Source organism: Triturus cristatus, chromosome 5_1, assembly GCF_964204655.1.
Source record: "Triturus cristatus chromosome 5_1, aTriCri1.1, whole genome shotgun sequence".
Classification (NCBI taxonomy): domain Eukaryota; kingdom Metazoa; phylum Chordata; class Amphibia; order Caudata; family Salamandridae; genus Triturus; species Triturus cristatus.
The window spans coordinates 810,955,923-811,028,011 of NC_140587.1; positions in this window are offsets into that span (position 1 = coordinate 810,955,923).

The window sequence follows — 72,089 nt, forward strand, 5'->3', positions numbered from 1 at the left end:
TCTGCTTTTCCGGCTGTGTTTGACTCCCGTAGAAAAAGAGCCGTACGGAGTGACGTAGGGACGAATCGTACTTGCTGGGCCGGAAACCGCTGCCTGAATACGTCCTGACGTTGCGTACAAGCTGTTCCGGATCAGAATCGTAGGTATTTTTTCCACGTACGGTCTTTTGTACGATTCGTACGGAAATAGGCTTTCTGTACGAATCGTATTTCCTAGGTTGTAGGGACAGTTTACCGGGTGCGAGTCGTACGGAGAAAACGCTCCGTACGACGATTTGTAGGGCCTTTTTACAGGATCGGAATCGGCCCCTAGGTGTGTTTTGTGGTGTTTATAGGTGTAAATGGTGGGAAGTAATGTGTGTTTAATTAATATATAGTTGTTAATTAATTTTAATAAATAGATATATATTTTGGGTAATTTGGAAACATATTTTTGTTATATTTATTTTTAAAAAGGGTAAAGGGTGGGTATTAAATACATTTTTAAAATGTAATTATTAGTTGTTAATAGTAATTGGTTGTCATTTTAAAATAAGTTTTAAATGTGTTTTATTATTTGACAGTTTAATTTAGTTTGTGTTGTGCAAATTATAGTGTTAAAGTGTGTGTAGTAGATCATTGTTTATAATTTTTATTAGTAATTATTTTAATTTGTTATCAATTATATAAAATATGTAAATACATTTAATTAAGAAATGTGAATTGCTTAGGCATTGGTGTGGTGTTATATGTTAGGAAATTATATAAATACATTTATTTTGCCATACATTATTTTTGTTGCTGCAAATATTTAGTATTTTAAAATGAATATTTAAATGATAAATGTATTTGATATTTTATTATATATAGTATTTAAATGTTTTTGTTCCATGTAAGTACTTTTGCTATATGTGTTATTTTTATGTTTTATATATTTAATTTAAATTTTTAAAATAGTGATTATTATATTTAACTTTTTGATTTTTTAATATATACATATATATATTTTTTAAGTGTTTCAGTGTGAATAGTATTTTTTTTTACTATGGTATCCAGCACTTTTCCTACTGCTGCACTCACTGGAGTGGGAATAGTAATTATTTTCCCTCCGTTATTAACACTTTCCCTACTATTGCACACACTGGAGTAGTAATAGTAATTTTTACCCTTCCGCTATCAAACACTTTCCCTACTGTTGCACTCACTGGAGAGGGAATAGTAATTTTTACCCCTCCGCTATCCAACACTTTATCAACGTTGCATTCACTGAAGTTGAACATTTAATTTTAATTTTCTTTAAATAGTTTAATGTTTTAATTTATAATATAATGTTATTTTTATTAGATGTTATGTTATGTTATTGGAATATAATGAAGATACAGCTGAAGCTTTCTGCAGCAGCTGCTAAAGTTGACGCCCCAATTTCAGCAAAAACTAAAACACGTTTAGCTAAAGACAAACTGAATCAGATTTTAATTAAAGCATGCAGTAAAATGCATAATGGCGAGTCTTCCTTTAGCTCTGAAAGCTCAGAAACCGATGATCCATCATTAAAGGAGATTAATTCGATGCAGGCTCCAGAATCTACTATAAGGGATAAAAATTCTGCTACTTCGCCAGGAGTTCTTGCAGCTTGGAAAAATCAAGAGTAAAAAGATTGCTAGAGATTTCCCTCTCTTCGTTAAAAAGATGTTACTTCCTATTAGTTCGCCAGGGATAGATAAGCCTAGCCAAGACTCTTCAGCGCAGTACACTTCAGTGGCAACAGGAGACATGATAGCGCAAGCAGTACCGTCACCTCCTGGGCCAGTATCTCCCTCTTCTCCAGGGGTTTCTTCCCCAGGTGTACAAGAAGTATAAGCAGAAGAACTGTTGATGGTATTGCCTGACTCGGACCAACTTCAAACTACTGCTTTGGCTGTGGCAGTGGCTGTCGCAACTCAGCTTCCTCAGTCTCCGCCCTCTCTCCTCATTACCAGCGAAAAGGACTCTTCACTCCAGCCTAATGGGACCGTGCCAGCACAGCAAGGTCAGCAAGATCAGCAAGGCCAACAAATGGCTTCAGTCTTATCGAGGGCTAAATCTCTAGCAGAAAACGGTACTATTCTATTAGATCCCTCCCTGATCGAAGATAATAATGAGTCACAACAAGGAGCTAAAGAATGAAATCATGCACTCCAGGATGAGAAGGCTATTTCGTATCAGATGGATATTAAAACGATGCTCAAAATGATACTAGAAGAAATTCAGGACATGAAGAAATCCCAACAAATCGAAATAATAGCTATACATCAGCGATTGGGGAAGATAGAGGAAGCAGTTGCTAGTCTCCCAATTCGAATTCAGGAAGCTGAATCAAGGATTTCCTTAGTTGAGGATCAAATGAATGGTATTCTTCAGAAAGTGGATTCAGCAGCCCGGGATAAAATAATTATGGAAAACAAGATTGAAGAACTTGAAAATTTCTAACGTCGCTCAAACCTGCGGATATTTGGCGTCCCGGAGAGGCTTGAAGGAGCAGACACACACAAATGGGTCGAATCTTTCATGAAGAAGGTCGTGATTCCTGAGTTTTCTGGTGACTTAACATTAACCAGGGCTCATCGTGTTCCAGCGCATCTTCCACCAAACATGAAGTGCCCCTGTACTATATTAGTCAACCTTGCGGACTATCGCATAAAGGGACATTTTTTGTCAAAAGCAATTCAGACGAGACAGTTTGAAATTGAAAATGGAGCTAAATGCAGAATTTTTTCTGATATGTCTGCAGCAGCGGCAAGAAGGCGCAAAGAGTTTGTGAAGCTACTGTATCCCTTTAAAGCCCAAGGGGCACAAGCTTCTATTGCGCAACATTCCAAATTTAAAGTCCTAGTGCAGGGGAAGTTTCATTTGTTCACACGTATTGAAGAGGCTCAGGAGCTGCTTAAGGTGATTTCAGTTGGAAAATAACTTGATCTTTTAGCCTTTTGTCTTGCTTTCAATAATGCTCTCTCATGTCTAAACAAGGGGAGAAGCAATTAGATCTTGCTTTCTCCTCTAAATCCTTTTGAATATCTGTTTCCGGTCGTTCTGGATTTCGATCTTGAGGTTTTGTTTTTGTTTTTGAGGGGGGGGGAGTAGGTCACCCTTGATGCAATACCAGGGCACCAGTATAAGTACCTGGCGGGGGAGAATGTGGACAGCGGGGAAAGCTGCATTTCCTAAGGGTGGGGTGGTTTTTGGGGTAGGGGTGGGGGGAGGGCTGATGGGGCCAGCAAAAAAAAAGAGCAGTTGCTTTCAGGAAAGTGATAAAATGTGCAGGAACCAACTGAGTCCAAATTTGAAGTGAAAAATGTTTTTCATTTTTCTTTTTCTTTCTTTTTCCTAGTAGAATGAGTATATACAGTAAATGTCAGATTCTTTCGGTAAATGCTAATGGTATATTGAATAGAAGTAAATATGGAGGATTAATTAGGTGGCTAGTTACCTTAAAACCTCAAATTCTTTTTATTCAAGAAACTCATCTGAAAACAAATACCTCAAAATGTTATATACCAGGAAGGTTCTCTAGAGTGTTTTTTGCTTCAGCAGGTGTTGCAATGAGGGGGGTCTTGAAATTGGTGTTTCTATAAAGATCAGGTCCAAGTGGCAGATGGACCACCTTCTCTTTCAAGATCCATTGTGGCTTGAGCACTTTAGACTTTGGCTACTCAAGTATTTTAAAATGCATGAAGGGACAGCTAATATTTTTTTAGTTTGGGGTGGATTTAAGGCTTTTGCCTGCGGACAGATGATAGCAGCATCACTGGGGAAAATTAGGGCAAGGTTAGGAAAAGTCACACAGCTTCAGCAATCGTTGGACAATGCTTCTAAATCTGTGGGCTCCTCATCTCGGGCCAGCTGGATCAGGCCAGGAAGGCATTCAGAGACTTTTTAGTTTTAGAAGAAAGAAATAGCTCTCAGACTTATATGCAGAAGGTCTATGAAGAAAGCCAAATGGTTGGGAAGATGTTAGCTTGGTCAACTAGGGCTCAACAAGAATACGTCTGTATTGTAGAAATATTTGATCCAAAAACCAATGCAACACCAACCGACACAGCTGACATTGCTCGAATTTTTGGTGACCATTTTCAACAATCATATATTACAAAATATTCAACTAATTTGGACATGATTCATGAGTATTTTACTTCACTCCAATTACCAACAATTTCACAGAGTGTAGTCACTCTGCTTCAGAATGAAATTACAGAGGCTGAGATATCGGCTGTTATTAAATCTTTGGCAGGGGCAAAGGCTTGTGGCAAAGATGGAATTCCAATAGAATTTTATAAAAACTTTGTTAAGGATCTGACCCCATTTTTGAAAAAAATATTTGATCATATTAAAACTGGTGGGATGGTATCTTCAGAATTTTAAAGGGTGACAGTAATTAGTTTTGTAAAAAAGGGTAAACCCCCAAATAATCTTAACTCATGTAGACCGATCAGTCTTTTAAATGCTGACTACAAAATTCTTATGAAGATCTGGGCCCAGCGTTTCGCTTCTGCGGCCAAGGAAGTAATTCACTATGATCAAACGGGGTTTGTAGCGGGCCATACTATGTCATCTAATACTCGTTTTTTGATACAAGCTCTAGATGATTTTAATGTTAATAAGACACCACCCTGCATTATGATGATAGACGCAGAAAAAGCTTTTGATTTAGTTAATTGGGACACTTTATTTTATGGACTTTTTAGGTTTGGGATTCCGCCTCCAGTAATTACTATGCTTCAAAATATTTATCAAGGGGCGCAGGCCCAGTTAATAGTTAATGGGGCCCAAACAGTGTTAATCAACATAAAAGTTGCCCCTTATCACACCATCTATTTACTTTTTGTATTGAGCCTTTGGCAATTAGAATACGAGCCAATATGAATATTAAAGCTCCGATCGATAGAATGGCGAAATTAAAACTTTTTGCGGATTACGCCATTTTGTATCTGTCCCCTGAAAAACACAAACTTGCAGTTAACTATGGCAGAATTCACGAAATTCGAACAAATAGGGGGATTTAAAATTAATCCAAGTAAAACTGAAATTATAATTTTAAATATCGGGTCTGAGTTTCTGCCAGAAAATTTGAAACAACAGGCGTTAAAAACCTATCCCTTACGGTATTTGGGGATTTTTGTCACAGGACAACATGGGCAGTTAGTTAAGTTGAACTACGAAGCCACCAGTATAAAGATCCAGAAACTACTTGAAAAATTGACCAATCTTCCTCTAACTTTAATAGGTCGTGTTGCACTTATCAAGATGTCTATTTTACCTCTATTGATATTTCTTTTTTCCAACATTCCGATTAAGGTGAATGTTAGTTTTTTTAAAGGGATAGATTCAATGATTAGCTCATTTATTTGGAATAAAAAGGCAGCTAGAGGTAAGTTTTCGATTTTGCAATTAGATACTCAGTTAGGTGGCTTAGCACTTCCAAATATGCGTTTATATTATGAATCATCATTTTTTGACTATGTAGCGTGTTTATTATCTAAATCGAAACAGGTCGATAACTTTTTTATTTATAAGATGATTCGAGAAGCCAGAACTCAAGTTCCCACATTCTTAAAAACATCAAAACTCCCAAAGAAAACAAGATATAAAACGTTATTGGATTTTGCAAATAAACTTCGTACTGGCTTTAAACAAAATGAATTTTTGGCTCTTTTCTCCTTAAAATTAATTGGGTGTAGAGATTTGGGTTTACATATTCATTCCACTGATCTGAAAACATGGAACGACTTTAGTTTGGGGACAGTTAACCAGTTTATTATACAGGGCAGCATGATTACATGGGAAGAAGTGCAGGCCAGATGTCATGCTCACAACAAACCTTCTTTTTTTGAATGTATTCAAATTACTCATTTAAAAAAAAATATATAATCTTATATTCAATAGCCCCCCTGGAAAAACAGCCCCTACCCTGTATATTTCGAAGTTGAGTGGAGTGGGTAATTGGTATTGTTTAATGAGCTCTCAAGATGAATCCCCTCTGGTTTTAAACTTTTTGGAGAAAGTTTCAGCTCAAACTCAACACGTTTTTTCTTATCAAGAATGGCAAAAAATATCAGCTACAGGAAACAAGATATTAGGAGAGCTGAAAACTATATAAGAATGGCATTTCTTGCTCACTGGATGGCATACTATACCCCAGAAGCACTAAATAAAATCTACCCAGAGGTGGAAAATAGCTATTTTCGTTGTGATACCTTATTGGAAGGGGATGGCGGCATATTTTTTTCTCTTGCCGTAAGTTGATAACATTTTGGGAGAAAATATTTGAATATTTTAGTAGGGCGATTAAAAATACGTACAAACCTATAGAAGAAGCTGTTCTGTTTGGGATAACTAGTAGGGAGATTATACTCTCGAAAACTGAGGGGCATTTTCTTGCTATTTTAATGTTGGTTGCTCGTTCGCTAATCTTACTAAATTGGAGATCATTGGAAGTACCTTTGTTTCTAGAAATGGCTTATTAAAATGAAACGTACAAAGCAATTCGAAGACGCCTATGCCAAACGGGTGGGGGCAGTTAAGAAGTTTTCGCGGATTTGGGATCATTTTGTTGATTGTTAATTTGATGATGCATTTTTGCTTTATAAGTTTTTTGTAATTGATGAGCAAAATTTTGTATTTTGGACCGATTTCTTATCATTTGTAAAGTGCAAATATCGTATGATTCTTGTTAGCTCTGCTCAATAAAAAAAAATAAAAAATGTTATGTTATTGGTGTATTTATATATAAATATACTTACTGATACATTTTTATAAATACAATGCTAAAATATATTTAAATAAACAGTTTAATTGTTTTAAAGTAAATATATATATATATTACATTTTATATATGTGTGTTTAAGTAGTTTAAATTTACTTTTATTTGTTATATTTATTCAAATGTATATTAAATCTAATAAATTTTTAAGTTAATTTTTTATATATTTAATATTATTTTTGATCTTTATATTAAAATCTATATTTTGTACAACTATATATTTGACATCGATATTTCTTTCTATATTTTCGTACTTACATTAATAAATGTAGGATGTTGATATTTTTGACATCGATATCAAAAACTCGATATTTGTGTATAGGGATATTTTGGGGTCGATATTATGTGAACCGGGGTATAATAACAATGTAGCAAGCGCATCGATGACCACTACATCGACAAAGGTAAGTAATGCAATTAAATTAAGGGTAAGATACTATTTTAAATTAATTAAAGCATGAAAAATCTAAGGGTAACATATTTAACTTTATTAACATTTGGGTGCCGATTCCGATCCGGGTCGGAAAGCACTCCGACCGAGCCGGATCCGGAGTTTTTTCCGACCGAGCCGGTGTCCTGCAGTCTTACCGAGTGAGTACGATGCGGCCGTATGCTGTCAGACTCAGTTCGGTCGGACTCCCATAGAAGTCAAAGGGAGCCGGTCGTACAACGCGCACATTGCCTCCCATTGACTGAATGGGTACGTCTCGCGCAAGGGTGCCCGCTACAGTGGTTACACGTCGGTGCCATCTGCACCGTTCATGCCTGTGTTGGGGGGACCCTTGGGTCTCCCCCTGTGTCCGAGTCGTAGGGCTGCAGGTGACAGGGGGTCCGACGCAGACCCCCAAAGGCAACCACCCGGACGTTTTGCAAGCCGGACACTCCGGCTCGCACAGGCTGTCCGACGCGTGTATCGTACTGGCTCGGTCGTAAATCGCATCCATTGCACGCCACGGTTAGCTTACGACCGAGACGTACGGAGCGGTTCGGACCCGGAAACGACTCGGCCGGTGAATTTCATGTAGCTCGCATCGTACTTGCTCGCTCGTACAGCTGTGCGAGTCGGGCGGAAAACACGCGTACGGCTCGTTGTTTTTCCGGCCGGATCGCGTTCGGTGCCCTTCCGGCCCAGGTCGGAATCAGCCCCTATATAACAATTAAGAATGGGTTTTAGGCAGGCTGTCTGCATCAAAGATATATCAATTCAGAAATCTTTTCGAGGGATTATTTACTTAAATCAAAGTTATTTAATGTAATTGCATGTAAGGTATATAAATATTAGCTTTCTTCATTGAGGTTAGTTTAAAAATGATACATTCATAATAAAATATTGATGGGTTAGGGCCAGTTATCATTTTACATTTTGGTTAAGGATACTACATAAAATAAAATATTTGCAAAAATGAAAAGTTGGGAAAAATATGTCACTTAAAATAATGTAATCAGTTAGGGTTAGATTTGGTTTCTGGTTAAAGACATAAATAAAATATATTAAATGTAAATAAAAATGAACTATTAGGAAGTACCAACAATAAGTAAATAAAATAAAATTTAATTTACATACAATAGTTATAATTTCTGTAAATATTATAATATTAAATAAAAAACAAGCAAAATTTAAAACAAAATGTACTCAAAATATTTGAGATAGATGTATGGTTGGGATATAGTTAATATTGTGGAGTCAGGAGAGTAGTAAAATACATTATGAGCTTACCATGAAGATGTAGTGGTCCTTAGGACAATGCCATCAATGTAGCTTCATGCTGATTAAGCCTGGGCGGAGCTGGCATATTTGCTCTCCGTGGAGCTCCAAGGAGTTGGGCAAAAACTCCGCACCACGCCTCTACCCCCTCAATAAATATTTTTAAAATAAAAATAAAAATTAAGGTAGATTAAACACACTTACCTTTATCGTGGTGTCTCTGGGCTGCCCTCCTCCTCCTTGTCATGGTCTTGCAGAATCCCCTACGTCAGACTTATGTAGTAGATAGGACTGCGCTAATAGCATTAACCAAGTGCCAGATCCAACATGGTGAATTTCCATTGTCTCAACTTTTTGCCAAATTGTATTCTAAGGGGCCGATTTCGATTCCGGCCGCAAAACGAACCGACCAACATGGACCCGGAACGGAGACCGACCGACACGGACCGGCGCCGTACGACCCGTGCAGTACGATGCAATGCGTGTGAATTACAACCGACACGTACGGAATACAAGCCGTACGACCGAGCCGAAGGGAAAACAGTGCGTCGCCCGGAAAACCGACGCAATTCACACCAACCGACACGTACCAGGAATTAACCCGACCAACACGTACCCGCGATGTCTGTACCGCGCAGTACGATGCAATGCGTGTAAAGCCAGACCGACTCGCACGGTGCCCAAGCCGCATGACCGACACGCACAGAAAACAGGAACCTCAAGCAATAGAGATCTCCGTGACCGACGCGTATGAAACACAGAAGAAAGTCTGCGTGAACAAGCCGGAGAAGCCCGCACGAGCCAACATCAGCGTCCATCTTGGTCAGAAGAACGTCTCCTTCATGCCTAGAAAACCCAAAGGAAAAATGACAAAAAAAAGGACCAAACAAGCAATGAAAAAGTCAATAAATATCAGGAAAAAAAACCTAGAACAAAGACACACCCACAACTCCACCTATATAAAGAACATCAATCACTACCATGATCCTTTGCAAATAGGAGACAACAGCCAGCAGAACACAGCCTTCACACAGCAACCACAGACACACTCACAACTCACCCATCACACAACTTTCACACCATTAGCACCTCACCAAAAGCACCCACACATACAGCTAGCACAACCAACACTAACCCACCCTCACTTGCACCCTCACACACACATCACTCACCACCACCCATCACCATGCCCCCAAAGAAGAATCCAAAGTTCACAGATGACGAGTTAGAAGAGCAGAGCCACATTTGTTTGGTTCATTGGTCCAAAGGACCCCCATGTCACAGAAAACCAAGATGTGGGCGAGGATTGTGGACAAGGTGAACGCACAAGCACCAACGTTGCGCACAAAGGACGATATCAAGAACAGGTGGTATGACGTGCGCAGGAAGGTCAAGAAACTCATCAAGAAACATCACGCCTTGAGTCAGCGCACTGGCGGTGACCCCCCTGCCAAACCCGTATACTTCAGGACCTGGGAGGAGAAGGTGCGGGACATCCTACCACCAGAGTGCGTTCATGGTCTAGCAGACATACCAGAGCCTGGTGAGTACACAAACAACATACTCAATATTGTGTGGCCAGGGGACAGTTAAACCATGCACCGTTAGCAAAGCCACAGTAACAAATAGATATTCATCCCCAGATGTGTATGCTAGTCAGACGAACACAATACCTGCCATCTCATAGTGACTTGGAACTGTGTCATGACATGTACCAACCTACAAACAAATAGAGCAAGGCAGTGGCACAAAGCCAAATAAACACTGCCAGACAGTTTGCCACCACAAGCACACTACCTCACAGTGCAGCTGACTGACAGGAAGGAATAGTGGGTATGCAGGTGAAGTGAGTGTATCCAACAGCATGATGGGGTTTGTAGTCACAGATAATGCTCCCCCTCCAAATTGGCACATCAAGACCTCTCTGATCCATGCCCACATCACAGGGAGTGGAAAATGACTGACAAGATGGCTGACACTGGGTCCTGCTATGGGGAGCACAAGGCCCTGGTAGTGCTTGTGCGCCAATCAGAAGCAGGACACCACTGACTGACATCCTGAAAGACAACTTGCACGCCCTCCAATGGAAACACGTTTCATGGTGGGATGTCTGACCGGGTGGGAAGAAGGACTGACAGCTTTGACCATACTTACCAGCATGTGGAGACACACACCCCTCAACACAAACTCCACACAACTCACCGGGTAAAATGCATTGACTCACACCTTAGTGAAATATCAGCCGAAGATACACCGTACTGTGTGCTGCTGTGTGAAGCACAGGGGCTCTCTTTGGACTTGTAGTCAAACAAACACAAGGACTTCACAGTCAGCCATCTTGCCATTGCTGTCACACTCCCTCAAGGGAAGCAGAGTCAAAAGGAAGGAAGTATGGTCATGCTGGGAAGGAGGGTGTAGCCAAGAGCATGATGGGAGTTGCAGTCACAGACATTTCCCACCCACACACATGGCCAAGCAAGCTCACACTGAGCCATGCTCGCCTCACAGGGAGTGGGAATGGACTGACAAGATGTCTGACACTGGGCTCTGTTGTTAGGAGCACAAGGCCCTGCTGGGAACTGGGATCCAACAAACAGCAGGACTGCACAGTCAGCCATCTTGCCATTGCTGTCACACCCCCTCACAGGGAAGCAGAGTCAAAAGGAAGGAAGTATGGGCATGCTGGGAAGGAGGGTGTAGCCAAGAGCATGATGGGAGTTGTAGTCACAGACATTCCCCACCCACCCACATGGTCCAGCAAGCTCACACTGAACCATGATCGCCTCACATGGAGTGGGAATGGACTGACAAGATGTCTGACACTGGGCTCTGTTGTTAGGAGCACAAGGCCCTGCTGGGAACTGGGCACCAACAAACACCAGGACTGCACAGTCAGCCATCTTGCCATTGCTGTCACAACCCCTCACAGGGAAGCAGAGTCAAAAGGAAGGAAGTATGGGCATGCTGGGAAGGAGGGTGTAGCCAAGAGCATGATAGGAGTTGCAGTCACAGACATTTCCCACCCACACACATGGCCCAGCAAGCTCACACTGAGCCATGCTCGCCTCACAGGGAGTGGGAATGGACTGACAAGATGTCTGACACTGGGCTCTGTTGTTAGGAGCACAAGGACATGCTGGGAACTGGGAACCAACAAACACCAGGACTGCACAGTCAGCCATCTTGCCATTGCTGTCACACCCCCTCACAGGGAAGCAGAGTCAAAAGGAAGGAAGTATGGGCATGCTGGGAAGGAGGGTGTAGCCAAGAGCATGATGGGAGTTACAGTCACAGACATTTCCCACCCACACACATGGCCCAGCAAGCTCACACTGAATCATGCTCGCCTCACAGGGAGTGGGAATGGACTGACAAGATGTCTGACACTGGGCTCTGTTGTTAGGAGCACAAGGCCATGCTGGGAACTGGGCAACAACAAACACCAATACTGCACAGTCAGCCATCTTGCCATTGCTGTCACACCCCCTCACAGGGAAGCAGAGTCAAAAGGAAGGAAGTATGGGCATGCTGGGAAGGAGGGTGTAGCCAAGAGCATGATGGGAGTTGCAGTCACAGACATTTCCCACCCACCCACATGGCCCAGCAAGCTCACACTGAAGCATGCTCGCCTCACTGGGAGTGGGAATGGACTGACAAGATGTCTGACACTGGGTTCTGTTGTGGGGAGCACAAGGCCATGCTTGGAACTGGGCAACAACAAACACCAGGACTTTCACTGACTGACATCCTGAAAGTTAACCTGCACCCACTGCAATATTGGCACGCTTCATGCTGGGTTAACTGGCCTGGGAGAGAAGAAGGTCCTGACTTGTAAACAAATAACACTGATGCTGGCCATACACACACCTTCTATGCTAAAACACATTGCACATGTGGCACCAGTCACTCACAAAGATGATGCCCGTGCAAGATGTCTGACACGTGGGCCTGAGAAATGATGTGGCTGACAATAACACATATGCAATGGCCGAACAAAACACGGTCGCACACACAGCCATTGCAACCAAAAATTCTAACTCATTGTCTGGGGATGCAGTGTCCAGGGGTGCCCCTTGTCCGGGCTGGGGATGTGTGTCATGCAGATGGTAAGTGTGGAGAGCCATATATGGTACATTCCCCAAAACACACAGGAACTCACATATACATCATTGACAGGGGACATCTGACAGTGAATGGAATGGACACACCAATATAGCCGACACCATAGCATGGTCTTATTCACACTCGGTGCTGTTGTGAGCTGCATTCCACTCCTACATCGTGCTGAAACATATGCATCCTTCACACAACACACCACTCACTGACATCGACACAAGGTCCCACCTGGACTGCATTGGAGGAGACATGTTACTCACAGCAGCAAAAATACAACACACACACCACCGGTCCTCACTGTCATGAGCATTGAAAAGCCAGAGTGCTACCTTGCCCAATCCATTTCACCATGGAGAACATTGACAAGTCAAATCACATATGCACGTACAAAACTCAGCACCAGACTCATTAACGATGGTGACATCATCACTTGTATGAAATGAGATGGGAACTAGGAACACTGTAAAAAAACACTTCCTCCAGCGAGATCACAGGCATACCGGACTGTGACCATGTCGTACCAATACACCAATGTGGCACACAAAGACTAGCAAAATGTGCTACCACACATGCCCCAATCTTACAACATATCCTCAGTGGAATAGCACGTATGTCCTTGTTAAAGCTCACATGTGTACAGGGATGACACACCTGTGTCAGCAACATGATGGCCCTTGAGTAGTAATGGTCATGTACAGACAAATCTATACATGAGCTGGGCATGCACACACTTCGGCATGCACATTGAAATCTTTCATTTTGGCTGGGCAATGTGTAACAACAATATCAATATCTGTCTGTAACAACCCTGGACAAAGCAGTGTACAGGCAGGCATCCGGACGTACAGTATAAAATGTCATGTATGTGAACCATTGATGCCTGTAGAAACCTAACTTACATTGTGTGTCTCTTCCAAACACAGGTGGTGCTGGGGACACAGCACCAAATGAAGAGGAGTCCCGGTCCCAGACTCTGGTGGACCCTCAGCTCTCTGGTTTGAATCTATCTCTGTCCTCTTCGGATGACGACAAACAACCTGGCCCCCTCCGGTGTGAGTCATCGTGCAGCACCAGCAGCACCAACATCTGCACCCCCTGTACCCATGCCTCCTGCATCTGGAAACAGACAGGGCACCCCCGCCAACACGGACAGACCAAGGCCACATAACACCGACAGCACAGGGACACGGGACCCCCAGGAAGCTACAGACAACACCAGCAGCAACACCACCCAAGAGGTCCCAGTGTCGCCTGTGCGTGCCGCCGCTGGTCCTGCCCGTGTGGAAAGGGGTTTTGGGGGGGTGGTAGGCAGAGGGGGCGCCTTGCAGAGGGGTCTGGACTGCATGATGACCCTCAACTGGCACGCATCATAGATGCGTACCAGGACAGCACCGGAGGATTTGGCCAGGTAGTGGGGATTCTCAATGACATGCAACAGGAGCAGGCTGCCCACCATGCCTGCATGGAGACAAAGTGGGATGCACTTACTGCGGTGCATCGGGACATACTCCTATGCCTCCGCCAGATCAGCACCAACATGTCCACACCTCCATGTGTGGCCACAACATCTGTTGCCACACCATCTGCCAGTGCCACAGGGAGGGAGGATGACTCCGGCGGAGTGTCCCCTGCACCGCAGACGCCTGCACCTGAGGATCCCCCCCAAGAAGAAGAGGGGTCGTCCGAAGAAGGACATTTGAGACGCAGATGTCCCTGCACATACCCCAAGGACTCTAAACCTGTTCTGGACAATGTTCTTTGTGTGTAACCTGATCACCTTGTTGTATCTAATACAACTCTCCTACATGACATGGAGGGTTCATGTTGGTCCAATGTAGCAGATGACTGTGGACTTTACTCTGGACATTTCAGCTACCAACACTTCCAACTCAACTGTGAAATTTGGATTCAAAACCCTATGTAAAACCCCCACCATTCTGTGCACTATCCTCACACATGTTTGTAAATAAACTCACCAGTACACCATACTTGCCTCTGTTGTGATTCCAACTCGGCATGTGTCATGGAGATGTTGATCCGCTAAACATCACAGTGCATGCCAAATACTACAACAATGTGACCACCGTTATGTGAGTCATGGTGATGTGACACATGTGAGGGAGACACGCCACTATGGCACCACAACACATACTCACCATGTCCATGTAACTCATCCCACACAATGATGTTGACCTGAAATACATTGGTATGCACAGACACAACACCTATCCACAGTCAGTGCTAACAAGTCCACAGGTGAGGTAAGCAAATGTCACTCTGATGTGGGAAGACAGACAACGCACCTAACAAAGCATAGCACGCGTACATTACACATCAGCAACATGTTTATTCCACAACAGTTGGAAGGTAATTGTACGTTACAGTGGACACACGGTCACAAAGTGTCAGAGAATTGAAGTCCAGGGGTGTGTGGCACATCACTTGATGGGAATTGACAACTCCCACACTGGTGTTGGATTCTGGGTGTTGGGGGTCAGTGTTGACCAAACAACAGGCAAAGTGCCCTGGGAAGGACAGACACAAGACACAGTCAAAAGCACAGAAGAACAGGAGAGTAATGCAATACACATGCACGAAACATGTCACAAGCAACCTACACAGAAACAAGTTAGCAGTCCTACACTATTGTGGAGTACAGACCACCTGAATGGACACATCAATGCACACACCCAGTCAAGTGGCACAGAGACACACTCAAACAGCAACAGAGCAGCAACAACACATTTCAGGCTAAGTCCATACATTGACATAACAACCCTGTAAACTCACATTCAGGTGAAGAAGTTGTTAGGGAGCTGTGTGCGGACGTCACCCTCATCATCATCATCACTGGCATCGTTGCCCAGGCCTGGATCCTCCACAGGTGGCGGAGGTAGGTCATCGTCATCCTGGGTGAGAGGCAACTTCTTCCGCACTGCCATGTTGTGTAGCATGCAGCATACAAGGATAATTTTGCACACCTTTGCAGGCTCATATGGGAGGGCCCATCCGGTCTTGTCCAGGCAGCGGAAGCGGCTTTTCAGGAGACAAAATGTCCGCTCAATCACCCTCCTGCTCCGACCATGTGCCTCATTGTAGCGCATCTCGGCTGGTGTCACAGGGTTCCTGAGGGGTGTCAGCAACCACGGCATGTTGGGGTATCTGGAGTCACCTACACACAAACAATTGAACAATTAGCAGAGTTTTGAAAGAGGGTGGAATACAACATTGCCAAACACACACAATGGTAAACAGTCAGTACACACCGGCAAGCCAGGCACGCTGTTCTGGCATCTGTGACATCAGCGTTGCAATGCGACTACTCCTCATGATGTAGGCATCGTGCGCAGGACCGGAGAAACTTGCAAACACATGTGTGATACACATGTCTGCAAGACATACCACCAGAGCATTGATGGAGTGGAAATGTTTCCTGTTCCGGTATGCCTGCTCATGTGCCTGTGGTGGTATCAGGGCCACATGTGTCCCATCAATAGATCCGATGATGTTCGGCATCCTCCGCAGTGTATAAAAGGCCTTCTTTATTTCAGTGAGTTGACCGGGGCTACAAAACTTGATGTACAGATCAAGGAAATGCAACATCCCCTCCAATACATCGCGTAGCACACAACTAAACATAGTTTGCGACATACCACCAGCAGTAGCCACAGTGTAATGGAAGGTACCAGTAGCAAAGAAGTGCAGGGCTGCCATCACCTTCACCTCTGGGGTCAGTTCTGTAGGGTATGTCCGGCCAGGTAGCAGATGTGGCGCCAACTGCTCCACCAACTCCTCAATCAGTGGCCTGTTGAAGCGGTACCGTCGGATGCAGTCGCGTTCCTGCATGGTTTCAAGGTCTGGGAACGGTCTATGGACAGCTGGTGCCCTGCATAACAGGGATGCACAAAGGAAGATTGGTGGTTCATCCACCCATGTGGCTAGCACCAAGCAAAATATCACATGATACATCATGACAATACACAATGTACTGAGGTGTGTGCTGTTGGGCATGGACACATATGTCACCTATATGGCCATCACCTCACATCTCAAGTCCACATGTCCACATAAGTCCCATGTAGCTCAATGGCCAGTCATTGGGCTGTGTCACCCTATCAATGTACTGCTGTGACGTTACAAACACACACCACAGTGATAAGTGAGGCCTGATGTCTCCCAGGCATCACAGATCTTTGCCATGCAGATACCCAGGCTCCCTGTATTGCCACATGGACACTGGCATGACATGGTGTATCATGTACACGCCACAAGGCAACCGTGAGTCCCACAGGTGGTGGCCACTGTTGTCTCTGCAGGCCCAACATGTACGCCTCGTAGACACACACACAACATCAATGTTGATGCACAAACCACATGGATGTGGAGACTGTCTCCCATTGAGCACATTTGATCAGCCACATCTGAGACACAACATGCACACAGACTGTGGCTGTCCGTCAGAATTGTGGCTACAGGTCTCACTGTGACGTACATGCCATCACCCCCAGGACTCAGGGAGTATGTGACATGTCCTAAACATATCCAACATGAAACTATGTCCATGACTCATGCCCATAACTGTAGAATTGCACATCATAGTGGTAATGTGCACAACACACAAAGGATTCTGTCCCCATGAACACGTGCACAGCCTGGGAGTGGCTGCACAAAAGTGCCACACAACAAACCAAATGTTGCCCCCCCAAACACACAGGGAATGCAGCCTACTGTCCCCATGAACATGTGCACAGCCTGGGAGTGGCTGCACAAAAGTGCCACACAACAAACCAAATGTTGCCCCCCCAAACACACAGGGAATGCAGCCTTACATGCCATGGGACACTGTGTGGCACATGCTGTAATGTGGTAGGTGTGCACATGAATCCCTGGCAAGTAATTGTGTGTTGAAGCCGTCAAATAGTCACACCAATAAGGCCCGACGCGGGTAACAATGCGTATGCATTGCACAGTTCAGGACCGAGCCGTGCGTACGCTTAGCCATTGACAGTAGTGAGGTCCGACGCGGCTGACAATGCGTACGCATTGCACAGTTCAGGACCGAGCCGTGCGTACGCTTAGCCATTGACAGTAGTGAGGTCCGACGCGGCTGACAATGCGTACGCATTGCACAGTTCAGGACCGAGCCGTGCGTACGCTTAGCCATTGACTGCAATGAGGTCTGACGCAGGTGACAAAGAGTACGCATTGCACGATTCAGGACCGAGCTGTGCGTACACTTAGCCATTGACTGCAAAGAGGTCCGACGTGGGTGACAATGAGTACGCATTGCACAGTTCAGGACCGAGCCGTGCGCATGCTTAGCCATTGACTGCAATGAGGTCTGACACGGGTGACTATCATGCATATGCATCAGGCAGGCAAGGTCCGAGACCGGCGTATGCCTTGGCCATTGAATCGTATGGAGACGGGTGCATGTGTATTTTCAAACTACACATTGTACAGTCAGTTGACCGAGCCGGGCGCACCCATTGGCTTTGGACTGTCATGGAGACGGATGCAGATTCAAAACTTGTACGAGTCGTGCGCTGGAAATTTAGTTGGACGCCTACAACAATGTTGCAATTACTAGGGTTTCATGAAGGTGAAGATTTGAACGATGCGGAAGACGTGTACGAGTCGTACATTTCCATGGATTGGCCAGATTCATAGAATGCAACCGTGTTGGACCTATCACTTGGGACACATGACACAGAGTCTGCCTCTGCAGCACAGATATAAGGCTGGTTAGCCCCCAGGGAGCTCACTTGCCTGCACTACATGCTACTGGACCACATCCCTGCTACCACTGCTGCTGTCTCTGCATCCTCTGGCTACTGCTATGGCATGTACTCTGGAGAGGGCCCCAGCCTTCACTGAGGAGGAGAACCAGGCCCTGCTGGATGGGCTCCTTCCACAGTATAGCAAGCTGTATGGGAAACCAGGGGAGCAGGTGAGTGTGCTGTCCACTGCCTTCATAATTGTGCATGTGGTCTGACTAGCAGTACTAGCAGTGTGTACACCAGTGGCAAGCATAGTCACTGAGTACTTTCATCCCCCAAAGTGTGTAGGTACATGTAATGAACAGGTGTTCTGCAGCTAAAGTGCATTTGTGCAAGCTTCAACTTCCCAGGCATTGTTAACATGTCAGACATGCAGGGCATTTGTCATTTTCCATGGGAGCACTACCTGTGTAACTCATTTTCCTTTGTGATGACGACATGTATATCCAACTGTGGCAGCACAAATATGGGGCATGTGTGTTAATGGACTTTTAACTTTGTCATCCTCACAGGTTGATGCCCACCAGAAGCAGGAGATATGGCTGACCATCGCCCGTGCAGTTCGATCGGTGGGGGTCTACAAGTGCCGGATCCGCAACTACCAGAAGAGGTGGCAGGACCTTCGGGGCTGAACCCGGAGAATCGCAAGGGTCCAACTGAAGCTGTCGCCTCCTCGCAGGAGGGGCAGACACCGGACCCTGACCCCCACATGCTCCGGATACTGGCGGTGGTCTTCCCAGACCTGGATGGGCAGCTGAAGGCTAGACAGCAGCAAGGAGGGGGTAAGTCCATGCCTAATCTTTGTACTATGTCTGATATGATATTTGCAGTCTTGTGTCCTGGTCACACTTCCACATTACGTAGGTCTTGTAGTCCAGGACTCATGTCCTTCAATTGTGTGATGCACCCTCCTCATCTGATCCACAGGTGTGGGCCCTACAGTTTGTGGCTTGTGTCACTAGGGCACTGTGTCCCTGCAGTCAGCTATGCTTCATGTTACGGACAGCATCTGTTACCGTGACTCTGTTGTGTGTTTCATGGGTGGGTCAATTGTTTACACAATGCATGAGATCTGACCTGTGATCTGTGTGTGCCCTTGATATGTGTTCCAATTGGTGGTCTGACTCACCACATGTGCCTGGGGTATTTCAAACACACTCATGCAGCAGGGGACTCCAAATTGTGGGCCTCAGGAGTATGTATATCAAGTGTGTCACACTTGCTTAGCCACCTGACTACTGTCCAGGGCTATACACTGTTTCACGTAGACCTGGGCAGTCATGCCTACTCAAGGGCATCTAGAAACACTCTGTAATCCCACTACTGTGTATCAACTTACAGGTTGTGCTTAGTGACATGTGCCTTCAGGTGTCTGCCTCTGTGTCATTGTGGTGTGGCTTCCTTTTCAGGACAACTGGGGTGTTCATGAGTTTGAGGGTCAGCAGGACATCTGAGATGTGACTATAAGAGACAAGACCTGTGTGACATAGAGGTGTGTGATCACTTGACAGTGCACAATGGTGTATGAAACTGTGAACTTCAGGCAGCTGTGTTTCATGCACATCAGACTGTGATGTGCTCATGTACAGGGAGTTGTGTTTGCAGAGACTCATATGTCTGTTTTGTATGATGTGGGGTCATCTGGGTCCGGGATATGTCGTTTGCAGGGGATGGACAAGTGCACTTGTCAGCTGCAGAGTTTGCTTTACCCATGAGCTATGATTGTGACACAGTGCATACTGTTGTTGTCTGGATGCCCTGCCCCTGTGACAGGAGACAGTGTTGACTGACTTTCGAGGCATGCCATTGCCATGGCATTTAACTTGCTATGAGTGATCCTGCATTGTGTTCAAATGTGCTCCATGCACCCCATTGTGGCATTGACTATCAGGACATGAGAACATCATAGTGTGTGTTGCTGGCATGCATCACAAGCATGTGAAATGAGACTCTGCCCATCCCTTCATCCTGACACCTGTACTGAGTCAGTGGCAAGAGACGTGATGTGTGTATAGTGACATCATCCTACATGTTCACTTGCATGTCCAACAAATGTGTAGGTGGTGCATGTCTGCACATTGGGGTATTAGCATCCAACATGCAACAGACATATGGGTGCAAGTCCAAGAGTTATATGAGTACCATGGTTGATGGGAAGACTGACAATTGGCTTATTCTAAACAGTGTGAGCACTTTGAGCAGTGTTCAGCTGATGATGCCTGTGATGTGATGTACTCACTGTGGTGTGTACAGTCAGTGCAGGTGTCTGATGTTGTTCTCTTTTTTCCTAATTCTATCCAGATACATCCACGGCCACAGGAGGGGACAACTCCTCGGACCAGGAGGAGTCACAGAGCCTGACTGGGACAGAAGGCGAGGAGTCGGAGGGACCCAGTGGCACGGAGGGCGAGTGGAGCCACACCGAGGAGTCCTCAGCACCATCCACCCCAGCCGAGGGCCACAGCAGCTCGGAGGATGACTCCCTTGTGGAGGCGGGTGTCAGTAGCCACCAAGCCCCAGCTAGTATGGCTGTCCCCGCCACCGCCCCCACCACCACCATCACCACCCTCCCATCAGCTCCCATCCCAGAGGTCCGTGGAGGCTCCCGTGTCCGGGAGCATGTCTACTTTGTGCCAGGCACCGCACCCCCTGCCCCTGTGTCCCCTGCTGCCCCGAGTGAGGAGTCTGTGGACTTGCTTCGACAGATCCATGTAGGGCAGACATCAATGCTGAGGGCCCGATTCACAAAACTAACTTAAGGCAAAATCCTAAACTTACTACCATTTTGGTATTCACAAAAGGCACTTACTCATTTTGGTATTCACAGAAGGCACTTACTCATTTCGGTATTCACAGAAGTTAGGAGTCCTAACTTTAGGACTGCTAAATGCCTTCTGTGAATACCGAAAGTCTTAAAGTTAGGATTTTTTTCAGTTTAGGAGTAGCAAAGTTATGACTCCTAAATTTAGGACTCCTAAATACCTTCTGTGAATACCGAAAGTCTTAAAATTAGGATTTTTCTCAGTTTAGGAGTAGTAAAGTTAGAACTCCTAACTTTAGGACTCCTAAATGCCTTCTGTGAATACCGTAAGTCTAAAAGTTGGGGGCCCGATTCACAGAACTAACTTAAGACAAAATCCTAAACTTACTACCATTTTCGTATTCACAGAAGGCACTTACTTATTTTGGTATTCACAGAAGACACTTACTCACTTCGGTATTCACAGAAGTTAGGAGTCCTAACTTTAGGACTCCTAAGTGCCTTCTGTGAATACCGAAAGTCTTAAAATTAGGATTTTTGTCACTTTAGGAGTCCTAAAGTTAGGACTCCTAACTTTACTACTACTAAACAGAGAAAAATCCTAATTTTAAGGCTTTCGGTATTCACAGAAGGCATTTAGGAGTCCTAAAGTTAGGAGTCCTAACTTTACTACTACTAAATTGAGAAAAATCCTAATTTTAAGGCTTTTGGTATTCACAGAAGGCATTTAGGAGTCCTAGGGCCCGATTCACAGAACTAACTTAAGACAAAATCCTAAACTTACTACCATTTTGGTATTTACAGAAGGCACTTACTCATTTTGGTATTCACAGAAGGCACTTACTCATTTCGGTATTCACAGAAGTTAGGAGTCCTAACTTTAGGACTCCTAAATGCCTTCTGTGAATACCGAAAGTCTTAAAATTAGGATTTTTCCACCCAGTCCAAGCAGCCCTCCGGTTCACAAAACCAATGATGCCTCGACTTCAGCTGGTCCTCTCTCTCCCAGGTCCAGTCCTCCAACTGTCCCCGACAGCACTACCTTATCGTCTCAGTCTTCTTCTTCGTCCTCTTCTCCTTTTCAACCATCACCACTATACCAGCCAGCAGCCAACCTAGAATCAATCCAGGTGCAGGCTCATATAATTCAGGCTATAGATTAGGTGCCTGCATTGATGTGTGTCTCAAGACAGCAGGAAACCATCATCACACCAACCTTCCACCATCAGTGTGACAGGCCTATCTTATTTTGTGAGAATGGCAAAGGCTCCACAATCGTAAACTTGCTATTAACTCGTAATTTGTGAATGGCAAACAAAATGTAAAATTACACAAAATTGTAAGTTTACCTTTGTGAAACAGGCCCATTGTGTTCAGATCTGGTAAGGAAGATGACTGGTGAAAACATACAACACTTCCCTTGGAACTCATTGTTCAGCTGCACTGGGAACTCCAATGTTGTCACCCAGCCTTTCACCTCCTTGTCGTTTTTCAGCTGCATTAGATAGAGGACCTCACTTTAGACTAGGAAATACCATTAGGTGCTTGAGCAGTACCATTTTCAGTTTTATTGCTATGCTCAGACCTTGTTCCTTCACTGTGACAGTGTGAGGGCCCCAGATGTACAATGAAAATTGTTCTTTAACTCTTGTTCTGCTGACACATTATTGCACCCTGTTCAGCCTAACATCACACCAATAATTTTCTCCAGCAAGGATTCAGCTAGCTAGGGGAACCTAATGCCATGTGGAGAGTACTCTACAGGGTCTGAAGTTGCTCAGTTTTGTTGATACCATTAATTGCACTGGTTCTAAAGGAAGACAAGCCTTGCACTGCTGTGGGAGCATCCATCAAATAATGTTCTAATTACTGAATCAGGTGGTCAAAGTGGGCAGAATCTGAGGGGCACAACGTGCCTATACTTTTAAAAATTAAGTAAAGCAGTTCCCCTACTTTTTGTGGAAATAAAACTGTTGTGGAACCGTTAATTCCAAGAGTTGAAATGCTTCAGCTGAAGTGTAAGGCAGGGAGTCTCCTGTGCTGAGAAACCGAGTAAGAGGCAGGCAGCTAACAAGCCTTCCTGCCAGGGTGCCTGCTTGCCTCAATGAAATGTAAATGTTCACAACTGGTTAATCTGAAAATTTAAAGGGTGTCTGTGCTTGGCTTAGCCTTTAATTGACAGACTTACTTGAAGCTTCCTGATGACACAGATTTATTCTTTTCGAGTGGTATTGGAAGGGACAGTTATAAGAAAAATGCAGTGCACAGTCTGGGTATTACTAAAATCTATATTTTGGAAGCACTTTATCTTAAACCTTTTTGAGCATTTTGTAGCAGCCTATCTTATACTGTGTGTAATGCAAGTTTACACCAATTACTTACAGTGCTTTCTCCCACAAACTAGGACCTCGTAGCACTAACATACACAAGTCACAAATCCCCACTGCATCAACCAGGATTCAACTCTGTGGCGCTCTGGTTACAGACACAGACATCCGCAGTGCGTTAACTAATAGAGATTTCATAATGTACAATAGTGCATTTCCCACTGATTAACTTAACTTGCATTTGTTTTTTCATTTACGCTATGCCTTATTTTATATGTAGTTACCCGAAGGTGAAAGGCCGAATAAAGTTGCAGAATATTTTCTGTCTTTTGCCATTACTTCTGAACTCGCCCCAACGCTCATGCACCCACCCATTTGCACACAGCATTACAGTTCCCATACTTTTTAATGCTCTTTGACCACTGACTGAATCACAGATTTCTTCTTCACCTTTTCTACATTCCAGACTCTGCTTGCCAGGCCTTTATTTTACCTTCTACAGCCTTCATTGCATTGCATAAAAGAAGCACTACTTAGAAAGAGTGCTAGTCTGATAGGGAAAGCAATGGGGGGCAGTCACAACAGGTGGCAGAAACATTGTTGCGCTTCTATGCCTGGAGAACACAGGGCCTCATTTATGAACAGTGTTGCATCGCTGCGTGAAAACAGCGATGCAACACTTTTTAGTGCACCCTCCTTGCGACACCATTGATGTGCGTATTTACTGCATGGCGCTCCATGTCGCAAGGATTTACAGATACGTCAGTATTCCTGAAGTATCTGTAGGTGCAAAAGTGGCGCATTACTGGGGTGGGTCTGAAAAGAGACCTGAAAATGTGTCCATTCGCATGTGAAAGGGCCGACGTCATTTGAAGCAGTGGCACCCTAGAAGTGGCGCAGTGAAATCTCATAGATTTCACTGCGCCACTACTATGAGCCTTTTTGCGGGGGAACGCCCACACTGCATGCATTATACCTGAGGCAGGTATAATGTGGTGAGGAGTTTACAAAGTGACACATCTGCCTAGATGCGTCACTTTGTAAATATGGTGCAGTGTGGTACATATTTTACGCAACCGCAGTGTCACAAAAAGTGACCCAACAGCGGCGTAAAGGGCACATAAATAAGGCCCACAATATTTCAGGGACATTGCTTAAGTATTTGAAAGATTAAAAGTTAATTGCAATGAAACATTACAGCTCTTTAACAGTTGTACCCCTCAGAACCCAGATGTGCTGGAGTAATAAGTCTAATGACGAATATGTTACATGAGGGATTGGAAAATACAGCAGGTATGTAGTACATAACTAATTCGGTTTTTGGTCTAATGTTCTCCATTTCATAATGGAAATGAACAACCATGTTCAGGCAACAATATTTGGTAAAAAGGTATAGGTAAAATGAATGCAACAGTTGTAATACATCAATGCTCATAAACAAACGAATAAGCTATAAATACTCATGCTAAAATAATATGTACCAGCATTGCATGCACTGTTGCCATGGAGATGGGAAAATGTCAGCAATTTTAATACCTTAAAAAACGAGAAAATATGTTACCGTTCAATAAAAAAAGTGAGGGCCAATAGTGTGTGTGTGTGTGTTTGTGCGTGTACCCCTGTAGTGTACCCTGATTGCATTTGCAACTATTTACTTGCCACTTTATCATGGCATCCAATCAAAAACATATCCAACAGTTGGGCTTGAATGCTTTCCAGAATAAATATGAAAAAAAAACATATCTTAATACTTATCTCTGAGAAACATCTGGCACTCTAAATCAAGTAAATTCAGAAGCTTCAGACTGAGAGAAGGCCTCAAAGTTAAGTGTTCTAACCAGAGTTATTTTTTATATTTATAAATGAACTAGAGGAGTGATTTCACTTTTTTTTTGTAAAATCTGTCTGTATCATTTTGAAAGTCAAAACAGGAAAAGACAAAGAAAATCTCGAAATAGTTGTCAAAATAATGTTTTTTATCTTATTTTATCTTTTATTACCGAATATAGCACAGCCACAGTCAGTATGTACATTGCTTATACAGTAGAGTACGGCACATTGTAATATTCCAGAACACAACATATAAATTATCTCTCAATATAGTTGTAGAAATAATTTAACTCTGTTTTGGTGAAAATTAGATAACATTTATGCATTTTAGTTTTTTCTTTAAAGTATTTCTGTCATTGTCCAGAGAATTGTTAGAAGTGGGTCTCTCTAGTTGGCGATGGTTTGCACTCTGTCAAAGTAGGGACCCTTCCTTCTAGTCAGGATAAGGGGTTTACACGCCCAAGATAACCCCTGCTCACCTCCTTGGTAGCTTGGCACGAGCAGTAAGGCCTAACTAAGAGTCAATGTGTAAAATATTTGTGCATAATACACACAGTAACACAGTGAAAACTACAAATGAACACCACACCAGTTTGGAAAAATGAAGCATCTTTACCTAAATCAAACAAGACCAAAACGACAAAAATCCAACATACACAACTCAAGATATGACTTCTTAAAGGTTTTAGCAATTCTGTCCATAGAACTCTATGGATGTGGTGATTTTACACAAAGAACCTCAAATGCGTCAAAATCCACAAGGTAAAACAGCTGCAAAGGAGGAAAGCGTTGGAAAACACAGCAATGCAGCAGTTCCTGAGTCCTTGGGGAGGCGATGCGACAGTTCTCCTGCATGCAGGAGAAGTGATGCGTCAAATCCAGACTATAGGGGGAGGTGATGCGCCAATTCCAAGAAAGTTGTGGTTTACAGCTGATGCGTCGGATAAACTTGGTGCACAGGTGCGATGCAGGGAAATCTGGACACACTGTAGGTCGATGCTGCGACAGCGAACACGTGCTGCATCACTTTCTTCAGCCACGGACCGGCGATGCATTAAATCTTTCATCCACACAGGCGTGCCTATGCCAGAGTCAGTGCAGGGGTCTTGGCTTCGGAGACATGGTTCACTGAACTCGGGCTGCGTCAGCTTCTTCGGGTGCTGACAGGCACTGAGTCAATTTCTTCGGCCGCATGGCGCGGTGCATGAAAAGTCTTCCCAGATGCAGGTGCTGTGTCAGGAAAACAGGTGCTGGGAGATCTTTATGTCTTCTTGATACTTTTTGCAGCAGGAACAACCTCCATGGTCCCAGAACTTAAATTGGAACCATAAGGCAGGTCAGAACTCCCAGCAGTGGAATTCAAGGATGGTGCAGGTTAAGTCTTTGTGTCCTTTAGACTTCTTAACAGGAGACAAGCTCTACATCAAGCCTTGGAGAATCTTCTCAAGCAGGATACACAGGAAAGTCCGGTCTATGTCCTCTTCAAAGAAGGAGCAGCAACTGCAGGGCAACCCAGCAAAGCAACACACAGCAAAGAGGCAGTACTCTTTCTCACAGTTATTCAGCTCTGCTCATTTGCAGAGGTTCCTCTTGTTCCAGAAGTGTTCTAAAGTTCTGGGGTCAGAGCCTCACTACTTATACTACTTTCAGCCTTTGAAGTCTGAATACTTCCAAGACAGTCTCTCTTGCTCAGTAGAACCAGTTCTTGACCCCATGGTCTAACCACACTACAGGGGGTGGAGACAGCATTGTGAATGGCAGACAAGGCCCTATTCAGGTGTCAGTGACTACTCCTCCCACCACTCTGGCTCAGGGAGAGCCATCAGTTTAGTGATGGGTCATCAGTATTTGCAGGCAACACGTCAGTTCCTTTTTGTGTGACTGTTTAGGGTGAATGCACAAACAGGCCCCTATTAGTCTAAACCAAATGTTGATTCCACAGGCAGGCATAGGCAATAAGAAAATGGCCACTTTCTAAAAGTGGCATTTTTAAACAAACAATTTAAAAACCAACTTCACTAAAAGATGTAGGTTTAAATTCTGAGCTCAGAGAGCCCAAACTCCAAATTTCTCTCCCTCCCCAATTGAAAGTTGCACTTGTAAGATGTTACAAAGCAGCTCCAATGATAAACTATGGGAGAGATAGCCTTCCAATAGTGAAAAATGAAATTGGCAGTATTTCACTATCAGGACATGTAAAACTGACCAGCACATGTCCTACATTTTCCATACACTGCTCAATACCCATGGGGGTACCTTGGGCCTACTGTAGGGGTGCCTTACATGTAGTAAAAGAGACGGTTGGGGGCTGGCAAGTGGGTGCACTTGCCAGGTCGACATGGCAGTTTAAAACTGCACTCACAGACACTGCAATGGCAGGGCTGCGACGTTTATAGGACTACTCATGTGGGTGGCACAATCAGAGCTGCAGGCCCACTAATAGCATTTGATTTACAGACCCTGGGCACACATAGTGCACTTTACTAGGGACTTACCAGTAAATCAAATATGCCAATCATGAATAACCAATCAGACTCACATTTTACACAGGGAGCGCTTGCACTTTAGCACTGATCAGCAGTGGCAAAGTGCCCAGAATACTTAAACTAGCAAAAAGGGAGTCCATCACACAGTCAGAAAATTCATGAGGTAGAGGCAAAAAAGACTGCGGAAACCACACCAACGATGCCAGGTCTAAGAAGAACTTCATTGTATCCACTGAACAATTTAGGATGAATACTAAAACAACTAATTTAGTTGGTCATCACAGAACCAGCAAATGGCCTGACTCCCCCATCACGTAGTTCGCACCTCCTTACTTCAAGGGTTAAATTAAACCTTGACATGGTAATGGCAGTATTTCATACCTCACACTCTGCACAGGGTAAAAAGGCCTAATGGCTTCATTACTGAGGTTGTTGTGGGAGCAAGAGCTTTTTCACATTAGGGGGTTGCACAGTGTGAATGGTGAGACCAAAATTACAGATATGATGTTATTTTAACTACTTTAATGTGGGCGTATGTGATATTTATGAGGCCTCAGGCATTTTGTGCCCCCCTGCAAATGCTGCCAAAGGTAGATGGATGCCTAGGAGGGACATCAGGCCTCGATCCCTGTCTTCCTATTTCTTACATGTGAACATTTTTTTAAAGCATCCTCTGCCAATGGATGTCCCCATTCCGTTACTACAACTGCATTCTTCACTGGAATATTTCCCACTTGCAAGGCAGGAAAGATGCAGAGAGCAATGCAATGCTGGTTTGAGCACAAGCGTGTGCTCGCCTCTGGTTTGTGAAATGCCCCAGTTTTGTGCTAAATCTGAGAAGCGTCATTCACCTTTTTAAACACACATTTGGGCTAAAAATAGTCATCTACAACATTTCCAAAGAAGTTTCAGCCAATTATTAGCCTAAGCCTGTTACTGACTGAAGTGTCAGAGGATACTCAAAAACACACTAGTCTACAATGATCACCATACATTTTTTAATTTTCATAGGGGTTTATGGTGATGGAGCAGGGTTTTGCAAAAAGAAACCTGCTCGAATTGACACCCCAATAATACGTACTAAGAGTGTGCGATGTGAACAAATATACACATCACATGAACACGAGGGAGACTGCTTTGTGCATGTGTGCAATAATGCAAAATAGTACATGAAAGAACTAAACCGTATTTACATTGTGCTTTGAAAGACAACAAGAAATAATGCATGACTAGGCCGCATCTTGCACTTTGCATCTTGCATCCTTCTTTAAATAATGAATAACGCCACTTTTGCCTTAAGCTTTTACTAGGAAAACACTAAAAGTGGGATAGTGTGACGGTGGGTGGTAAACAGTGAAAAGTGCATTTCTGTGTAATTAATGAATGTTTATGTTCCATTTGCCATAGTGAGCCGAATGGGCCTCCATTACTCTTAAGTTGTCTGGATTGATGAGGGGCTGGAAAAATGGGAGAGAATGACCTGCCAAAGCAGACAGAAGTTCTGAGTGCTGCAAAGAAGGGACAAGTGTTCAAGGATGCTTAGCACTGAATGCATTGTTAGCCTGCCAAAGGATGTGACCAGCCATGGGACTAAAGACTCCTTCTACGGACATTGCTGAAAATTGTGTGTGAAAATGTTGAAATGTATTAAATCGTGCGAACGAGTCAAATATTAGGTCAAGCGAAAGGATGTAGTACAATGAATATGTCCAAATCATGAATGAAGTCACGATGGTGTGACAGACCACCTCCTAAATCCACCAATGAACTGTTGAATACTGTAAAATGTTTCAACTGATGTGGGACGGATTTGTAGGTTTTAGGGTATAACTGGGGTGCCTTTAGGGTTTTGGTTTTTATGTAGTCTTGGGTCGTCTTGCGAGGAGAGAGAAGAGAGGGGTGATGGGCCGCTGTCCGTCGGTTTTGCAGAGAGGCCTAGCTGTTCGTGTCCTGTTCCGTTCCTGTCCCTGAAATCTTTGTTCCGTGACTCCTCTTCAGGGGACCCCCACCATCTCTTTGGTATTTCACAGATCCTTTGGGTTTGTATGATTTCTCTGACTTGTACTTTGCATAATTAGTTGCAAATGTATTATTGTCTCTGAACCTTATGTCTCTTCACCTATCCACTCCGTCATAAGTATAATGTTTCGCATTATTAATTTTACTGAAACTTTTGTCTCTTAATCTAGCCACTCCTTCAGGTGCATACCATTAATTGAATGATGAGTTTTTTCACAATTTGCATTTGCTGATGTTTTCTCTCCCTCTTATGAATTTCATTGTTTGCATTTGTGACCATATACAATGAGCATTTTATTAATCAATTTTTGAGATAAAACTTTATTAACTTTACAGAGAGTCTGTGATTATTTAGCTGACTGAATAGTTAGTTGGATAGTACTATCATTACCATCAACGATTTAACTAATTGGTCCGTCTCCAAGAGGAAAGAAAGTTGATGTATTAAGCTTAGCTGCGTATTTAGAGATGTCAACATGAATTCATAGAAAGAAACAATTTAACATCTTTAAAACTTGACCCCCAGCGCATCAGGGATTTGGGTGAATGTGTATGGGCCATTGTTCTGTGATGTTATTGAGTATCATTCCCTGATTAGGTGTCGCGCTGGATCAATGGTATATTCCAACCTATAGCCTTGTGATATTTCATAAATATTTCGTGAGTTTGGTTACAGCCATTAACAATTAAATTTTGGACTGGTAAGTATGTTTATCGACTATGATACTGAAGACAGAGACATTTTAAGGCATGGGCAAAGTGGGCTCTGGATAGCACCTTTCAAGGGCCACCCCTGGTTAGACTTTTGTGATAGTCTTAGACTGCATAGAGGTTTTGAAAAAGCAGTTTGTTTACTTATAGTCTTTTTTTTAGCCAGTCCAGGGTGCGCACCCATTTTCTCCCCTACCTGAGAGATAAAGATGGTTAAACAAAAATACCTAGTAGATTCTGGTTAGATTCAGCACACGTTTAACATTCCAAAGTGTAAAGCTCCAGCCTTTATGCCGTATGCACAAGACTTACTGTGCAGTACAGATTAGCATTGTGTGCTATCTCTGTGAATGCATCATTCGTTTTAGTGCGACCGCCGGACAGGTGCGATCACAGCCTAGTACCACCGGACTCTGAGCGTCAGCCCTACTCAGCAGAGGCAGTGCAGTAAACAAAAGCATCCATCGGCACTGTATGACTTAATGGTGTTGACAGACAAATTACACCCCACATTGTGAATAGAAAGTTTGGACTGATCACTAGCTTTTCTGCTTTACTGGCGCAGTCCAGGTGAAGAATGCTTTCGTTGAGATAGGCCCCCAGAGTAGGCACAAGTGTAAGCACATGTCAATTTGCAGTACAGAGCAGTATTATATGCTGTCTTCATGACTGCACCGTCCATGTGGAGCCACTGCTCTGTCAGTCCAATCACAGCATAGTGCTGACTCAGAATCCCTGTTCCTCGCACAGCAAGGCAGGAGTACATTAAACAAAAATGTACCCTCCATATACACAGGCTGAGAAGATGAGACAGCAGTTCTTTGCAACATATGAAGCTGGCTTGTTCACACCGCTTGTCTTTCTCCTTCACTGGTGCTGGCCAGCCAGACAGAAACTGTGTAATACAGCGTTGTGCCAAGAGGTAAGCTGGCTAAGGAAGAAGGTTCTCAATGATCCCACCGTAGTTTTCAAGGTCATGATTTAGCTGAAAATGTATAATAAATTCAGAGTTATTGCATGCAGGGGGCCCCAAATTATGTTTGCTCAGAGGCCCCAAAATCCTTAAGATACCCCTGACTGAAGAAAACATCTTTGGTTTTCAGAGTTGAAGGTCAGAGGCATGCTCAATAAGCCAACAGAGATGCTTTTTAATCTACTCATTCAGTTTAGAGTTGATGTCAACCAACTATGCTTGTGCAACATATTTTTCTATGAAAGAGCAATAGATAGTGTAGGAAATTCTCCCAGCAACTTCATTGGATCGGGGCAGGGTGGGAAGAGCAACACCGCCTTAGTGAAATGACCTAGGGTCCCTTGCAATCCTGTTATGAAGATATCTGGCTTTTCTGGCTATGAAGGCAGCCTTACTGAGGTAAAAAAACAGGCTCTACTTAAAGACACATTAAGAGGGCGATTTCAATGTCAGGCGTACTTGCTTCTACCCGACATCGACTCAGTCCTGGATCGACCGACACCCGGTCGTCAGTCCCGACCGGCCAATTACAATGTGACCTAACACTGTTCGGTCGCATGCTTCGTTTCCTCAAATGGCCGTAACACAAGCTACCATTGAGAAAAGCGAGGTGCAGTTCATCCCTGCACCAATAGCAGGCATCTCAAGGTGCCTGCCACGGGGTGCAGGGATCAACAGGGAGGCATCATAGGTGCCCCCTTGGCCCCCAACCAGATGCTGCAACAACAAGGGGGCCCTGCTGGGGGCCCATCAAACACACTTTCCGACATGGTTTCCATGCCAGACAGGCCAGCCTGGAAACCATGCCGGTAACCGTGCCTCGTAATCTCAAGGGCAGAAAGGATCACCCTTGAGATTACTGTCCGGCTTCCGACTGGCCGACGGGCTCCTAGAGCCCATCAGAAGCCAGTTGGAATGACCGGCTGGTTTACCTTCTGACCGCCTAGTTCATAGTTAGGCGTTCAGAAAGTAAACCGAGCAGCTCATTACGATGCGGTCCTGAAGGCTCTGACAGTTGGTCAGAGTCTTTACCGGTCGCATCGTAACCGGCCCCTAAGTTTTTCCAACAGTTATTTTCATTTCCAATAGGTCTATGGAATACAGCCATTACCAAACCTGTTTAAATATCTGCTCAAGTGTCAAATTTTCGTCCACGCCATAAATGGTCTTGCAAACTGGGTGAGCAAGTACTCGGTTGTGAGTGCAAAAACGGCACACACCGCTTGAGATTGATCCAGCGCTCAGGAACTTATAATTTTCCAAAGACAGGGCCCAATTCCCATTACCCAAGAAGCTCCTTTACGCTGGGATTAGTGTGATTCTAAAAAACAATACCAATTTACCAATCTCCATTTTTATGTTCTTCCTAATTTACCAAATATGGCGATGTAATCTTTATGTTGTTGATCATGTAAACAAATCAATACTCATGAATAAAAATACTCTAAAAAAGGAAGACTCATTTGTAAATGTATAATATTTATCTAAATAATCTAAAGTAATGCTCATTAAGTACAAAACAAAGCACCAATCATAGACTGTCACAAAGAAAAAAACATCAGAAGAAGAAAATGACAAATTCATAATCAATGACTGTGCATTAAGGATTGGATAGGAGAAGAGACAAAAGAGGCAAAATACATTTGCAAAAGTTATGGAAATTCAGATATCAGGTTATACTAACCCAATTAAGAAACACTATCTCCTGGCCAGGGAAACAGCAAGGGCCCCTCAAAAAGATTTGAAGAGGCAAAGACTAAATCAGGAAACTCAGGAAGAACAGCAAACCGACGACATGCGACGATCTCACCCCAACAGTCAGCAAAGATGTCTGTCCTAAAGCCCTCCCTCTGGGCACCTCAATTATACCCTAAAACCCAAAAGAGCAACCCACAGAAGTATATAACTTAGGTCATGCTTCACATTTGATTGTTTTACTTGTCCATATGACATCAACTTTCTCCCCAGGAAATACAGTTCAAGTCTCTATCACTTGTTTCCTCTTCTCTTCCTCTTCTCCAGCAGTCATCTTTTACATTGAATCACTTTTTACACTGAGCGCCTCTCTGCAAAGGAAGCTTCCCTCCACGTTCATCATATTGTTCTTTTTATTCGGATCTTGGCAGGCACTCAGGATTCCAAGGACAAAGTCAGGTTCCTCTTTCCCTCTTACTCACAATTTCTCATTTTTCTAGGATTTAATTTTCAACGCAGCTGAATTTAACCCTTTATCTGTCATGCAGAACAAAACCCATGCTTGTTTCTACAATGAAAAAAACACAAACATACATTTTTATTTGAAATGCATTTCACTACGCACCAACCCAAATGCTGCATTTATCCCAACGCAACCTATGTTAACCCCTTTGGTGCGTCGGACGGCCGGGGACTGTCCGACGCACCAGTGCTCATGTGCATCAGACGGCCACCGGCCAGCCTCGCACATGGCACAGGGAATCCCTCTGGTGTGGACACCAGAGGGATTCCCTTTACCCCCAAACAGCCTGAGAGCTCCCAAGGCTGCCTGCTTTGTTTCCCTGAAATGACGATCAGCAACCACATCTCGCTGACATCATTTCAGTGAAACCAAAACGGAAATGAGCAAAGAGGCATTTCAGTTTTGCTTTCTACGTGCTCAGGGGGCTATCTCAGTCCCCTGAGCACGTAGAAAGTCAGCAGAGGTATTGTTGGAAAGGGGAGAATCTCCATAGTGGATCCCTACTTGGGGATCGCACCAGGAAGGCGATCCCCAAGCAGGGATCCACCCACTAGGCACCAGGGAGGGGGGAGCGGCCCCTTGGGCAAGGACCTTTTCTCCCCCATCTTGTTTTGGACAAATTCAGGGGCAGATGGGGGCAGTAGCCACCAATCTGCCTCCCGGGAGGGGGCAGAAAGCCCACTAGATACCAGGGATTTTTTTAAACTTGGAATTAGGGGTGGGGGCTGCCCAAAATGGGCAAGCCAATGTCCCCACCCCTTGCCGCAAAATGACAGTCTTTCTGCCACCCCTAGGGGGCAGATGGGGCAGTAGCCCCCAATCTGCCATCCCTGGGGGGCAGAAAGCCCAATAGATACCAGGGATTTTTTTAAACTTGGAATTAGGGGTGGGGGCTGCCCAAAATGGGCAAGCCAATGTCCCCACCCCTTGCCGCAAAATGACAGTCTTTCTGCCACCCCTAGGGGGCAGATGGGGCAGTAGCCCCCAATCTGCCATCCCTGGGGGGCAGAAAGCCCAATAGATACCAGGGATTTTTGAAAATTATAATTAGGGGTGGGGCGGCGCAATATAGGCATGCCAATGCCCTCACCCCCTCACCGCAAAGGTGCAGTCTTTCTGCCCCATGGGGGAAGGGGACAGAAAGCCCACCAGGAACCAGGGATTTTAAAAAAAATGCAAATTACGGGTGGGGGCTGCCCAATAGGGGCATGCCAATGCCCCCACCCCCGCAAAATGACAGTCTTTCTGCCACCCATGGGGGGCAACTGGGGCAGTAGCCCCCAATCAGTCCCCCCAGGGGGGTGGCAGAAAGCCCACTAGACATCAAAATTGCTAATGCCGCCCTCTAACAGTATCAAAATGCAGGGATGCACCGTATTTACAAAAATATGGTGCATCCCTGCGTTTCCCCTAGCGCTGGCACTAAATCTAGTTGCCTAGCACCAACGTAGGACCATTGCACTATAGTGCAAGGGCCTGCGTTGATGGGAATGATTCTTCATGTGCAGGAAGGTGTCCCTTCCTGCACATAAAGAAACACTAATGATGATTTGTAACTTCTATGTGTGCTGCAAAATGCAGCACATATAGAAGTTGCAACTTGTCATTATTTAATGATTGTTTATGTAAAGGAAGGTGTCCCTTTCTGCACATGAACAATCATTGATGGCGAGTTGCTCATTCTATGTGTGCTGCAGATTGCAGCACACATAGAAACAGCAAAAAGGAGGACAGATTAGTCCTTTCTCCGCGTTGCGTCTGTTTAAGACCAAGTTGTCCCTGGTCTTGTTTTTGGTGCTGCCCCATATTTACGGCACCCTTGTAAATATGGGGCAGCGTTAATAGTATTGGGTGTTGCGATGGAACGCCATCAGCAATACCCATTGCCCGCCCTTTTGCCGCAGCGGACTTCAGCGGGTAATGGGCATATTTGCAAGGTAGCATTAAGCCACATTGTAAATAATGAGCAGGGCATTGCACCTCAGGAACGTCATTAAAAGTGACATTTCTGTGGAGCAATGCCCTTCTAAATATGCCCCCTGGTAGCTTAAAAGCATTCATTACAAGAGAATCAGACCAAAGAACGGAAGCAATGTGGATTCCCATGTCATGATTATAAAAATATGTATATCAATACAGATGTGAAAGAAGAAGTGGAGAGTATGTCAGGTCTGCCCAGGAAAATCATAAAATAATCTATGATAAACGATGATACTAATTATTTTGTTGGTAGTATGATGTCATAGAAAGGAAGGTATGTGAAAATAACGAGTATGAATCGAAACATACCTAGAATCACATATAAAATTGTGGTATGTCATTTTGACCAAAATAACAACTTTAAGGAATTTCAAAAGTGGAGGATTTGAACTTGATGACAATTAAGAGGCGGATAGGAACCTGAACATAATTGGAACAGAAGTTGATGAAAATTAAGGGAAGTCATGGTCTGGAGGATATTGAAAGGGTCACTTGCCCGGTTTTTGCATTTTTTGGGTTCGAGGTTTAAACTGTTGTTTTCACTTGAGTTTTTTGAAAGCTCACATGACCTGGGGAGAACATGAAACATCATTGTGAGATCAGAACTGTTTGGCCATCATTCCAGATAAGCAAGCCTTCGCAGTATGAGCATGGCAACTGGTTTCAGTAAAAAGGCAATCACAGAAAATGCTGTTGTTTTGTAATTGTACAGTAGACCTTTATTAGCCTTGCTTATTCATAAGTTTTAAAACCTAAAAAAGGCCATTATGCATTGTTAATCATGTTTAACGGCTTCACGCTTCTTTTCTCAAGAAGCTCGATGGTGAGATGTGCGTACGCAGTGAGCAAAAGTTGCATGATTTTTAGGGCAAAAGATTTCAACTTCAAAAAGGAAATTACACTTTATAAAATAAGCATGCATTTAAAAACATTTCCAATACTTCTGGTAACATTGCAATAAGTAAGCGTGATAGTTAGAATGCCCTAATTTGTTTTGACAAATATCTTCATATTAAAAGATTGCTGATCAATGATTGCCTTCGAAAACTGTGTAGTGATGTGGATTGTGAAGAGTTCATGCAGAAAGGTATATATACTCTTAAGCAGACGGTGAAGGCTACTGAACTGTGGACAGAAGGTCAAACAGGAATGCTTCAAAGATGGCTGATAGACAGCACTCTCCTTTCTGCCTCCTGTCCCTGGGAAAGAATTCTTGTGCTTTAGTGGTGCTATCCCTGCAGAATGCTGTAAAACAGATTTAAAAATATTTGCTGTGCTAAACCTAACCTTCTGTATCTTGATCAGAGCTAGAGCTGGTGCCTGAGGGAGAAACAGTCCAGGTGCTGGGCCTTAGTCTGGACTGTAGTGGCTGTTGAGGTTCATCTAAGTGAGACGAGACTGGTCACTCTATCCTTGTGTGCAGGAGCTGAGATCGCAGCTCAGTTCGTGAGAAAATTGTTAGAGACATGCTCTGTCCATTCCTTCTGATTTCTGGTTCTTGATTATTCGTGTTCCTAGATAAAGAGTGATCCCGTTCACACTCAACACCAATCCCACTCCGCTGTAATCAGGCATTGAAGCACAACCGGGTGGCATTCGGCTACCCGGTTGGGAACCCTATAATGAAGCATGCCACCAACTAGGTTGGTGGGTGAGGGTTCTTTTTACAAACCCAGTGGGTTTCTGGCACTCGAAAAGCAAAACTGAGTCATCTTGATTAGTGGGTTTGCCCACTTTGTTTATTGATAAGAACTCTGAGGTTGCCATCTAGTAATTCAATTTTGCCGTTTGGACTAAACGGTCTGGATGCTGTTTGCAATGACCTACAGTACTTGCAATCTAATACCTAATATTGAAGATTGTGAAGGATGTGAAATTGATACAAGCCCAACTTAGGGGCTCATTACGATGGCCGGCAGACCTGAGTCCGCTCGCCATTGTTGTAGTGTTCGGGACCGCCCGCCAGACATGCAGCGGTCCCGCACCACAAATTAGGAGGCAACCGCCACCATGGCAGTCGCATTCTTCATTTTAACATTGCTGTTAAAATCGCATGTTTTGCATTTCACTGCACTACATGGCAGGCACCACACGGTGCCTGCCACTTGGTGCAGTGAAATGTAGGGGGGTACCAAGTGCAAATTATTATCATATTCTGTCGGATGGATCTTGTATTTTTTAGTCACATAACTTCCCTGTGGAATTACCTCTTTGACAGTGTTCTGAATATCTTTTGCGAATTGAAAAACCTGTATGGCCAGAAGCTCTTCACCACCTCATCCTCTCCAAACAAGGCCTACCTACTTTATTTTTAATAGACTGTAAAACAATGATTCAGGTGGTGAATAAAAACCTCCAGCAGGTACCAACTTTCATCTTTAGAGAGAAGGTCCAGTCCTTTAGGCCTGTCTCCTTTTTCCACTTCTGAGGAGCCTGTACTCAACTTGTCTTCTTACGCCACTGGAGGGGTGAGCTCTTGAATCAGCTCAACCTTTTTTCCCATCCTTCTCTCAATTTGTTTTCTCTGCCTCTTCAAATAAGATGATTAAACACCCCTCGAGCCACTTCTTTCTTTATCGCATACATTTGGAGTCTCTAAGGGGCATATTATCAAGGGCCGGCGATAAATATCGCAAAGCGCGCTTAGCGCTTGCATATTTATCACCGGCTATCTCTGGAATTTATTGCCCGGTTAGGGTGTTATCAACAACGCGCATCGCCGAGGCGATAAAAATTCCAGAGATAGTTGGGATATCGCCGTTTTCCATGGTGGAAAACGGCGATATCCTAGATAATAGGGCCTGTGGTCTTAGCCACACAATCCACCCCCCATGTTAGGTATGCCTTAGTCAGGAATTTAACAGACGTTAAATTCCTGCGTTAAGGCATACTTTCACGCGGTTTTGTATATTGCTAACCCTCCTTGGTAATATCGCGAAGCTGCCTTCGAGATATTATCCCATGTTGTTTTCACAGCCACGCCTCTTTTGCATCTCATTATCGATGCGAGGCGAGGCGTGTGAAAAAGGGGCGATACGTCAAGGAATCACGCGCTAGCGGGCCCTTGATGATAATGCGATAATATTGTCGCCGCTTTTCACCCAAAAACGGGTTCTAAAGCGGCGATAATATTATCGTCGCCCCTTGATGATATGCCCCTAAATGCTCACCCCCTCTCTTCTACCTCTGAGACAGAACCTTATTTTTTTCCCTTGAGGGCCCTATAGCTAACACTTCCAATAGAGCTGCCTGCTGACTCTACTTTGTGGCTATTTTCTAACTTCTCTTACATCTGACGTGCCTTCAGCCACTACACAAGGTCTGGAAGGGAGATAAGAATGCTCCTGCCTCTCCATATTCATTGAATCGGGGAGTTTGTGACTGCAAAAATGCTTTTTTCAAATATCCATAAGGTAGGTCGATTCGCGACCTACTAGGAAATGCTATTAAAGTGTTGAACATTACAAATAGCCATTACCAAATTGTAATTTGGTAAAAATTGCTATTTGGAAATTACTATTCTTAATATTCGTACATCTGACCCTAAATGATCTATCCACTGCCTTGAATATTTTGCTAAGGAAAATGGACCCACCTTCCTCAAAACATGACCTTCTAGCACATCGCAGTATTTGATCTCATTACCTGTCAGTATCATTATCCGATTTTCTTACTAATGTCATTTTTCCTAGAGCTACCACCATGGGACAGCCTATTTGCCAGAAAGGATGGATCAGAATTGTGAGCCCATTGGAAATGCCACCACATTTGCTATGCATCTTCCTGCCCGTTTTATCATGATGTAAACAATGCCAGTAATATATTTGATGGTACATTGTATAAAAGAGTAAAACACCACTTTAATGAGAGGAAAAGAAGAGATCTGATCCTTGGTACACCAAGAAACTGAAGGATGAGAAAAAACTACTGGTGAAAGACCCACAACTCCTGACATTTTAGCTCTTGCTAAACCCACAGGGGTCTGAGCTAACACTGACACTCATCAATCTCTACCCTTAATCTCTTAAGTAAGGATGCAGGAAATCTGGGATTTCATTTCACCAATATGCGAATGGCCTATTTCTTGATGATTTTACCTTGACAATCTGCAAATGGCACATCTCCTGATGATATTACCTTGACTTTCTTGACCCAAGTTCAGGAATGGCTTGAAACTACCAACATTCTAGGCTTCAGTTTATCCATCATTGACAGTATGAAATCTCCTGGTTTTATTCTGAGCTGTTGTCCAAATCGTCATACACACCTCAATGGTATAGTGCCAGTAACCCATTTCAATTGATGTGTAATCCAACCGTTCCTGTAAGAATAGGATCTTAAAGATTTGACGCAAGCATTGTTGCTATATGGACTTGATTCTTGTAACGCCATTCTTACCAGTGTTCCCAAAATTAAACTTGCCCCTTTGAAAGTTTTCTTACATGCTGTCACACAATGGATATTAGGGATTGGGCACTCTGATCACATCACCACTTTACTGCACTCACTATGATGGGTCACTGTTCATTGAAGAACAACATAAAATATTCATGCTTGGTGTACAAAATAATACATTCTGATCATTCTCACTATCTGTACAGAACTTGAGAAGCTGAAACGCTTTGTGGACTGTTGCATATTCTGCAGCTCAGTGTCTCTTGCTGGAAACCCCTGCCTTTAACCAGAAACATAACATACCTGGGCCCGTATTACTGAATGGGGGCACTTTCCCTGTTTGCCTTGGCACACCTTTAAGCAGGTGCGCAGGGTGCAAATAGGGAAAGTGTCTCCTATAATGGCCGCAAACTCGTGCTGTCCCCAGGACAGGCATTAAAGAGAAATACGCAGCAACTATTTAAAAGCTGTTCCATGTTTCCCTGTGTAGGCGGAAACCCATCTGCACTTTTAAAAGAGATTAGAAATTACCTTGGAGACGAGTGCAGTTAGTGACTGTACCCGCCGGCAGGGGGATTCCATCCCTTGAGCGGGCAGCCCTCAGGGGGCGCACTGACAGTGCCCCCTCCTTAAGGCATTTTTGCTTCTGCGCCCACATCGGTTATTCGGCGTGGGTGCAGAGGCACAGTGATTCCCTCATTTTCATGGGGCAACTCCCCCGTGCAAATGAGGGAACGCCCTCTATCAATAGCGCTGGCGCTACATGTACGCCAGTGCTACCTGTATTAAAGAAGGAGCCACACAAGCACCTGAAGGCCCTTCTGTAATACCAAAGTGCCTGGGGCATGCAAAAGCCCATTGCACTCTCGGGCTGTTTCTGTCATACAGCCCCAGGGATCAATTGTTCTCTGGATTAATTCCATGAGTATAGAATGATGTTCCATCTTCCATACTCACTATTACTTTTTTTAGCCATTTTTTTTAATGAACTTAAAAGTGTTATTCTTGGTTGATGCTTTCCTCAGACTCTTAATATCCACACTTAGCCTATTTCTGCTCTCTTGACTTCAATGCACATGTGAAGGTTTGGTTGTCTGACTCCTTTTGAATTCACTAACTCCGACAGGTCTACTGCATTTATTTAGGTTATTCTTCAATTATTAAGACTTGTGTATAATATGCTCTATTAGATTTTACTTGCATATAATCTGCTATATTAGTTAATATTGAAGTTATGACTCACGATGTTGCTATTGTATTTGCCCTATTGACTGCTCTTTTTGTCATCCTACATTATAATGTTCTTTCATATCTCTGTGAAGTGCTCTTATGCTCAAGACCTTAAACATGCTAAATAAAAATGTGAAATAAATAATAAGTAAGTGTCCGGTCCAGCAAATCGTTCACTGACATTGTTGTCTAATCAAAGAGCATCGGTCGGAGCCCTCCTGCCCGCATCATAATATGCTGTTCGGATTCCCTTCTGACCCAGCCATTTCGATGGGCTCAGTGGGAAGGGAATCCGACTCGGATTTCCGAATGGCTTCCAACTGACTCGGAAAGCCCGTCTGCAATCCAGAAACCCTGCAGCAATCCCCGGCTGGCTCTTTCCGGCCGAGGGATTACGATGTCAGTTTCCCACTGCATTTTTGTGCCGGCGTTACCGGTACAGAAAGGCATTGGGAAATAGCTTTGGAGGCCCCCAGCAGGGTCCCCATGGGTACAAGGCCGCCGAATGGCAGCCTAGGGGGCACCTATGGTGCCCCCCTGTTGAGGTGCCAGCCACCGGGTGCAGAAATGAACTGCACCTCTGCTTTTTGCTATGGGAGCATGCTTTCTGTTCAGAATGCATGCTCCCATAGCAAAGTATGGGATTGCGACCGAACAAGGTTTGGTTGCATCCTAATTGCTGGACTGGAACCAACGACAGGAGGTCGTTCGGTTCCATTTCCAGAGCAATGTCGGACGGACTCCGATCTGTCCAACATCGCAATCAAGCCCTTAGATCCTAGAAATACTAACTTGAAAAAATAGCTTATAGTTAAAACACTACCCACTCAATCCCCAAATAAATCCCAGATTCTGTAAAAAATAAAATCCCAAAATGTGTGAAGGGCCTAACATTTGCAATCATCCACATTATAAAACAAAAGACATTCTTTAATATAAACAATGACACCAATAGAAATTAAATTCAAATAAAATAATAAATAAGTTACTATTAACACACTACCCTCCCAAACCTTTAAAATAACCCACAACCTGCAAAAAATGTAAATGCTCGATTTTCAAAAAACAGAAAAGCACATTTTAATACACAACCCGTTATGATTAACATATATATTAGGATAATAATGCCAAATGTATTAAATGCAATAGTATTGTGTTATATTATATTTTTATTCCCAGAATAATTGACAAGTGGCAAAAATGATATACTTGGATATGATATTTTGTCTCATGATTTCTTTGCTGTCATGATATTTTGAAAACAATGTTCTTGTACAACAATATGTCTTAGAGCTCTGTATTCAGGTACCATACCATTAAATCATATGACAGATCATTTCTAATTTTCAGTGCATTTACTTCAATAATTTAACATTTGAACGAGAACAAAAGAGAATCTTTTAGAATTAAAACCCAAGGGAATCATCCTTTTTGTTTTCCCTCAATTGAAGAAAAGTGGTTATGAATCTCCCAGTAGCTGCAAGATAAAGCGTTGGTAAGTGTGTTTCTAATGATATGTCCTGGGACATACATTAACAATACAATTTTTCTCTGGAAATACTTTAGCTGCCATGATGTTGCATAAGCAATGTTACTCTTAAATGAGATTTACAACGCTGCTAAAGGCCACCATTCGCGGCCCTGCATTGATTGGTAAAGCTGGAGAAACACATGACAGTGCAATTTGCTGTTTTGAGTTATTCTGGACAACATAATTTAAATTGCAGCTCAATTTCACATATATCCATATGCCACGCCACTGTAGCCACTCCAGTATCCTCTATTCCACTCTACGCTACTCCACTGTATGCCTCTCCACTTTACGAGACTGCACACTACGCTACCGCAATGTACGCAACACCACTGTATGCCACTACGCTCCCTACCGAAAGATGGGCTCTGCACTAATAATTTCACCACATTAGGGGATTTTAACTTTCAACTTGAATCCAGTACAGATCCAGACACTGTACGTCATATAGATACTATGGACTGCAAGGGCCTTGAACAACTGGTCAAGGGCCCACACACAATGCTGGTCACACATTGGATGCCATTTTTTCTAATCTTTCTCTTTTCAAATATCAAGGCTCTCTGCCTTTGACCTGGTCCGATCACAATGCCGTCATGTTTGAACTATCCATCCTACTGACTCCACAAGCCCCTTGCAATACTTCAAGGCCACTAAAAACGTGTACCTGGAGAATAAAACCTGAGCTACTTCTATATCAGCTCTCCGCAGCTCAGCTGACCTTTGCAGATGACTTAGAAAGTGCCACTTCCTTGTGTACTGGGTGGCTTCATTCTGACTTCTCTGCTCTGGAGCACAGAAAAAATAGGGCACTCCAAACGCTACCACCTGTCAGTGCCTTGGTACTACACGAACTCAGGAAACAGAAACAATTCTGCAAGCGTCAAGAACATTTATGGAGAAAGGGCTACAGCAGCCAACTAAAGGACAAATATAAAGAGTGCCCAACGAAGTGTAAATCCTTACTAATCAGGGAAAAATCCGGTATTACACCAAACACATAGAAAAAGCAAAAAACGAATCTAAAGAACTGTTCAGAACAGTTTCAAAACTAAACATTCCCACTGCAAATCAAATCACGAGCAGTCAAGCGCTATGCAAGGATATCGCGAAGTTGTTTTTAAACAAAGTAGAACATATTTACCACGAATTCAAAAGCCCTAAAGTCATTTTGCATGAGGTTCACTTACAACCTGTGAGAACAACTGGACAGATAACTCAGACTTCTCATACGATTCTTTAGGAATTTTCTCCCCTACCATCCAACCTAATCCTTGGCCTAATTGAAGCAACCAAATCAGGATCCCCGTTGGATCCTAGCCCTTTGCAGTGATCAAAATTGTTCCGGAGCAAATGGCCAATAATCGTACCATTCTGTTCAATTCCATGTTTAAAACTGGTCACTTTCCGAAGGCTAGGAAGAAGGCTTCCATACTGCCTCTTATTAAAAAAAAAAAGTCTAAACCTTAACAATCCGAACAACTTCCGACCGATCTCCCGGCTCCCTCTGCCAGTGAAGTTAGTTGAAAAGGCCACGAACACCGAATTATCTAACTTTATTAAGGAACAACAGCTGCTAGATGCTACACAGGATGTCTTTAGAAGCGGCCAAAGTACCGAATCTGCCTTGATCAAATCCTCAGAAGAAATTAGAAAGACATTAAATGCTGAGGGAAATGCTGCCTTAGTGTTGTTAGATCTTTCTGCAGCATTCGACATGGTCCATCACAATCTTTTGCTGGACCGCTTTGCCACAGTCGGAATGAAGGGTACAGCGCTGACTCTGTTGCGCTCATTCCTCTCAGAAAGGAAACAATCTATGGCATTGGGCGCATTTGTCTCTGAGCCTTTCTCTCTCCTTTGCTGGGTCCCACAGGGGTCCTCTCTCAGCCCCACCCTGTTTAATGTATATGTATCTTCCCTGGCTTCTTTAATATGATCTTTGGGCTTCTCACGGACTTCCTATGCTGATGACACACAAATTGTTAAGTCACTATCTAACCAGGATATAGACACAGGCAGTAGACTTCATGACTGCATGCGGGCGATTAGTTATTGGATGAGCAATAACTGCTTAAAATTGAACTCAGAAAAACCTGAAGTCATTCTTTTGAGAAACAATACTTCCTTCTGGTCTCCATCCTGGTGGCTAGCAGAATTAAGCTCCCTGCTTACATCAGTGAGGAAGGCCATAAACCTGGGTGTCCTGATTTACCTTTGGTCACAGCCTCCACCGTCCTAACACTGAGAACCATTAAAAAGATTCTTATGTTCATCCCCCACGAGTCACAAAAAACTGTTAGTACCTCCCTTGTCCTGTCAAAACTGAACTATTGTAATGGACTCTACGTCAACATACAGCAGCAACATATTAATAAATAACAGGCGCTCCAAAACGCTGCAGCTAGGCTTTTGTCTGGCACCCCCCAAATTTAAGTCTGTCAAAATGAAAATCCAAAAACTACACTGGCTACCAGTAAGGCACTGAATCAAATTCAAAGCTCTTTTCACTGCCTTTAAGGTTTTATACAATACAGGTCGATTCCACCTTAGGCAGAACTTTTCAGGGTGAGAACCCAACAAAACCCTTCATTCATTGGGATCTAAAACCCTTGCTGTCCCCAGTTTTAAGAGTACTAACTGCCCCAAACTTCTCACCTTTAGAAAGAAGTTGAAAACTTGGCTTTTTAACAACTAGGCCCTCTTTCATTCTACAGTCGTTCCTTGTTCAAACCTGTGTGCTACTGCCAGGACACCTTCTGTAATTGATCGCTTTACAAATGTATTTGACATAACATAACATCTCTTCACTCGTACACTGTATGCAAATCCACTCTACGCCACTCCAATCTATGTCTCTCCACTGTATGACACTCCACTGGCCGCCACTCAGCTATACACTATTCCACTCTACGCCTTTCTACTGTTTGCCGGTCAGCCAGGGCAGTGGTGCAAGCCTCTTGATTAAGTTCTGCACTCTGGGGCAGCGGGCTGTTGAGTGTTTCCCCTTGTGTACCAGACGTCTTCTGTCCCTCAGGCCATCTCTGACAGTCTCTTGCTACCTCTCGGCCACTTGCATGCTGTTCCGGGCAATGATCATGGGCCCCCTGGGCACTAAGAAAAGCACTGTGTACAACAGGATCAGCAAGCAGTTCAGTCTCAACTCTCTCCAGTGGGTTGAGGGTGAGCTGGGGATAAGCCTGGCCTCTCAGACTTCACTCAGCACCAGCTGCGTGCAACCTCTCACTGCAGCCCACTCCTCCCCCTGTGCCCTAATGAAAAGCAAGGGGCCTGATTACGTTGCATAAAAGAATGATGTTGGGGAATGAAAGCACGATTTTACAATGTACGATTTTTAGTTTAGAAAAGGAAAGGCTGTCTTTTGAAAGGATGCACCCTCCTCCCTTCCCTCCCTGCCCCCACCCGCAGATCCTGTTCGCTCGTTCAAAAACACAGACAGGCTTTTCCAAACATCTCCTCCCCTCTTGCTGTCAGCTTAATCTCAGCCCCCCCCCCCCACATAATGGAAGCAGGACTCCTGGAATAGAGTCCAGCTTGCATCCCCCTGCTCCTGACTTCAGGTAGTGCCATCAACAGCTGACCTGCTTGGGCATTGCTAGAGTGAATGAACTTGGAGCTGCTGTGGACACCGGGAGCTGAGACAGACACCTCCGTGGAAAGGCTCTCTGTAGGACGTGGGGTTTTACCCCTCTCAAGGTAGGCCAGCCCTGCCCTGAATGGGTATTTCCTTAACAGTATGCACCCCTATCTGAGTGCTGCTGTCACACCTTTGAAAAAGTTATATCTGCACTGTTTATTTTTATATATTGGTTTCTGCTGTAAATGTATTTGGTGGAGCTAAAATGTACAGTGCCGTATACATTAGTGTTCTATATATTGTATAAATCTTAACTTTATAAGTGGGCAGGAAAACTACAGGTACCAGAATGTAAAGTAACCGGGCAGGACACGAAAAACAGTAAGAGCAGCTTACATTTGAGATGGGACACCTTGGGCTGTCAGATCCTGGGATGTGCTTCCCTTGTCTGGCTCCAAATGTTGAGAGTTTAGAATGTGAACCTACTGATGAGGAGTGAACACTGTTTATAGTCTGGCACTATGGAGGATTGAGGGTCTATGTAGGCATGTTCACAGTCACACAGACTTTGGGAGCCGCGTTGCACCCACGGCTGCACCGCGTCCACATAAACCCGTTAGTGTGCGCCTTGGGGCATGAGTGAAAGGAAATGGATGAATAATGCCATTATTGCACTCTTGCGTGAAAACAACACTACATAACACGAAAGGTAACACATGCGATTGTTCGCCTAACTAAGGGGTATAAGAGGTTGAGTTGTTTCCGCTGGAGTTTGAAATTCTTTTGAATCTCTGTGCCCCAGGCACTGAGAAGCTGTGAAATGATATGTTAGTGACACATAAAACAGTATTTGTTGAAGATGAGAACTACTCTTTCCACTCACGGCACTCCACGAAAGTTGGCAACGTTTTTCGGTAACTCCGCTGAATTCCGCAGAATTAAACTCCGCAAGCTCTTCCCAGGCCTAGTTTAAACTACACAAACTTTAAAAATTCTAAAGTTATAGTTCTAACTTCTATTTACAATTCATCCACACCTTCAAATTATTATAAATAGCGGGCCTCGTTACACACTCTTTTCAGCTCGCGTCTCATGAAAGTTTCATTATCTTCAAACAATGAGGTGTAAAGTAAACTATCTCCTTAGAGTAAGCACTGTTTACAGTGCCCAGTCCTCTCCTGATATCAACTTTGTTTCTAAATGTATGTTCGGTGAGCTTCAGGAGTTTGATACAGATAAAAGCTGTATGTAGTAGGTCTTTTGTCAAGAAACTGACGTTCACTATTTTTATGAACTTGGCTTTCTCTGAACAGTTGTATACAGATGAAAAACATTCTCAATGAGGGTTTCCTATATATCTGTGGTTGATTGCTAATATGAACTATGCTAGCTGTAACGTGTATGGTATAGGATCACTGTTGCACATATTGCGTGCTTTTCTCACCTAATGGAGTTTTTTCTGTGATGGAAGTAATGATGGCTGATATTCTCCTGAGCTGTTTTGTACTTACTGTCAGGCCTCTAATGCCATAGTAATTTATGGACCAATATGTAGGAAAATTAAGCATAGATGATGTCATCGGTGAGGTCATCAATGATGTCATAAATGATGTCATATAACATGTCATAAGTGAAGTCATGTGAGATCATAAGCAGTGCATGGTGGGGGTTCATGTTATAGTTAGTGCTGCTAATTCTAAATGCTGAATTTCTGTGTTTTTTTAAGTACAAAACATTAATGTTGTTACTGAGAAATTCATCTAACTATAACCTTTGATTTTTTCAGTGAATTTATAAGGTTTTTAAAAACAGATCTTTTTATCACAGCTAACTATACTATTACTTTAACCTTTGTTTTTTTCTGTGAAATTCCAGGGCTTTTAAATTAAAGTGGTACTTCATTACCATACGTAAATGCAACCCCTGCCAGGCACAGGAGGGGTTGGCTGCAGGGCTTGGCCAGAAGGTTGTGGGGAGGGAGTGGACTCTCCTTTCAGAGCTCTCTCTAGAATGATAGGTTTGTGTAGTATGGTGTATGGAGAGCAACAGACCTCTCCTGTCAGACCTGTCTCTCAGATGGTGAGTGTCCGTAGTAGGGTATGTTGATGGACTGGCATCTCCTTTCAGTCCGCTGTCTCAGATGACGGATGTGCGTAGTAGGGTGTGTGGATGGGCTGGCCTCTTCTTTCAGACCTCTCTCTCAGATGACAGGTGTGCATAATAGCGTATGTGGATGGACTGGCCTCTCCTTTCAGATATTTCTTTCAGATGACAGGAGTGCATCCTGTGGCCAACCCCTAGCTTGCACCCAACCCCAAGTTGCGCACGGCCTTTGGCTGTGTGTGGTGGGGGTATCGTGTGTGTGAGGAGGTGAGTTTTTTTTTCAAATTGGGCTTAAGATTCATAGATAGATCTGTGGAGAATATGTGTCCCTAGATAGATATAAATTTCTTTCCTTAATAACTCATAAACTACTGGACAGATTTACCTCAAATCACACATAGCATCGCGTGCAGACCCAGATCTAGCTTTCTGCCAAACTTGATTTCATTCCGTTCAGAGGTTCGTGTCTAACATTTGAAAAATCCCTTTAGACATTTCATGGGGAAAAATCTTTTTGGCACCCTCCCTTCTTACTCAGCCCCTGCTTATGAATCACTCTAAACCTTACCATACAGTAGCTAAAGTAACTTGTACACTGAAAAATTTGTGAAGATTCGTCAAACGGAGCAAAACAAAATATGCTGAGAAAAGTTGGTCCTAACTACCTATTGCCACTAGGTAATTAAATATATAGGAACTTCAATACAATGGTAAACAATTCTAATCTTACATAAATATGTGCCATGATAGGATTCTCAACATACTACGGGCATCGGCGGTGAGATGCCCACAACAGCACCACCCACGGTCAGCCAGCAACCCGCAAAAGTGTTGTTTTACTTGCCTATATCTTTCGCGCCATTTGACGAATCTTCACGAAATTTTCCCCAAAGAGTTCCACATGAAAAGTTGGTCCTAGCTATAACTATCTACTGGCTATTGCCAGTAGGTACTACATGCACATATATATATGGCCTCTGGACACAAATGGGTGTCAATCTAGATTCCTGGGTAACATTGAAGCGTTTCGGATCAATAGGCCTGATCAGCGGTATGTACAGCAAGAACAATTGGGGGCGTTAACATCATATGGTATTGGGAAGTTTTGCCTCAACACTCTCTCAGATGAAGCAACACTTTTCTCTTCTTTCTGATGGCATGGATCTCAGGGATTTCTTGTATTGAATGTACAACGAGCTGTGGACAATTTCCCAGCCGTAAGCTGCTGAGAGCCTGCATTAGATCGATAGGGTAAACTTAGAAAAGGCTTTGACTGTGGTTGACAATGGTATGACCACATTATCAACCAGAATTTATTCATTGGGCAACATAGTATCTTCTGCAATTGGCATGATACAGTAAGAAATGTCTATTTACAACATTGGCAATCACAACTTTGGTCCATTATGATATTAAGCTAGACGCTTCAAACACTACGTTCTGGCCACGTGCCATGGCGTTACATCAATAGTGCGAGCCTGTTTTCTGCATATGAACTAACAGAAAGACAGATTGTAATGGCATGCAGAAATGCAAAATTTACCATGTTGCACATAAAAAAATTAGACCAATTACCTTTCACTGTTGTTGAGACACCATCCACAGACTGGATAATCCATGGTACATCCACCTATCGGTCACGACTTTCCAATTCCAATATTGTCTACAATACCAGCAGTTAGGCAGATATGAAGTACTAGCGGAAGGTTATGTGCATGAGTACTGGGAGCTACCAATTTAGGTTTAGAGGCAGGAATGGGGACACAGACGTTTTCCTTAGTGGTTCAGACTGTAAGGATGCTTTAAGAGGGTCCTTAGTTTGCAAGGACATTTCTCTTCATGGAGCATGCAGTGCTTCAGGTGCGAAATTGTCCTGTTATCTGAAGTGTTCCCCAGCTTCCATGATTCATCCAGTCTCCAAGTTGCTCTCAAATAGGAGCTATTTGATGCTAAATGAACAAGGTTGCTGTGGAATGTAACTGGATATCGCATATCTTACAACGGTTAATTCCATAGTCACTTGTTGCACACAAGTACTGTTTCCACCTGCCCGTACAGTTAAGGAGGGAACTATGGCTTTTAACTAATGTTTCCAACATACGCTTTGTTTCTCTGAGCAAACTGAAAACCATGCTTGTTCAAAAAGATGTGGCCTTAACTTTAGCCAGAGAGGCGTCCTCTTCTGAAATACAGACACTACACCATACTAACTTCCTGCTGCACTCTTGAGAGCTGGTCCACCGTATCTTTAATATGTCTGATATGAAGGGAATAGTGCACTTTTTTAAATGTATTGGCTCTGGACTGGTTATCACCTTTCAGACGATTTTCAGGGTTATACTCAAAGTCATTATAATATTTTAAATCCCACACACTCCGAAAGCCATGGTGCCTAGAAGAATAAAGCAAAAAGCTGTTTGATTCATCTTGTTTTTAAAAAAACAGGCCAAATGTTTCCCACCACATGGAAAAAGCCAATTGTTTATGTGTTCCAAGTGGTATAATGCTGTTGTGCACAACTGCAAACGAAGTTCCCAGAGTCACACCTCAATGCATGTTTATGGAGCAAAGGTGATTCTATCCAGTTTCCACAGCAACCACTGAGGGAGGGACTACATCCTGTAAGCATATCATAGAGCCTGAGTCCATTTCACTAGGAGCCAAAGCACCCCAGGGTAGCTCGAAGATTGCATTCATCAGCAATGGAATATGCTGGGGACCACAATACCCATGGGCCTTTAAGGGCCCCATTAGTACTTCAATCTCCAGTGGCACAACCAATTGTGATCTTAAGCATCGATCCAATAATCATTCATGGCTGCAAAGCAGGCAGCGGAATACAGGTTGTACGCAGTGAAGTTAAACAGGCCTGAAGGACAAGAACCAGTGCACATCTAGTTCTATGCCGAAGATTCTTGTTCTGCCTGGAAAATCTCAGGGTAATCCATCAAGCAGGGGCCGAGAAAAAAGGGGATCAATAAAAGTGAGTTTCCCATGTTAATTCCCATAGGGATTTTGGACACGACGCGGCGGAGAAGCCAAATTAAAAAAAAAGTAACTCTCCCGCACAGAAATTCAATGACTCACAGACCCATACACATTCACACACCCAACCACAGACCCATCCAAATCCTCACCCACCCATTCATAGACTCATTCAGACGCTCATGTATCCAGTCACAGACCTACTCAAAAACTCATGCACCCACTCACCGACCCACTCAGACGCTCAGGGCCCAATTCACAGAACTAACTTAAGACAAAATCCTAAACGTACTACTCATGGTATTCATAGAATGCACTTATGACTTTCCTAAGTTTACGTCCGCACTCGGGCCGGAATTTCCGCACCCAGAGTGGAAGCTCCACACCCGGAGCGGAGTTTCTACCATCGGGCCGGAATCTCCGCTTCCGGGCCAGAATACCCACAATCTGGTGTTAATTGACAGTATCGGATGCATTGTGGGTATTCTGGCCTGGATGCGGAGATTCCGGCCCGATGGTGGAAATTCAGCTCCGGGTGTGGAGCTTACACTCCGGGTGCGGATATTCCGGCCTGAGTGTGGAATGCAGCTGACTGTGGAATACATAAAAAGGTTTCTATTCTCGTATCTTCGCAACTCAGCACAGTCCAAGGCCATTACACCCTGAGCGGTGATCAAACTACCGGACAAGTGGGAGAGGGCCTTTATCTAGTGGGAAAGCTATGCGCTGGCACTAACAGTTCTTTATTGCAGAAACAAAACATAGCAAGAGGCATTTCTTAGAATAAGTGAGCATTAGTTTTGATCACTATACAAAATGGACAACAGAAAGGCAAATGGTGCAGCAAATGCTAACTTATACATGGGACTATACACATGACAATGGGCCTTATCTAACACTATTTAGACATTCACTCACTCACTCAAACCTCCACTCAGAGACTCCCATACCCAGTCACAGACCTAGTCAGACATGTACACACCCACTGACTGACCCACTCAGAGACTCATGCACAGATCCACGTGGACACTTACGCACCCACTGAGAGACTCACCCAGCAATTCACAGACCCACTCATGCACTCACCCACAGACCCACAGAAAGACTCATGCACCCACTCACAGACCCTCTCAGACACTCATGCACCCACTCCCAGACTCACTGACAGATTCACACTCACTCACAGACCCACTCGGACATTCACTCACTCATTCATAGACCCACTCAGGGACTAACACACCCAGTCAAAGACCCACTCTGATACTCACACACCCACTCACAGACCCACTCAGAGGCTCATACACCCACTAATAGATTGTACTGCTCGATTTTCCCGTCCCTATTGTATTGACGGGTGATTAGGGTGACTTCAGTCTCTTACCATTCAAGCCTAAGGGTTAGAGTAGTGAATGAAGTCTATTTACTAGGCACTTCGACATGATCCTGTGTTCTTCCCCATAGATTAGGGCTTGCACACATATCCTAGGGGATAGATTCGTTAGTATTAGGGATAACCTGCCCTGTAGTGAGGGTATTTCATGGAGCCGTGCTGAATTCAGGCCTGGTAGGCCTCAAACGGGAGAGACTCCATCTTTCTTTCTGCTCCGGCAGCTTGAGATGCTTCTAGGTTAAAGGGGATGTTTTAGTTATGAGGTGTTATTCGCTTGGAGAGAACCGGTTCAGACCGGCCCTTATCGAAGAATTGTATTTTTCTTCGTGCCGAAGACACTACATCAGGCCGGCCGGCTGGGAAAGTGTCCTTGGTACGGGGAGGTACAAGAATTTGGTGGGCGGCAGGTTACGGGCCGGAATTTTCCATGAGGAAATGCACCTCTATATTAGTGAAAGTCTGAGGCAGTTACGTGGCACTTACTTCAGTCCGTAGGCGGCATCTAGCCGTTAGCAGTAAAGCTACTACTTATTCCAGGGAAGACAGATGACAAACTTGAAGGCGGAGAAAAACCGAGAGACAGATACTCTTCTAGCAGAATTGCCAGAGAGGAGAGAGTAGCCGATGAGGAAGAGGTCCCAGTGACTCGGAGAAGGGAGCTGTGACTACGGAGGTGTGACCTCCAGGCGAGCCGAGGCACAGACGAGAAGGGAACCTAGATGACCATTGAGTGCAGGCTACACACGACTAAGGTGATGTCGACCCCTTTCTTATTAGAGTGTACAACCTAATCTTTCACTTTTCTTTGCAGGTTATGTGTTACACAGTAATGTTATGTGATTGCGTATATAATAAATAATAAAGTATCCAGTTTGTAGTGAATCAACATGTGCTGCGTGTTCTTGTATAAGAGGGTAGCCTATTCTTCTAGTCAGCTGTGACTTGACATGAACAGATGTTAACCCTGATCAGGTAAGTGGTAACTGAATAAGGGAGAGAGGAGCCCCTCGAACCAGAGAACAGGTTGTGCTCAAACTGACAGTTCTTGTGTGATCTGATAAATAGTAAAACTGATTCCCCTGTTGTATGTTATGGTAATCATAGGATGAACTTGTACTGAGGCTGCCGTCTGGGTAGGAAGTCCTGGGTCCGTCTGGGACCGCGAGGCTAAGGCTGCCGTCTGGGTAGGAAGTCCTGGGTCCGTCTGGGACCGCGAGGCTAAGGCTGCTGTCTGGGTAGGAAGTCCTGGGTCCGTCTGGGACCGCGAGGCTAAGGCTGCCGCCTGGGTAGGAAGTCCTGGGTCCGTCTGGGACCGCGAGGCTGAGGCTGCCGTCTGGGTAGGAAGTCCTGGGTCCGTCTGGGACCGCGAGGCTAAGGCTGCCGTCTGGGTAGGAAGTCCTGGGTCAGTCCTGGGTCCGTCTGGGACCGCGAGGCTAAGGCTGCCGTCTGGGTAGGAAGTCCTGGGTCCGTCTGGGATCGCGAGGCCGCCACTTGTATTATAAGAGGTCTAGATACATATGTATATGTATATATATATATATATGTATATATGTGTGTATATATATATATATATATATATAGTAGGAATTCCCTGTCCTTAGGTGGTATATATGTGTATATGTATCGGTGGTTACTTGTTGTGAATAGGCCCTAGGGAGAGGGTAACGTTCTGGCTGGGTTAGAGAGGCTCTGATGAGCGGGTTCTATCTGATCCGAAAACCCAAGCAGAACATTTGGCGTCACAAACCGTTTTCGAAACCTGTGTGCGTCGTGTTGTCTCGTGTTTGCTTTCGGCGTGTGCGTGGTTTTGTTTGTATATTATTTGTGGTATACTTGTGTGTATAGTTTTTCTTCTTCTTTCTTTTCTTTTTCTTTCTTTTCTTCTTTCTTTTTCACGATGTTTTCTAGAAAGTCAAAATCTACTTTTAAGTTGCCCGTTGATATTCCCAGATGGGATTCAACGCCTTATGAAGCCTTAGCCCGTGAGTGGGCTGATTCTACTGGTTTGAGTGAGAATTGGAATTCTTCTTTGGAGCTGGCGGAGCCGGCTAATGTGATTACTTGTTTACAGAAGGCACCCATCTCGAAGGGTGAGGAGATTCCCATTTTGGGGCGCAGAGGTTGGATTGTTCTGTCTGCGTACAGGATTCTGCATGAGAGGTTGTTGAAGCTACAGATATCTCTTAAGGATGTGGAAGCGCACTTTGTTGAGATTCAGAATTCTCATACTTTGTTGCGGTGTCAAAATAAGTTGCTTGCTGACAAACTTGAGACTTACCAGACTATTGCCGAGAGGGCGGCTGTGCGAATTGCTCGTTATAAATACAAGAATCGGCGCGGTCGGGTTTCGACGCGAAAGGTGCGTCTGGTCGTGGCGAAAGCCGGACTGGATTGGAATCCTGATGAATGGGATGGTAATATCTGGAATTCGAGTGATTCTTGTTCCTCGGGTGAGGAATCTGTCAAGCGCGAGTCCTCTCGCTCCCGCCATGATTGTAAGCCTGCTTCTCGCACCCCTGATGGTGCACCCCGTGATTGCGCTCGTCCTTCGAGCGGGGTTGATGCTTCTTCCACTGATTGTTCCTCTACATGTACTGGTCGAGCTCCTTGTGATTCTCATCCCGCGGTCTCGGTGCATCCAGTTTTTCGTCGGAAGTTGCAGCAGTCTCCCGCTGCTCCGCAGGGTGTTTCTTTAGACTCTTTAGAGGACTTTACTCAACAGGAAATTAGTGATATTTTGCAGCGATTTCGGCAGCGAGCTGGTGAGACCTTACTCACATGGATGGTGCGCCTTTATGAACTGGGCGCTGCTGGCATTATGTTAGATAATGGCGATTGTTTGAAGTTTTGTTCCTTGAGTTCGGATTCTACTGTACAGGATCATTTTCGTAACTATAATGGTGGTGGTCAAATTTCTTTACTTCAATTGGCGACTGAGGGTTGTAATATAAAGTATCCTACTGAGTCTGATTGGCCTGTGAATGACAAACCGTGGTATACTTTGCGCGACGCTGCACAACGTCTCAAAGAGGAGGTGATGAAAACGGCAATTTTTCTGGGTACTGCTGACAGGTTGCTTGATGGTTCGTTGACATCTTCTGTGCGGAATCGTATTATTCGTTCTTCCCCTGTTGCTTATAAGCAGGTCATGATGACTTTATTGATTAATCAAACTGGTAACGTGTTATCTACGGTACTGGAATCGGTACGCCAACTCGGTGAGTTGGGTGAGTGGTTTAAACCTGAACGTCAGTCCCGGCCTGACACTCGTACTCCTGGTGACAATAAACTTACTAGACGTGATATCTTTTCTGGTCTTCTGGCCGATGGTGTGCGGAGGGAGGACATTGACGGTGAGACTACTGCTCGTTTGTGGGAGTTGTTTCGCAAACGTGGCTTGGATCGGAAGGAGGGTGCCCGGCGTGTTCGGATGACTGAGTGTGATCGTGGTGGTTCTGACGGTAGCGGTGATGACGACCGCCGTGGGCGCTCTGTTCGTCGTGATGATCGACGTTATGTACGTGATATGTCCCCCCGTCGAGAGAGAGACAGAGAGAGAGAAGAGGAAAGAGAGAGGGGAAAAAATGATTATGTTTACAGCAGACGTAGAGATGATAGGGATCAATCCCCTGAGTTGAGGAGGAGAGAGGATTGTCATAGTTTGGCCGATCGAAACCATCAGTGTAATGCAGAAGACACGAATCCATTTCGTACTGGGAATGGATATGAACAGGAGGTTCAAGAAACGTGAGAGTCTTTATCCTGATTTATCCTGGTACACAGAATGCAGTAAGCATGACTAGGAAATAGGTCAAGCTCCAGTACACAGATGGGCTCACAGAGATAATAGACCCTATGTAGATATTGAAATTTATTGGAGACATCGTAATATCCAAAGGGCCCGAGCATTGGTAGATACAGGAGCGGAGGCCACTCTTATTCATGGAAAATCAAAGAAGTTTACAGGTCAGCCTTTTACAATTACCGGATTAGGTGGAAAGGAAACTCCTGCCGTTCAAACTTTACTTGAAATGAGAATAGGTAGAATCCCTAGAAAAGAATACTCTGTACTAGTGGTGCCACTCTTGGAATTCATAATTGGAATTGATATTTTGAAAGGAATGACTTTGCATTTAGATGATGGATGTTACCAATTTGGAACTACGCATTATATATCGTCCAGGCCTATACGGGTTGGTCGTTTACGAATGCCCCCCATAAAAGTTCCTCAGGCGACAAAAGTGGTTTGTCAGAAGCAGTATCGTATTCCAGGTGGTCATGAGGAGATTAGTACCACTATTCAGGAGTTGGTGGATGCAGGTGTTATAGCCCCAGTTACTTCTGCTTGAAATAATCCTGTTTGGCCTGTACGTAAGAGTGATAATTCTTGGCGTATGACTGTTGATTATCGAGAATTGAACAAACACACACCCTCTTTGACCATTGCAGTACCGGATGTCATTACTCTAATTGAAAGAATCCAAAAACATCCAGGTACATGGTATGCGTCCATTGATATTGCTAATGCTTTCTTTTCGATTCCGATTGCCCCTGAGTGTCAGGAACAGTTCAGTTTTACGTGGAATGGGCGTCAGATGACGTTTAGAAGTCTTCCTCAGGGCTATGTGCATAGTCCTACGATATGTCACCGGCTGGTGGCAGAGCATTTGGCTGAGGTACCGGTTCATCCACAAATTCAGATGTGTCATTATATTGATGATGTTTTGATCCAAGGCGAAACACAAGAGGAAGTTCAGACCCAATTGGACAGAGTCATTGGGTGCCTGCATGAGAAAGGTTGGGAAATCAATCCGGATAAATTACAAGGCCCGTCCCAGGCTGTAAAATTTTTGGGTATTAATTGTCATGAAGGGCACCGTGAAGTGATCCCTCAGGTTAAACAGAAAATTCTTGATTTTGCAGTTCCAAGGAATAGGAAAGAAGCCCAAAGCTTCATTGGTTTATTTGGTTTTTGGCGTCAGCATATTCCTCATTTGAGTCAAATATTGGCCCCCTTGTACCGTGTTACTCGTAAAAAGAATGTATTTGATTGGGATCAACCACAGCAAGATGCGTTCAACCTAGCAAAAGAGGCAATTCAACATGCTTTGGATTTATGGCCCGTACGTGATGGTGAGGTGGATTTGAATGTGTCTGTACAGGGCCTTTATGCGAATTGGAGTTTGTGGCAGAAGCAAGGCAGGAGTAGAGTGCCGTTGGGTTTCTGGACCAAAAAGTTACCTGATGCTGGTGAGCGTTATACACCTTTTGAGAAACAGTTACTTGCATGTTATTGGGCTCTGGTGGATACCGAGCAACTGACTTTGGGTCATGATATAGTTTTGCGACCTGAAATTCCTATCATGCAGTGGGTTATGAGTTCGCCGAAAACTCACCGAATTGGACATGCTCAAGAGGCGAGTGTGATTAAATGGAAATGGTATATACAAGACAGGGCACGTGTGGGACAGAAAGGAGTTGCATCTTTACATGAGCAGGTGGCGCGAGCGCCATCGACTGAGACTGAGAGTGAATGTTCCGTACCTTTAGTACAGGAGTCTCCTGTCAAGTGGGGTAGACCTTTTGATGATTTGTCCGCAGAGGCCAGAAACCATGTCTGGTTTACGGATGGTTCAGCAAGGTTCATAGGGACGAAACGGCACTGGAAAGCGGTATCCTATAATCCGATCACACAAAAACTGCTGAGCACAACTGGTGAAGGTAAGAGCAGTCAATTTGCTGAACTTTATGCTGTTTATCAAGTTCTGAAACAAGAGTTACCTGGCACATGTCATATTTTCACCGATTCTTGGTCTACTGCCAATGGACTGGCAGTTTGGTTACCGACTTGGCATTCCCATAATTGGGAATTGCATTCAAAACAATTGTGGGGAAAAGAATTATGGCAGGAGATTTGGGAGATGCTCCCACAGAGTACTGTTACAATCTTCCATGTGGATGCTCACACCCCGATAGATTCTCTTGACAAATTTTTTCATAACATTGCAGATGAGAAATCTAAAATTGCTGAGGCAGTGGTGGACAGGCAAGATTCTGATATTGCGGGATTGGCGAAATGGGCCCACCAGAAGGCAGGACATTTTGGAGAGAAAGCCACTAGCAGGTGGGCTGCTGATCGAGGAATTTATATTCCCCTAGATTTGATCAAGAATGTTATTTTACATTGTCCCATTTGTCAGCATATCAGACAGCGCAAAGTGCCCCAAATTGTTAAAGGTCATTTACATCGCGGGAAACTGCCCGCTCAAATTTGGCAGATTGATTACATCGGTCCACTTCCCATGAGTAGGAATTGTCAATATGTTTGCACTATTGTTGATACATACAGTGGCCTGTTGGTAGCCCTTCCCTGTAAGCAAGCTACCCAATTGAATACCATTAAAACATTGGAATTGATTATGATGTATTATGGTGTGCCATTCCAAATTCAATCTGATAATGCATCCCATTTTCGTGGAAGATTGGTACAGGAATTCTGTGTGGAAAACAATATTGACTGGGTATTTCATATCCCATACTATCCACAGGCCTCGGGTCTTGTGGAGAGATTGAATGGTCTGCTGAAGGAGCAGCTGCGTAAATTGACAGATGACAAATATAAGAATTGGCGAGACTTTTTGCCCCAAGCGCTATTAATTTTGAATAATCGTCCTTTTCTAAATGCTGAATCTCCACTTATGCGTTTGTTCCCTCCGAATGTTAATGCTCAGCCAAATGAAATCAGAGAGACTGTGATGTACTGGGAAATTACTCCCGGAGCTTTGGCTCCATGTAGAGCGACCCCAGGGTCGGCAGGTTTAGACTTGCATGCCATGGATGACACCGTTATAAAAGGTAAAGATCGGGTCATCATCGCGACCGGTGTTGGTGTTCATATACCACCCGGGAATTTTGGATTAATCGCCCCTAGATCGGGGCTGGCTGTAAAAGGCATTCAGGTACTTGGAGAGGTCATTGACAGTGATTATCAGGGAGAGATTAAGGTGCTCCTGCTGAATAGCAGTGAGGCTGACTTGCTGATCCATCGAACTGACCGAGTGGCTCAATTACTCATAATGCCTGTCTTCAGTGGTGGGATGGTAAAAGGCACTGCCCCAACTTTGCTAACTGTACGAGGCCAGAAAGGTTTTGGCTCCACAGATAACCCTGGGGCCAGGGTTTGGGTGCAGTCGCCTAAGAATCCCCCTGAACAAGCAGAGGTCATCGCCACCGGTCATGACAACACCATTTTAGTTATGAGACCAGGGAAAGATAGCTGGGAAGTGGTCCCGGCTGACAAATGTTACTTACGAGAATGATTAATGCCTGTATTTGATTCTCTTTCAGATCATTCTTTGGACTGTTGCTGCAGGATGTGCCATCGTCGGACTATTTTCGGGTTGGTTCGACGAGAGAGGAGGAATCCCGTCAACCCGGGATGAGCTACGCACCCGAGTGTCGCGTTCCCTCGCTGCGTGGGATTCGTCATCGAACTTTTGGACCTTACTGGCGAAAAGGGTGACCGATGCCCCTCACTTTTGTTTGACGCCGATGAGATCTGTACACGACATCTTAGCGACCTGTCTGGTTGCTGTCCCTGCTTCGCTGGAAACTTTAACTAATATTTTCAACATTTCAAAGACTCGCCCCAATGTTCTTCTGGGCGATTTTGCCACCCATGCGTATTGCCCCTTATGTACTGAACTACCAGACCAGATACCCCCCGTCCAGTCCCAAATAGTTACCTATAATATCACACAAGGAGATATGTGTTTTTTCCTTACGTGTAATCCTAGTGCAATTTCTGAATGTCTGCGTCTAAAATTGAAAGGTGCTACTTCCTTCACCCTTCATGAGCGAACTTTGTGCTTTCAAAGGACACCGAAAACATGTGCTTCGGTCCAGAACAATATGACTTGCAAGAGTTTGGTAGTTACCCCTAGTCATTATCGCACGATGTTACTACCTGCCGGATGGCTTTTCTCATGTGGTAATACTTCCTGGCCATATGTCCCCGCAAATATTTCTGGTGGCCCTTGTGCCATTACGAGACTCAGTTTACTGATGTTCTCGTCACATCCGAATGCCAATTCTCGTGTGATTCGAGATACAGTGATATTACAGGAAGATTGTGACTCATCTTTGCATTTATATTCCAAGTCTGAATACCTTAGCCTGGCTATTTCAATTATTGGTGTTCCTGCTTTGGCGGTTTATAATGCTAAATCTATTGAGAAAATGGCCTGCTGGATGGTAAAATCCATTAATCATACTTCTACAGTCCTGTCTGACATGCTGTTAGACGCCCAGGGTGAACGGAGAGCCATCTTGCAAAATCGAGCGGCCATTGATTATCTTTAGCTTAAACATGGACACGACTGTTCTGATTTTGAGGGTCTTTGTTGTTTTAACTTGTCTGATCATACACAATCCATTCGCGCTCACATTGACAAGCTACATGACTTGACGGAGGAAGTTAGAAAACACATTGACCAGGGCTGGTTTGACTGGCTCTTTAATTGGTTACCTGATTTGTATCTGTTACGTCAAATATTAGGAGGTATTCTGATTACCATCGCTGTTTTGATTTCTATCTGTTGCTTTATTCAGTGTATTCCTTCACTACTTCAATTTTGCACATTTGGTACTAGACATAGATCAGTTAGCTTTGTTTCATATCATTCTTCCACAGATGTTAGTTCTGTTTAATGAATGTATAATAGACTGAAGTCAAGGGTGAAATGTACTGCTCGATTTTCCCGGCCCTATTGTATTGACGGGTGATTAGGGTGACTTCAGTCTCTTACCATTCAAGCCTAAGGGTTAGAGTAGTGAATGAAGTCTATTTACTAGGCACTTCGACATGATCCTGTGTTCTTCCCCATAGATTAGGGCTTGCACACATATCCTAGGGGATAGATTCGTTAGTATTAGGGATAACCTGCCCTGTAGTGAGGGTATTTCATGGAGCCGTGCTGAATTCAGGCCTGGTAGGCCTCAAACGGGAGAGACTCCATCTTTCTTTCTGCTCCGGCAGCTTGAGATGCTTCTAGGTTAAAGGGGATGTTTTAGTTATGAGGTGTTATTCGCTTGGAGAGAACCGGTTCAGACCGGCCCTTATCGAAGAATTGTATTTTTCTTCGTGCCGAAGACACTACATCAGGCCGGCCGGCTGGGAAAGTGTCCTTGGTACGGGGAGGTACAAGAATTTGGTGGGCGGCAGGTTACGGGCCGGAATTTTCCATAAGGAAATGCACCTCTATATTAGTGAAAGTCTGAGGCAGTTACGTGGCACTTACTTCAGTCCGTAGGTGGCATCTAGCCGTTAGCAGTAAAGCTACTACTTATTCCAGGGAAGACAGATGACAAACTTGAAGGCGGAGAAAAACCGAGAGACAGATACTCTTCTAGCAGAATTGCCAGAGAGGAGAGAGTAGCCGATGAGGAAGAGGTCCCAGTGACTCGGAGAAGGGAGCTGTGACTACGGAGGTGTGACCTCCAGGCGAGCCGAGGCACAGACGAGAAGGGAACCTAGATGACCATTGAGTGCAGGCTACACACGACTAAGGTGATGTCGACCCCTTTCTTATTAGAGTGTACAACCTAATCTTTCACTTTTCTTTGCAGGTTATGTGTTACACAGTAATGTTATGTGATTGCGTATATAATAAATAATAAAGTATCCAGTTTGTAGTGAATCAACATGTGCTGCGTGTTCTTGTATAAGAGGGTAGCCTATTCTTCTAGTCAGCTGTGACTTGACATGAACAGATGTTAACCCTGATCAGGTAAGTGGTAACTGAATAAGGGAGAGAGGAGCCCCTCGAACCAGAGAACAGGTTGTGCTCAAACTGACAGTTCTTGTGTGATCTGATAAATAGTAAAACTGATTCCCCTGTTGTATGTTATGGTAATCATAGGATGAACTTGTACTGAGGCTGCCGTCTGGGTAGGAAGTCCTGGGTCCGTCTGGGACCGCGAGGCTAAGGCTGCCGTCTGGGTAGGAAGTCCTGGGTCCGTCTGGGACCGCGTGGCTAAGGCTGCCGTCTGGGTAGGAAGTCCTGGGTCCGTCTGGGACCGCGAGGCTAAGGCTGCCGCCTGGGTAGGAAGTCCTGGGTCCGTCTGGGACCGCGAGGCTGAGGCTGCCGTCTGGGTAGGAAGTCCTGGGTCCGTCTGGGACCGCGAGGCTAAGGCTGCCGTCTGGGTAGGAAGTCCTGGGTCCGTCTGGGACCGCGAGGCTGAGGCTGCCGTCTGGGTAGGAAGTCCTGGGTCCGTCTGGGCCCGCGAGGCTAAGGCTGCCGTCTGGGTAGGAAGTCCTGGGTCCGTCTGGGACCGCGAGGCTAAGGCTGCCGTCTGGGTAGGAAGTCCTGGGTCCGTCTGGGACCGCGAGGCTAAGGCTGCCGTCTGGGTAGGAAGTCCTGGGTCCGTCTGGGACCGCGAGGCTAAGGCTGCCGTCTGGGTAGGAAGTCCTGGGTCCGTCTGGGATCGCGAGGCCGCCACTTGTATTATAAGAGGTCTAGATACATATGTATATGTATATATATATATATATGTATATATGTGTGTATATATATATATATATATATAGTAGGAATTCCCTGTCCTTAGGTGGTATATATGTGTATATGTATCGGTGGTTACTTGTTGTGAATAGGCCCTAGGGAGAGGGTAACGTTCTGGCTGGGTTAGAGAGGCTCTTATGAGCGGGTTCTATCTGATCCGAAAACCCAAGCAGAACATAGATTCACTCAGACACTCACGCACCCACTCACAGACCCACTCAGAGACTCATGCCCCAAGCACAGACCCACCGAGAGACTCATGCACGCACTCACAGGCCCACTCAGACATTCACTCACGCATTCATAGGCCCAGTCAGAGACTAATATACCCAGTCAGACTCTCACTCTGAGACTCATTCACCTAGTCACAGACCCACTCAGACATTCATGCACCCACTCATAAACTCAAGCACCCATGCATAGGCACACTCAGGCACTGATGCACCCAGTCACAGACCCACTCAGACACTCATACACCCACTCATAGACTCGGGCACCCGCGCATAGGCCCACTCAGGCCCTTATGCACCCACTCACAGACCCACTCAGACACTCACACACCAAGTCACAGACTGAGTCAGACATTCATGGAGCCACTCACAGACCCACTCAAAGACTCATGCACCCACTCACAGACCCAATCATACGTCATACATCACTCACAGACCCACTGAGACACTTATGCAACCATTCACACACAAACACAGACACTCATATACAAACTCACAGATCCACTTCGACATGCACAAACCCAGTCATGGACTGAGTCAGACATGTATGCACCCACTCACAGACCTATTTAGAGATTCATGCACCCAGTAGAAGACCCACTCAAACACTCACACATATACTCACAGACCCACTGAGAGACTCACACACCCAGTCACAGACCCAGTCAGATATGCATGCACCCACTCACTGACCCACACAGAGACTCACAGAGACTCACAGATCCACTAAAAAGTCACGCATTCCACTCACAGACCCATTCAGACACTCATGCAGCCATTGACAGACCTACTCAGGTACACCGCCACCCCCAGACCCACTCAGAGACTCATGCACCCACTCGCAGACCCACTCAGAGATTCATGAAGCCATTCACAGGCTCACTCAGATACTCATGCACTTACCCACGTACCCTCTAAGAGACTCACACACCCTCTCACAGACCCACTCACACACTCATGCGAATATATGACAATTCAACGCATGCAATTACAACGCATGGTTTTACAACGCAGTCTTTACATCGCAACTACCATTACATTGCATGATTTTACAACGCATGCCATTACAACACATTTTTTAAAACTACCATTACAATGCATTCCATTACAATGCATACCATTACAATGCATAACATTACAATGCATTATACTTTTAGGGCAACAATAGGGTAAGTGTTGAATAGACTCACATACCCACTCACAGTTCCAATCAGACACTCACCCACCTACTCACACACCCACTCAGAGACTCATGCTCCATTCACAGACCCACAGAGAGACTCATGCACCCACTCACAGACCTACCTAGGCATTCACCCACTCATTCATAGAACTACTCAGAGACTAACACACCCAGTCAGAGACTCACTCAGAGACTAATGCATCCAGTCACAGACCGACTCAGACACTCATGCACCCTCTCAGAAACTCAAGCACCCCCTCACAGGCCCACTCAGGCACTTATGGATATACTCACAGACCCACTCTTACACTTACACACCCAGTCACAGACTGAGTCAGGCATTCATAGAGCCACTAACAGACCCTCCCAGAGACTCATGTACCCACTCACAGACCCATTCATACTGTAATGCATCCACAAAGCCGTTCGCACAGAAACTCATGCACCCAGTAACAGATCCAATGAGACACTCATGCATACATTCACTCACCCAATCAGAAGCTCAACCACCCACTTACAGACCCACTCAGACTCACATGAACCAGCTCACAGACCCACTCAGACAAGCACCAACCCAGTAACTGACTGAGTCAGACACTTATGCACCCACTCACAGACCTATTCAAAGAGTTGTGTACCACTCACAGACCCACTCATATACTCACACATCTACTCACAGACCCACTGAGAGACTACCACTCACAGACCCACTGAGACATTCCCCCACTCACTCACAGACCCACTGACAAACTCACACACTCACTCACAGACCCACTCAGACATTCACCAACTCATTCACAGACCCACCTAGAGTCTAACACACCCAGTCACAGACCCACTCAGACAATTATGCAGCCACTAACAGACACACTCAGAGATGCACACCCACTCACAGATCCACTCAGACAAACTATTCACAGAGCCATTGCCACATGCATAGAGTGGATCTGAGAGTTATAAATCTTAAATATGGGGTTGTGCTTTAAATTTGTGCTTTTGCTTAGTTTATCTACGGCGAAATCATGACTGGAAAAAAAGGTTTTAAGAAACAATTTCAAATGAAAATCATTTAGTGTTTGGTAATAGAGTGGCTCTTAGAGGAGCATTTGGGTTTATTGTGTGTAGATGATTACTACAGATAAAATAGGATGCAATCCTTCAAGTTGTCAAGCAATATTCTTTTTGCCTATGTCAGAGAAATGCACTGCATCAATTCTATATATATGATCCCTGTCAAACCACAAGTTGCTGTTGTAGATAGAGCCCATGTTGTGGTCTCTAAGGAATGCAGAAACAGTTTTATTAACATGTTTCCTGGCTTTGTCTATTTGTGGACAGAAGTTGTCTGACCATTTCCATTTCTACCATTGGCAAATGTTTGAGAACCCAAAGACAGTGTGGCCAAATGTCTCCTTCATAGGTATTTCCAATCCTACCCCAGTAAGTGTGCCTAGGTCATTGCTACCACACTGCACAATTAAGAGGTATGAATGTGGGCAATCTGCAATGATCTCAACCAAAGGCAGCAATTGCTGCCACTTTAACCCTCTCTGACAAATCCAAGTACTGTCCATATTAGGCAAACCCACGTTCCTGTCAATGCCACTCTTTCTAGCAGCCTCTCTGCCCCCCAAAAAACATTCCTGTGACCCACAATCCACACTCTAACCAATTTTAAAGAAGGAGTAATAGCACACAGCCTGCAGCTGAATGTGACAGTTAGTAGAATGAAAGGCAGTTAATATGGAGGAGTTACCTGGGTTAAGGAAAGGACATATTTGATTGGATGTTGTTATTAATTTGGTAGCTGATAATAGGTAGTGATTTAATAGGTACATTAAGTAGATCTGTGATTGACTATGAATTCATGTAATATAAGTTAAGCTATTATGGATATGCCTACATCTTCAAACCGTCAACCGCACCTGCTACATTTGAACGTGGAGCTGGTAGTCTGCAGTTAGAAAGCAGTGTGAACTTGTGACTCACTGGTACGGTAGAGTGTTTCAAACAAGGTTGCTATGAGAACTGAGGCGAAGGAATTTGAAGGAAGGGTTGTAAATCCACTGGAGCTTGAAACCACAAACTAGAGTACTTTAGAGATGGTATATGTTATGAAATGGACATTTTCCAATTTAGTACTGTGATAGGTTGTAAAATGCAGTAGCAAAATGGTTGTAGTGTTAGTATAAATGCTTTTATGGACTCCCGCATGGATCTGTGACTCTGTCGCAAAGTTGCATGGGGGGCCAAGCTGGGCGTCACAACAGAGTTGCGAATCTACCTACAGGCACTAGCAGATCTTCATCACTCCACTATGCTCTATTCCACTGTACACCACTCCACTGCATTTCACTACACTCGACAACACTCCACTTTACACTATTCACTCTGCAACACTCCACTGTTCACAAATTGCCTCTACGGCAGTCCATTGTACCCCACTGCACTATGTGCCTCTCCACTATAAAGTATTCTACTGTACGTAACTATACTCTATGCCACTGAACTCAACACTATTTATCTGTATGCTACTTCACTCTACCACACTCCTCTGTACCAAACTCCACTGGAAGCTATTCCAATATACGTATTTCCACTGTACCCCACTCCACTCTATGCCACTCCAGTCTGCGACAGTGCACTTTACGCCACTCAACTGTATGTTATTCCAATCTACTGTAGTGTACGACACTCCACTATATGCCACTGGGCCGTAGGCCACTCCACTATTCGCTACTCCACAAAATGCTATTTCAGTGTATGGTAGTGTACTGTACACTATTCCACTACATGCTACTCCACTCTACGTAACTTCCCTGTACGCCGCTGTAAGGTATGATATTCCACTGCCTGCCACTCCAATCTACCACACTCTACACTATGCCACTCCACTCTATGCCGCTCCACTCTACGCCACTCCACTTTATGCTATTTCACTCGACCCTACTTTACTGTATGCTACTCCAATATATGCAACTACAGTGTCTGCCACTCCACTGCACGCTACTCCACTGTATGCTATTATGCTCTACAGCAGTGCACTGTACACCACTCAAACCTATGCCATTCCATTGTAACCGCTCCAGTGTATGCCACACCACTATCTGTTGTCCAACTCCATGGCACTCCAGTGTACACAACTCCACTGTACCCCCTGCCACTGTATGCTATTCCACTCTACCTGTTCCACTGTACGCCAGTACAGTCACTGACACACCACTATATGCAAACCACTGTCTACTACTCCACTCTACACCACTCCAGTGTAAGCCACTCCACTGTATAGCACTCCACTGTCTACTATTCTATTGGATGCCGTTCCACTCTACTGCACTCCACTCTTCACTGTTTCATTCCATGCCAATCTACTGTGCGCAGCTCCGTTCAATGGCACTTTATGGTACTACACCCAACACTATATGCCACGCCACTGTAGCACACTGTACCACACTCCAGTCTACTCTACCTCACTCCACTGTACAACACTGTACTCCACTCCATGCCACTACACTATATTACACTCTACGACAGTTTCACACACTCTAAAACACGACACACCACTCCATAAGTACAAGATGTCACTTCACGCTATAACACTTTACTCCACCGTATGCTTTTCCACCACAGGGTACTTAACTCCATGGAACTCTACTATATGAGATGCCACTCCACCATTTGATACTTTAGTGTACTCTATGCCACGTCACTCCACTCAACTACACCATATGATAGTTTTAGCTCACTGTATCCTACTGTACAACCCTCCAGTGTACCCCACTCCACTCTACAACACTCTACTATACTCTATAAAACTGTACTGTACAACACTCTACTACACTCTGTGCCAGTGTATAACACCATACAACACTGTATCCGCTACACTGCACTGTAGAACACTCTACTCCACTCTATGCCATTCGACAACACTCTATTTAACTCTATGCCACTCGACGACACTGAACTCCACTCCACGACACTACAGTTGATGATACTCCACTGTATGACAGTCAAATGTACTCTATGACATGCCACTCCACTCTTCAACATGCCACTGCACTCTACAATACTCCACTATATGACACACCACAGTACTCCCCTCCACTCCACTATAAAACACTTTACTCCACTATACGCAGTGCCACTCCACTCTACTCCACTGTATTCCACTCCACAACATTAGACTCAATGACAGTACACTCTACAACACTGTCCTTTACTCTATGATACTGCACTTAACAACACTTGATTAAATAAAACTTAACATTATGATTTGCAACACAAATTTTTCTTAAATAATAAAAAACATTTAAATTTAATTAAAACCAAAGGTTAAAACTACGTTATAGTTATAAAAACATTCTTTATTCTTTATATCCAAACCCAAAACTATGCAAACAGGAGAAATACATTGTTATAGTTATAACTTATGTTGTTCGAACATGAAATACCTTGAAAAAAAAAGAGACAAGAGGCATTTGGCAAAACAGGAACAGTTTGTTTAACTAAACAGTGCAGCAGGCAGAACAGCTACAGGCACATGGTCTGAGGACTGCCTCAACTTACAATCGATCAGTAATGGGTTTTTATATAGTTCTTTGAATGTAATAAACAGCTCTGTCAATCCTTTCTTGGTGAGGAATGTGAACCGGTGTCTGTGGAGTCTTACATGAATGTATCTGATAGGGAATCCATGAGGGTCTTGACCTTGCGTGAACACAATGCAGCCAGTGGATAACTTGTCCAGATGTCCCATACTGGGAGTGGGTGATTACGGCGTGTACTGTGTATGCTGTGTCCTGATTGGCTATCTGTTCCTAACATTATGTGGCATCTGATTTTATGGTGTTTTGGGAGCAAACGTACCCCTCCGGCCATGTGTGTTTTATTGGGGCCAATTTCCCTGGACCATTGTGGTGTCGCTGAGCCTATCTGTGGGATTATTCTGGGATTTACTGTTCCTGCTCATGCATTTAACCTGTCAATTGGTGACCTCAGGCCTGGGTCTCAGAGCCTGCCTAACTATGTATTTCTAAGTCTGGGTTGACGTGGAGTTGATAACGGGTACATTTGTTAATAAAGATGCAATTTCGCTTTAATACATGAATGTATTGTTATTCATATTGACATCAACTTTCTCAATATTAACACTTACATTTCAAATTACCGCACCACTTGATAGAACTTACATTATATTTTACAAACTTACATTTAAAATGTACACATCACCTTCAATTTACTATACGTCTCTCACCTCCCAACACATTCTTCTTGCATCAATCGCCACACTACATTAACTATAACTCACCACTCTATCATGCACTGTGTTGTGAGAAATAATGTAATTTTAGATGCCATAATTCTTACTATAAGTGCTATGATTTCCTGTGCTATAAGTTGTATAATATGCAAGGGTTTATCGGTACATGGTTTTCACTTACCTGCCTTAAGATAAGATGTTTACATATACTTACCTTGTGTCGTAAAGGCATGTGTGGTAAATGCATATGCATGGTAAAAGCATGCATGGAAATGCATTGAGTTGAAAAGGCATTGAATTGCAAATGATGCGTGGTAAATGTCATACAACCGCTCCAGGCACTCGACAGTTTGCTTGTCTTTACAGCCCACCTCACACAATAGAAATACAGCATACATACATACAATAGTGGAAGCTTCCCATTGAAATTCTGAAGGCCCATTGCTTCTACTTGAGTCTTGATTATGAGTTTACATTATTTAAGAAAAAGGCTGCAAACAAGCTGTCAGTTCATTAAAATGGACGATTTTCTTCCCTCATTTAATGCTAATATCATTATGGAGTTCGGAACTGTAATTTTTAATTTTCCTGTTCTGCTAAATGAAGTGGGTGATAAATCCGCAATGTGTTCCTTATTTCCAAAATAATACAAACAACATTTGCAGCCGTTTCTCAAAAAGGGAACGTATTTTGAATTAGATCAGGTGACTCCATATGACTGAGTTGTCAAGCTTCTAGTTCTGGTCTTTTATTTAACAAATCAGTGAATTCTGAAAGTCGTAGTGTATGGTTAGTTTAATTAAACTTAGTGGACTAGCACACCTGGTAATGAATTAATATTAAGGGGTCCATTAGGATGTAGGGCGGATCACCACTGGCCGCATGGCGGTGGCGATCCGCCCTACATCCTTCCCTGCCCACCACCCATTTACCCCCCACCATATTAGAATGGCGGGGGGTACCGCAGCGGATGGGAAGACCGTCCGCCACTTTTCTGCCCAGTCGACGAGTCGACCGGGGGTGGAAAAGGGTTTAATATGGTGGCGGTGTCTGCTAGACACCGCCATCCATATCAGGATGCAGGCGGAAAGGCATGCGGATTTTGAAGTTGGGGGCCCGTTGCGGGCCCCCAGGATGTTGGGGGCATGGGGGGGCACATGGGGGTACCTATGGTACCCCCCTGCATGTGGATGCACAACATGGCAGGCACTGCGCGGTGCCTGCCACGTTGTGCATGATTATGCACAACATGCATTTTTGGCATTGCGACGGGTGATGCTGAAAGCACCGCCCGCCGCAATGTTAAAAATGCAGGATGCCCCCGCCAGTGTGGCGGGCACATCCTAATCACCCCCACAGGACCAGCGCACTTATGGCGGGTGGTCCCTTTTTACATCAGGATGGCAGGCGGACTTTTGATGCCCAAAGTGTGGGACAGGGGAAATGTGGCCATGAAGTTTGGAACCATTTTGGCCGCCCTATTAAATGCCCTATTTTGCTCCTGTGTTGATGAGGAGCATAGATCCACGTTGTAACTGTTGATTTACATAGACAGTTGTATTCAATTTGGTGGACCAAGTGTGGCTCATAATGCATGTTTCTGCCCTTTCCTTTCATAGAACTTGGCCGGGAATAAAGTGGGAATCTTTGAACACACTAATTTTTCATTGTTTAGGGTGGAGGAACTTTCCTAGTCTTCTGTCCCCATGCAAGTTCAAAACAATTGAATAATTTATTTAATCATAATTGTTTTTTGTCAACGTTAAGTCACAATCAGTCACACAACGTCCTACGGACCTGTTGAAAAATTAAAAGAGAAGAATATGGAAAATTAGCTGTGAACTGTAAATGTCTCGTGTTTTTTCATCCTGACTAAGTCTTCACAGGAATATTCTTGTTTAAATTTCCATAAACTTGTGACACTACTGTGTTGGCAGCGTGT